Source organism: Cornus florida, unplaced genomic scaffold, assembly GCF_030987335.1.
Source record: "Cornus florida cultivar Cherokee Brave unplaced genomic scaffold, ASM3098733v1 CherokeeBrave_3.0.0_Hap2_Chr02, whole genome shotgun sequence".
Taxonomy (NCBI): domain Eukaryota; kingdom Viridiplantae; phylum Streptophyta; class Magnoliopsida; order Cornales; family Cornaceae; genus Cornus; species Cornus florida.
In genome coordinates, this window is record NW_026775572.1 from 22102878 (window position 1) to 22174683 (window position 71806).

Genomic DNA, 71806 nt, shown 5'->3' on the forward strand with positions numbered 1-71806 from the left:
AGCAAGAGTGCATCTGCTCTATCAGCATCTTATGTTTGTATTATTCTGCTAAACTTAAAAATTTGGGTAAAGTATTTTACTGTACTTTTATCAATTAGTATATGGTTGAAATTTCGGAAGTTGGTAATGGGTAACCTATTTCACCCAGAAGTACTGGAACCCAGTCTCCTCGTCACATAAAAGTTTTTGCATTATGACAATATAAACATGTCACAAAATGCTTAAATAGTTGCTTTGCAGGACTTTTCCACAACATGACATAATTAATAATTAAAATGTGCCAACCTAAATCACACAATGAGATGGATCAACTACGCGATAATGCTATTGTTTTCTTCATCGTGCGTGCATTGAATGAAGGTTTTCTGAGAAACTAGAACAGCTAGAGTGTGGTGATTGCCAGATAAACATTTGGAGCAAAAGTGATGAATTGCAGTAATGACAGTTTCTTTCTTTTCGTTTTCTGGATTTGCAATAATAAGGTTTGCTGCAACCTTTTTTTTTTTTTTTTTCAATCTATTCAAACAACAATAATGTTTTCTCCTCCTACAAAACATTTTGGTGATTGATTGATGTTGATATGCTTTGGAGCGAAACGAAAAGATTGGCATAAACAGAGGGCTCAAAGACTCCTAAATTTAGTGTACAGAAGTTGGATGGAACAAATATATTAAAACGGGTGAGAATTTGTAGCTGTCTTCTCCTCGGTGAGATTGTCAAGAGTAAGGATGATCTTGTCATGATGGTCCAGTAAGGATGAAAGCTTGCAGGAGGCTCTGAGCTGCCTGGGTTTCATCGGGGGTTCCTGATATGACGACAATCCTTTCACTTGTTCCAGGATGAGGCTCATGCACTGTGACCTTTGCTCCCGAAATCTGTTCCAGAGAGACCAAAACGTACAATTGAAGGTGAACTTAAAATCAGATTACTTGGAAACTCAAAGATGGCAGCAGTCAAAAGAAAACAGAAAAACGAAAAGGAAAATATATATACACACTTAGAGACAGCTCAACTATTGACTTTAAACATTGAAATGAGAGACCAGTGACTTATCCCAAGTGGTATATTCTCCTTCCAAATAGAAGATTGAAGGTTTAAGACTTTTGAGTCCCCAAGGGGCAAATGGGTGCAACTCATGAACAAATCTGTGTGCTTGTGCGTGTTTGATCCTGTTTGTGCATCTCTACTAATTACATTAGTTTTTTGTTTTTGGCTTTTTTTTAACATAACGTGGTCTACTATACCACTCGATGTGCAGCTTAAAGTTCAAGACTCTTGCACAGGTTCTTAAGGGTTATTAGTGGCCATGAACAACCATAATATAGCATGTACAACAAGATTTCATAGCTTTCTCCTCCTCGGTGAAACAGTATGTACTAGGCGTCGCAAATTGCAAACAAAAACATTTGGAAGTACCATGAAATTTTCAGTAGCCATGAACATCCATCATATAGCACATACATATTGTATGACTAGTTATGCTCAGTATAGCCCAATGAAACGAAGACATTTTTTCAAAAAAGAAGCATGAGCTACCTGTCTCAAACGAGCCAAATTGCTACCATTCTCCCCATAAACCGAGCCAATAACATTTTCGGGAACTACAATTTCCACAGTTGTATTTGTCACAATGGCGGATCTGCTTCCACTGCAAACACCAAAAGAAAGAGCAACTAGCTGATAATCATGAGTAAAAATACATAGATATATTTTTGCAATTAGACAATTTTATAGCAGGCAATTCTAATGTCCCGTCTGGCATCAGATCAAGTGGGTGATATGCAAGAAAAACGGCTAATATTTGATAATGTTGCATATGGAGTGATGACAAAAACAAATTTATGTTATATTGAAAAGGAGGATACAAGTCACGTGATATGCATGAGCATTTTAGAAATTGTCTGATGCATGGCATCAGACAATTTTTTTTTTTTTTTTTTTTTTTGATAAGTACAATTGTATAAAAAAGCGCTCGAAAGGGGAGCGAAACCCAAGAAAGTACAAAGGGCCACAAAGGACCTAAGCCTTCAAAGAGGCCAAAAAATCAACAATCTTCTCTAAAGAGCAATAATCTCTCTCTGAAACCCAACAAAAAAGAGTAGAGAGAATAGAGAATTTAAGCCTAGAAATCGACATCTCCTGCCCTTCAAATATCTCCTATTCCGCTCAAGCCACAAACACCACCACACACACAAAGGTGTAGCCCTCCAAGCATCCCAAATGTGGGCTCCCACAAAGCAACCACTCCATGCCTCAATCAGCCCTCTCACAGAACAAGGCATAACCCAAGGAAACCCAAACAAGCCACACATCAAATCCCAGCAGGCTCTAGCAACGGTGCAGTGTAAGAGAAGATGATCCACTGTTTCTTCATCGCGAAGGCACATATAGCAATGATTAACCACCACCTGATTTCTCCTCCTTAAATTATCCTGGGTTAAAATCTTTCCCAGAACAGAGGACCACGCAAAAAAGGCCACCTTAAGAGGAGCCTTTGAGCGCCAAACGGACTTCCAAGGAAAGAACTCCCTAGGGCCATCTGTTAGACACTTGAAAAAGGACCTAACCTCGAAACGCCCCTGAGAGTTATCAGCCCAAGTCCAACAATCAGAATCCTCAGTCACAATCCTCTGACGATACAACAACTCCAAAAAACGAATAGTCTCCATAATTTCCCAGTCCTGTAGCAATCGCCTGAATCGAACATCCCACACCAGTCTCCCATTATCAAGATGATAACAGATGACCACCATGGCCTGCCTATCCGTAGCAATCCTAAAAAGCTGAGGAAAAGCGAGAGTAAGAGGAACATCACCACACCAAACATCCTCCCAAAAACTAATTCTTCTGCCATCCCTGAGACGAAAGCGGATATGCTTAACAAAATCATCCCACCCCTTCCGAATGACCTTCCAAACCCCCACACCTCTAGGCCCACGCACCTCAAGGGAACACCACCCTCCTCTACTCTCCCCAAACCGACTCGCCACAACCGTCCTCCAAAGCCAGTGTCTCTTCACTCCAAACCTCCACAACCATTTCCTAAAAAGAGCCTTATTAAAAGGCACCAATCTTCTGAGGCCCAAACCTCCATTCCGAATGGGTCTGCAAACATTCTTCCATCGAACCAAATGGAACTTAAACTCTTCCCCTCTGCCCCCCACAGCAAATTACGCTGTAATTTCTCAATCCTCTCCGCCACCGAAGAGGGAATCTGAAAAAGGGAGATAAAGTAAGTGGGAAGACATGAAAGAGTGCTCTTAATCAAAGTGACCCGACCTCCCTTGGAAAGAAACTGCTTCTTCCAACCAGCCAACCTCCTCTCAAATCTATCCACCACTGGATCCCAAACTCCCACACACCTCGAAGGAGCTCCCAGAGGCAATCCTAAGTAAGAGATGGGAAAAGAACCAGTACGACAACCCAGAATATCAGCAAAAGTCTCAATCTCTGGAACCTCCCCCACCGGCACCAGAACGCTCTTGCCAACATTCACTTTGAGGCCGGACACAACTTGAAACCAAATCAGAACACACCGCAAATAGCGAAGTTGGGACACATTCGCATCACACAGAACTAACGTGTCATCTGCAAACATCAAATGGGAAATCTCCAACTGGGAAGCAACATCCCTTCCCACCCGAAAACCACTCAAAAAACCCAGCTCAATTGCCTGACACATCAATCTACCGAGGGCCTCCATGACGAAAAGGAACAAGAAAGGGGAGAGCGGATCCCCCTGTCTCAATCCCCTCGAACTTGATAAAACATTAGAAACTCCTAGTGACACTTGGTGGAGAGCTTGATAAAACATTTATTGAACACTAAAATCGACCGAGAAAAATGTAAACTTTTAAGGAACAATCAAAGAAGGTTTATTAATCATTACCATAAAAACTCCTTCAGATAGAAAGGTGAAATTCATGGGATATTCATCGCAATCAATATTCCTGCCATTTCTCAAGCATTATCAGAAAGTTCCCCAAATTCTTTAATAGTTTCTGAAATATATTCAAAATGTGTCCCCTAAGTTTCTCTTCTTTTTTTTTCCCCCCATTTTTTTTTGGAGAAAAAGTTACTCATTAATGAATAATGGTTGATCAAAGGTTTCCCTTAACTTTTTCCAAAACTTTTATCCTCCCTCGAAGTAACTTTCTTGGCCAATATGATTCCACCAATAGAAAGAAATGAATTTATACACTGCCAATAAATTTTTATCCTTAACTAAAGCTAAATATTATGGCTAAAATTTTTAAGAATGTGTTGTAGTTCAGCAGAACACCACAAAGTCCGAGGAGTTTCATAAGAAACAGACCTAGCAAGAAACGCTAAAACACTAAGAAATTCAAGAGAGTTATTTCCCAAACCAATGAAAATGATTGCTCTTTTAGAGACCGATGGGAAATTAAGTGAAAATAATTGTACAGTATTTCTGTTCTTATTTGATATGTGTGGGAAAAACTTGCATGAGTAGAATCCAAGTTTAAATCCAAAAGCAGGAAGTTCACGACAAAAGATGTAACAGAGATTAGTCATAGATTCACCACTAAATAAATAAAAACTCCACGTGGGGCATCGTCAGTACCAAATAGTCATCATAATGTTTGAAAGCTTCCTTTAATGCGACGTTTGGTGTGCAGGAATGGAATGGAATGCAAATGGGAAAAACTTGGTTGTAAATATGAAATGTATAGGAATGAAATAATAATAACCATTCTAGTGTTTGGTTGGACCAATTTAAAAATTAGAATAGAATAAATTTCTAATTGAATTCTCCAAAATATCCCTCTTAGTAACAAATAAATTAAATTAACAAAATGACATTCTCTAATAATTTTTTAAAAATAAATGGTGGTAGTTGCGGTGGTGGATGGTGAAAAGCGGTAATGGTGTAGGTGGTGGTGTTGGAAGGTGGGGATGGTAGCGGCAACGATGGTGGTGGACGGTGGCAATAGTGTTGGTAGAAGGCGATGGCAGTAATGTGGTAGTTGTGGTGGAAGGAGATAGTGGTGCGACTATGGTGGTGGTGGAAGGCAGTGGAGGTGGCGATTGTGGAAGACGGTGGCGGCCGTGATAATGGTGGCGATGGTGGTGCTGGAAGGCGATGGTGGAAGGCAGTGGCGCTGGTGAAAGGTGGTGGCGGCAGTGGCGCTGGTGGTGCTGGAAACCTGGAAGGTGCTGGCGGAGGTGGAAGGTTCCGGTGGTAGTGATGGAAGGTGGTGGCGGTGGAAGGCGGTGGTGATGGAAGGCGATGGCGGTGGCGGTGGCGGTGGCGGTGGCGGTGGCGGAAGGTGGCGGTGGCGGTGAAAGGTGGTGGCGGTGGCGGTGGCGGTGGCGGTGGCGGTGGAGAAAGGCGGTGGCGGTGGAGAAAGGCGATGGCGGGAATGGTGGTGGAAGGTGTTGAAAGGCAATGGCAGTGGTGGTAGCGGTGGAAGGTGGTGAAAGGCGGTGGTAGTGGTTGCGGTAAACGGTGGTGGTAGCGGTGGTGAAAGGTGGCGGCGGTGGAAAGTGGTGAGCGAAGGTGCAAGTCGGTGGTGGTGGTGGAAAGTGGTGGGCGATGGTGAAAGTCGGTGGCGGTGGTGGTGGTGGAAGGCGGTGGTAGTGATTATGGTGGTGAAAGGTGGATGTGGTTGTGGTGGAAAGTAATGGTGGTTTTTCAATTTGGAACATGAGGGTTTTCTGAGAAGTTGATTTTTTTTTAAAAAAAAATTACTTGGGAATGGAATAGCCATTCCATAGGTTTAGCTGTGGAATGGATTTTCATTCACAAGAATGAATTTTCATTTCAATTGAATGATCATTCCTACTTTAAATTGCATACCAAACAAAAAAATGGTTGGAATGGACATTCCATTCCATTTCATTCCTTCACACCAAACGTAGCATAAAAGTGTCCATCATTCAGTACAAAATGATGATTTATTGATCCATTACCTTCTGGTCATCCTTGGCAAAGCTGCTATAGCACAGTTTACTGCTCGCGCAATGGATGTAAAAGGAAGGAGTGGGATTAGGAGTTTGATTCTTGCCAGTGATAAAAATAAAAAATAAATATAAATAAAAAATTATCTTTTGGTCATCTTCTCTTTGCAAGGCAAAATCTTTCTTGGAATCCATTTACAGCAACATTCATGGTCAAATGTTCACAACATGTGTACTACTACATATAGGGTTTCTAGAAAGTTGTGTCGACACAAACCTGCCAAGTTCAACGCCACCTTTAAAAGAAGTCAATCCTCTGCCAACATCCATGATGCTCCTTGGATTTACTCCAGTTACAGTCTGCAATCAAGGCCACCCATCATCAAATGTGAAATTTTAATTAGGATTTAGATACCAAAAACAAAGAAATGAAAGAAAAAGAAAGCCTATTACCTCCGATGCCCATGACCTTGGCAATGGAGGATGATCAAAATTCTGGGAAAGTCCGAGATGATCCATACTCTGTGTTAAAGTAGGATGCCGATTGATATTATGAGAGACCCCGACAGAATGCAGTCCAAGAGAAGAAGGATCCCTTGATCTTCCATAGGGACTGACCTCAGTAATTGCAGAGGAACTGCTCCTAATTCCAGAACCATTTGATATTTTACTGGGGAAGAAGTTATCTCGCAGTCTACCAGTAACATTGTACAATGCATCTTGTACATTTACAAACTCGCCTGTAATCTGTCAAGCAAAAAACCATTTCTTTTTAGAATATAATTGACTACCTGGCATCCATATTTTTTTTTTTTTGATAAATAAGAACTACCTGCTGCATCCAAAAACATGCTATTCAAAATAAGTAAAAAAAATAAATTATATATATATATATTTGGATATGGGGAATAATGTAGAATAATAAGAAGAAGACAATAGTAGTAATGAGATATGAAAACATTCAACCATCTCCAAAATATATTAATGGATAGATGAAAATTCAATAAATAAAGTTGCTCATGTCATTTTCTTCCAGTCAAGGGCCTCAAGTTGATGTCCCGTCATAACTGGCACAAGCAACGCATATGTGGGATGAGTAACATATGAACAAATTTTGTAACTCCATGGTATACACATGGATTGGCCAGTTCCTGTTTGGAAGGCTGTAATTTCTTAACTGCCGCATTCCTGCTAATAGTTTAGCACATCGTTTTGTTGTTACTATGGGATCCTGAAACACAAGGAGATTTTATTCATAGGTGTCAATTTAGACTCTAATAGTAATAGGTTTCATGCTACGTCAACTCGAACTTGCTCGATCTGTTCAATTGCAACCTGAATGGGATAGGGAACGACAATTCACTGCATGCACGAAATAGAACAAGGAAAAGTTCTTCTCTGATGATGTGGGATCAAGATAGGGGCTTCACATGCATTGTCATCCCTAATATAGTTTCACATTATTGAGTCTTCCAAAATTAATTTCTATACATGGCTACTTCTAATAATTTATAGAAGTAGCCACCACCTTCAAACCTGATTCAGGTGACCTAATTTAAATTCTAGACTTGCAGTATAACTTATTAAATTACATTCATCTTCACAATCAATCGTCTCATTTCCAAATGACAATAGAATCCTCTATAAATATATCATTTAAATTATCTTTGATAATGCTGTCCCTTTAAAATCTACTAGTCAGTTCTATAACACCTAACTATTTTCACCTCTCCATCTTTTTTTTTTTTTACAAGCCACCTCTCCCTCTTCAATCTCTTAATGCATACACCTAGAAATTCCTATTCAATCAGGCTCTATCTTTGCTTTATCCACTTTCAAAATACTAACTATTCATCTATCTTAAAGTGTTTCCTGTTACAAAATCAAAAACTGTAACAAGATTTAAGATTTAATCTCTTTCCTTGTTACTTTGTCTATAACCTTAACCAAGTATGATCTTATAACTCCTAATATCTTTCTTTCCATGACACTTTAAGTTCCCTGTGATGAAGTTTCTCTGCCTCAAGTGTAAGCATCTTTCTAGGAAGTTTTATTGAATTGAACTGTAGTTTATTTTTTTATGAAATTTTGAACTTCTTCCCAAGTATATATGTCAACAATTCTCCCCATCCTTTTCCTATATTTGGCTTCTTAAAATTGTCACCTAACTCAATTTTAAGCCATTGACAGTCAATCTTCAAACGAGTTAAGCTCGTCTTAAGCTTCACAAATCTCTACTTAGCCAAATGAATCCCAAATCTAACATGTCTACAAAGCACAATTCTGCCTGTGCAAAGCTCTTTTAAGTCCTAGATAAAATGAACAGAGAGAATGTCACATCTAAGTATCCCAATTTTCAGAAATAGACACAACTTTATCATCATGAATTGGAGTCAGATATAACTTAAATTAATTGCATCCACATTCCGTAACAAAAGAAAAATATTAACAATTATTCACCCAATATTAGTACCAGTAAGGAAAATTTTGTAACAAAATAATAGGTCAGAACTTCTTTGAATTTAAGGTCTTAATAAAAGAGAGAGCTAATATTAGGCATGAGGATATTATAAAAATAATAATAAATAATAATAAATAAATAAAGGCAAGACTGGAAAGCACAAAATTAGGTTTGCGAGTCTAAAAGAAAAGCAAATGGCAGCCTTGGCGACTGATGGAAGCCTACCGTGCTGGTCTCAGAAAAATTCTGTGAAGACATCTTAAATCTAACAACTGACAGTAGATTGGACCTTAGGTAGGGCATATATGTAGATATTACATAAAAATATGTGCAATAATAAATAAAAATGTAATACAATCCAGAAGATGATGATAACAGTAATGATGAAAAGAACATTATTGTTGTTGTCATTGTTGTTATATGTATTGAGATGTTTTAGCAAAAGGGATAAGTCGATAATTTTACAAGATTTGCATCATTATTTCCAAAACACTGGAAAGTTCCAACCATGAAATGGAAAAAGAAGAGGCCATAATCTTTTAAAACTTACTATTATAGTAGCCAAACACTAAGCTACACACCTGCACTACTTCAACATTTTCTGGAGCACACTTTGGCACTTGGTTTCCCCCAATTATTCGTATGCCAGCACCAGTTATCTTCCTCATCTCTGAAATTATTGTGCCTCCTTTACCCAACAAGCTACCAACTTGGTTTGATGGGACTACAAGCCGTGCAGAAACAGGTGACCCATTATTTGAGCCTGAATCCAGCCCCTTTTCGATGCCAGCCTCTATAGATCTATTAAAAACAAGAATAACTGCATTTTGCGCTGGCGAGTACTGTGATTCAGAATTCTAAGCAAGAAAAAGAACAAGTAAAAAAAAATTACAAACTTGTATATTCTATAATTAAACACAATAAAAAACTGATGAAAATGAAAGCAGTGCAGCAAACCTCCATTGCAGAAACAGTAATTAATCGTTCATCAGAATCTGCTACAGTACCTCCAACACTTATAGAAGCACCTGTTTCATTCTGAAGAGCCTTGACGATTGTTCCTCCCTTGCCAATAACACCCCCTACCCTGTCATTGGAACAGAGAAGCTTAAAAATCACTTCTTGCTGTTGCATCCTTGTGTCCGGGTAGGGAATCCTGTCAGCCTCTATTGGCAATGGACGACCTCCAGAGGCATAATTCAGAGAGCTGGTTGGCATAGGTTGTAGCATTGAACTACGCGATGGCGGACGATCCACACGTGAGACAGGTAAGGTCTCATTTGGAATTGCCTCAGGTGGTCTGCTTCCAGTCATCTTTGTTTTGTCAGATGATGGACAATCTTGAAGTCGGCGGGAAACAGCAACAAGTGCTTTCTTAACGGCCAGAACATCACCCTCAATCTGCCACAATGTTGACCAAATCTTTTATAAATGAACGAGGGTGAAATTCTTTCAAATGGAATAGCATCAAACACAAACATAAAATTGAATGAAATAGTTCACTTCATTCAGATTTATGAGAGTACCAACTACCAACACAGAGCTTAATACTGTCATTTATCTCTCTCTCTCTCTTTTCTTCATTTTTTGGGTATGTAATTGTGCGCATGCATGTGGTTGGTGACAGATGGAGGAATTTTGTCTAATTATAATTAAAGAAAAAATTAATGCCTAATAATTCTACTACAGGGGTAGCTTAATCATAAGGCAATTAAGGCGATTGCTTAAGGCCCCCAATAGGAGAAGAGGCCCCATATCACATTATATAAGGTTTTTTTTTTTTTTTAAGTGCGTTGTCAGGGGCAGCTCATCCATAAGGCAATTACGGCGGTCATGTAAGGCCCCCAATAGGAGAACAGGCCCCATATCTCATTATATTTGTAATATATTTCTTTTAAAGATTTAATTATGGTTCGTGTATTATATTAATTACCAAATAAATACAACTGCTCTTCTATTGATCAATACAAGTTTCTTTTATATTAGTTATATATATATATATATATATATATATATATATTAATGAATTATTTATGCTTAGTGTATTGTATTAATTACCAAATAAATACAAATGCTCTTCTATTGTCAGTACAATTTTATTTAGTTTTATCTTATAATTACCTCATTTTTTTCCCTCAATAATTCTTCTGATTTTTTAACTCTCCTGCATATCAATACTTGTTCAAAATTTTGTACTTTGTAATTTATTGACTCTCTTTCACTTAGCTTTCCAACACAATTAAATCACTATCTATTAAGTTAAAAAACGTAAATAGTGTTTTTATATTTCCTTGGGCTTATTCCAACTTAAGTAAAGAAAATAATTTTTAAATAAAAATAACTAGAACTATATTAATATAATCAATGTGAGAAGGCATAATTTAGCGATTTCACTTTAGGTTTCAAATTGCATCAAGCCAGCCCTGTTCTACTAATTGAAAAAAGTTAGAGACACCATAGAGGGTTTTACTCAAGTGATTTATGTGATTGATAAGTTTGTGGTCCAAGAATACCAGCCTATAGAATACGGGCACAGCATTCGTTGGCAGATAAATCAGGACAGAAACAGAAGAGAACAATAGCATTAGCTAGGAAAGAAGAAGGGAAAAAATAAAAGATATTAAAGTAATAGTTGCCCTTCTTTTTTGGGGAAGATATAAGAGACATAATAAAAGAAAAAATATATATTAAATCTTATCAGATATGAGCTGAAGGGTAATGTATAAATAAAATAAATGGGCAGTCGCCTATTTTCTTGTTTTTTTACCCCATTAAAAGGAAAGAAAAAGGGAGGTTTAACTCATAAGAACACTCTGTTGGGTATACAACAATTGATCAATTTATTGAACAATATCTGTTTGGATCAGATCACAATGAATTGATGAACACAATTAGTATGACCTCTTGTTCAATGTAAGGCTCCTGCCACAGACAGATGTCCCATGCCACAATTTGTGAGCAACTATGCCCAAGAATGAATGAATTGTGATATGACACTAAATAAGCCATATCAACATTCCCGGTTAGAAATTCATAAAGCACTCTAAGGGAGAGAAAATAGGACGACCTATACCACACATCTTGCTGCCTCTAATGACTCCATGTTCATAATAGCAGCATGACCAAATAGAAACGGAAAATTTTTCAAATAGGTCAGGTGTTAGCGCTTATACTAATCTAATATTAATTAGAGGAAGTAAAATCTCTAACTAAAAGCTGCCAAATGGGGCACCAAAAAATGACTCTTCAATCAAGAAATTGTGCCCCTTGAAAATTCCGCCATCTCCATTTTCCCCCAGTGCATTTTGCATAATGCGGCCATCCCACTGTTTCCCTACCTTTTGACTCCTCATATCTAAACAGGGTATCAGTTGCCCTCCCACACTTTTTTTCCCCAACCTCCTAACCCCTCAATCCAAATAGACGGCAAGATTTTACAAAACAATGACTTGAACAGTTCAAATACAAATCACTTATTTTGCAAGATTTGATGTTCTATTGATAGTAAGGATCCATTAGATATACACTTAAAAAAATAAAGGTCACTACCCACTAAAATGTTCAACCCAAAAATGTGCCAAGGCTACTGTAATGCTCGCATTATATGATGCATTGCATAGAAAATTAGAGTAAAATTAAACTCAATGTTGTAAAGGATTCCATACCTCTACCATTTCCTCGCCCGGCAAAGCGCAAGCCGGCGACTTCTCTGAACTCAAAACCTTAATTTTACAGCCATTATCTTTCCTAATCTTCTCAATTACCTTCCCTCCTTTTCCAATCACTGACCCGGCCTGAGTCGCCTCCGCTAACAATCTACACGATACTACACCCCCAGGCGATACGGATACTCCGTCGGTCTCTGCTGCAACATCAAGAATCCTCTCAAAAACCCTAATTAGCGCTTCCTGCGCCGCGGAAACCTCAAATTCTTCATCACTGCCTCTTTCATCTTCCTCTGGATCCTTCAACGTAATTTTCTTGTTGAGTGAGTTCGAAGCAACGATGATAATGACTCTGTCGTCGGAACCGGATGATGGCTCTTCAACTCGGATCTTCGCCGCCGTGTCCTGCTGTAACTGCTTGATGATGGTGCCGGACTTGCCTATGACGCCGCCGATGCGGGAGGCGTGACAGAGGAGGCGGAACGCGACGTGGCCGGCTGGGACCGCGAGGGGTGGAGGCGGTTTGGAGCGTTTGGAGGACGCACCGTTGGAGGTGGTGTAGGAATTGTTGTTGGATTCGAGCATTCCTGTGGCGGTGTGGATTGAACGCTTCGCTGGTGGAGAGAGGAAGGAACTTTCCATATCTGTCTGGTTTCTCTCTCTAGTTGTCTCTCTCTCTACACTCAGACGAGTTGCAGAGAGGAGGAGGAGGAGGAGGAGGAGGAGGTGGAGGGGGAGGGTTTTGCGCTAAAAAGCGCTGGATGAGTTGGTGTCGAGTGAGCACTGCGCTTAGGGGAAATATATCATCGGACCTTTTTGATGTCTTGGTCACTTGCAAGTTGGGTCTAAGAAAAGAAACTTCCTCGTAGTACAAATGATGACCTATCGGATACGATTTACTTGCTACTATTAATGTAGTACTATTTATTACTATTGTCAAGATTTAATTTAGAAACATAGAACCTTGTATCCGAGATGTTTTTTTTTTTTTTTTAAGGGTAATGTTTGAAAATTGGACAATTTAAATTGATTTATATGAATAAAGACGAACGTAGTTATAAATTATATTGTTATTAATGTGACATAAGTTTTTTTTTAATTATCAATTTGACAAAATACTAATAATCAAATTTACCGTTTCCTTCTATTTTCTTTTTTTATTAGTAAAATCACAATGAAAAGAGGTCAGATGCATCTTGCATGTGGTCATTGGGAAATAATATAATATATTTACACACACACATATATATATATATATGAATCTTCAACTCAAGTTTTTAATGAAGATTATTTGTGTTTCAAATGAATATCGATTGGGTTAAGAGAAAGGAAAATAATAGGCTGAAGTACTTGGAATTAGACTGGTTTTGGATGTGCTTAAAAGAATTTATAATTTTTTTTTTTTTTTTACTAAAATGAAATAAAAAAAAACCCATGCAAAATTCACGATGAGTTGATTCGATTTGTCTTGCTCAATCCAAATTGCACTTTCAATTCTAATTTCCTGGATGGATGAATTCAATAAAATTCCTAGTCAAGTCACTTTGACATTGCTTTAGGCTTGTTTAACTATTTCATAATGCTATAAATTGATATTTTTTTTATGATTATCTTTATGTACACAAAGGAGAAAAAAAAAAAAAAAATTAAAATCAAAAAATTAGCTAATTAATGAAATAGAAAGAAAATGTCATGAGAAATCCATATGAATTTATCTTTTCATCACTTTTATGTTGTTTGGTCCCTTTAAAATTTTGTTTATGAGTAGCAATACTCTTTCATTTATTTTCCAAGTTCTAACTTTTTTTTTATTTTTTTATTTTACACATAACATGTCGGACATCCTAATTTGGAGTACTGGGTTAGAGTCTATGGACGCCAATTCCTGCGGTTGGGTACACGAAGGACTTTAACTTGGGTCCGAATTTTGTTCATGAATCTCACGTGTTGGTCAATCCAGACAATCCACTGTCTGGATAAACCCACCAACTGATATTACTAGCCCATGGGCCATGGCACACTAAACTCAATTTTGTCAAACTCAAAATTTTGCAAGTATATAATTTGAAAAAGCAAAATTAGTGGGTAAAATATTAAAAAAAAAAAAATTCAGCGGGAACAATTGCCCACCGAGCCCATCATAGATCCTAGCCTGAGTCCAGCAGTCTAGCTGAAATGTTAGCCCAAACATCTCAGCTGTGTGATGCAACAGGTAGAGATTCTCGTGGACGGCTAAAATATTTTAGGTTAAATTATTTGGCCCTATATCACAAGTTTTTTGAATAAGAGTTATGCTACAATTGATGGAGAAAAAAAAACAGGTGAGAATGTAATGGGCTCACAACTATCTCCATTGCCGAATTTTGACGGCTTTAGAATTTCCCATTGTATGGAATAGTACTAGTGTTAGATTTGCACCTATGTCACTTTTTAAACACTCTACATTGGCAAGCTCAGTTATGAAAGTGAATTCTCTTACCAAATAACGTAATTTTGATGCACATGCATAATCTCTATGTTGGAAGTCGGAACTTTTACAAATTGTTTTGAACTCTGCTCTGTGCACCAAAATTACGTAGTTTTAGTGCAAAAGTTAGCTACAAACATGAAGTTCATCATAAAATACTGTCACACGCAACCAGATTCAACATAATAACAAATGTAAAGTAAAACAATTAATGAAAGAACTCACGTGTCCTCCAGTCATTTGAACACTCACATTATAGCAATCACAAGAAGATGCTTATTTCACAAGTTCATATATAATTAGTGAGGGATAAGTGCAGAAAATACTCTTAAAGTATATTATGCGTAGTAATTTTATTCCCTAATTGAAAAAGTGTGCAAAAAATAACCCTAATCTTTTCACATTGTGCAAAACTACTCCTCTGACATAAATTAGTATTGTAATACCCGTTTTGCTCTTTTACTCTTCCGAAAATACCCAAGGGGATAGGTATATATGTTATTAATCTCATAGTATAGGGGTATTATGTCCACATTACCTTATATTTTAACTTTTTTCTCTATATATCTCTCTAAACATTTTTATTTTATTTTTTTAACTTTGAGAATTTGTAGAATAAGGATTTGAATTTTTTGAGATTTCAGTTTATTCTTTTCTACTTGATAAGGAAAAATAAACATAACCTATTACGACCTAACGATAGAGGCAATTAAGTGTTAACCAGCCGCCAGATCTCTTCCACTTTCGAAAGATAATATTTCGTTATCAAGGATAACGATTTCCATTGAATAAGTTCCATGGGATAATGATAAATTTTATCAAGGATAAGATTTCCATGGGATAAGAATTATGATATTCCCTTATCAAGAATAAGGGAAGTGACAATAAATAGGAAGACGACTCGGGAATAAGGTACGATAAAAAACTATTATTAAATTCCTGCCTTTCTTTTAGACCTCCGGTGACTGACTTGATCGTCGGAGAGCTCTTGCAGGCACCACACCGGTGCCATCAAGATTCATCGATCTTCTACTCTCTTCTTTGCAGGAAAACGGTGCTGAATCGGACCGCGTGGATTTCACCCTAAACAGTTGGCACCGTCTATGGGAAACGACGATTCCCTTAAATCAATTACTCGGTTGGGTATATGCACTTGCGGTCTAGTATGGTAACTGGAACAGAAATATCGTTGCAGGGATTCAGTCAAAGAGAAGATCGGGTGAGCACCCAGACGTCCCGAATGACCAGGAATGGTTTGCAGCGTTAGAACTACAGGTCCAAACTTTACGTCAGAGTATGGACCAGTTGATCCAACAAAATGCAGAGATCATGTGACATCTTATCCCAGCGGGACCACCACCTCAACAAGAATTGTCCAACCCATGTCCTCCCAATTTGACTGATTGGGGACAACACGAGAAGGACCGAGAAAACAATCATTCTCACAAGATCAAGGCAGAACAAAGCCAAGTCAAAAACCGACACAGAGAACCTCCTTCCCGATCTTCGCGAAATCCCCAGTCTCAAACAAGCACAACCTTCTGTGTTAAGGAAAAGACATAGAAAGTTACCTATTTCGACTTACAGATCGAGGATCTCAAGACGAAAATGAAAGATGTAATGCAGGCTATGAAAGGGAAAGGTCCTGCCACCATAGATGACCTAGTGCAGAGGACCAACCTGCCATTCAGCCCTGCCGTTATGAAATGCCCCCTACCTAGCAAGTTCAGGATGCCCTCGTTCGAAAGCTTTGATGGGACCAAAGATCCCCTCGATCACCTGGAGACCTTTCAAGCTCTTAGGCATTTGCACACCGTGCCAGATGCAATCATGTGCCGAGCTTTTCCCACTGCACTTAAGGGATCGACAAGAGTTTGGTTCAACAAGCTGAAGTCAGGAACCATCAACACCTTCGAAGAACTGAGTAAGCAGTTTGTGAGCCACTACATTGTAGGTCAGAGGCATAGGAGGTCGGCCACCTACCTGCTGACCGTGAAGCAACAGAAGAGCGAGTCGATTAGGGAATACATCACCCGATTCAATACAGATATGTTGCAGGCATAAGAGGTGGACGACAAGGTGGCTTTGACCGCTTTCATAGGAGGACTCCAAACCTCCAGATTCTTGTTCGTCTTTTCCAACGAACCTCTCACCAGCATGGCAGAGTTGTTGATCAGAGCGTAGAAACACATGAACGCTGAAGATGTCATGAGTGCACGAAAGGGAAAGGAAGGAGATGACAAGAAGAGGTCAGCCCCTCTCACCAGGGATGAAAAGGATACCAGCTATAAGAAATCATTCTTCAGCCAAAGCGATATGACATATAGTGAGGAGGACTCAGATAAGTATACCGACTAACAATTGTCTCACAGCTAGAATTAGCCTTATCAAGTCATTCAAATTAAAGACTGGGGGCATCTTAGTTCATCATTTCATGTGTTATTTTATTTTCTAATAAGGTCACCATCACCATTGAGATGGATGACCCTCAATTTTTACGCAATAAAATATTATATTTTTAGTTACCTACCTATGTGGTAATATTAAGCTCATAGTGATCTATTTTTCTCATTAAAGGAACCAAGGGCCAACAACACATGACAAGAAACCGATTACTTCTTCTACACAGAAGGGTGAGATAATTAAAGCTTTCTTCATTTACTAGAGAGACGAGACGACTACCTCTCGTATTAAATGGGTCACCATCCTTCAGATTACACCTCTTTCCCCCATAAAGGAACGAAGGGTCAACTCTATCTTCTTCCCTCGGTAAAGAGACGGAGGGTTTACTACTCCTTTATTAAAGGGTGAGCTCACAACACTCGAGCAAGTCTACTTCCCTTATTAAAAGGGGTAAGAAAGTAATCATCAAGCATGCTTAGCCCAGTAGGACTTGGCATTCCTGACGCTTGACAAAAATCTAATTCCATTACTAAAGGGACGAGCTGAGTGAAGCTCGTAAAACCTAATTCCCTTACTAAAGGGACGAGCTGAGGGAAGCTCGTAAAATTTAATTCTCTTACTAAAAGGACGAGCTGAGTGAAGCTCGTTCCCTTATTATAGGAGTGACGAGCTAAGTAAAGCTCGTAAAATTTATTCCCTTGCCAAAGGGATGGGCTGACTGAAACCCATGAAGTTTACAACTAGTATATCGAATTTTCAAAAGAAAAATCCAGTTTTACATCACTAAGAGTCATTGACCATGGACTTGAATCCACGCCCTTCCAAAACAGAACCTTGATTTGGTATCTGTATTAATTTCACCCAAGGGCAGAATACCTACTGGAACATTATCCAAGGGAAGATTACCCAAGGGAATATTACCGAATGGCAGAGTACCAACATTACCTAAGGGTAGAGTTTCCACGGGAACATTACCCAATGGAAGATTATCCAAGGGAACATCACCCAAGGGGAGAGTATCCAAGGGTAAAAAAAATAAATAAAAAATAAAAAATTCTACTATTCAATGAACAGTGCCCGCGGGCACTGTACCTGAGGGAACAGTGTCGGGGGCCAAAAAAAAAAATTTATTGTTCAATGAACAGTACCTGCGGGCACTGTTCCCGAGGGAATAGTGCGAGGGGTAAAAAAAAATTCTACTGTTCAATGAACAGTGCTAGGGAAAAAAAAAAAAAAAAAACCTACTGTTCAATGAACAGTACCCCCGCAGGCATTGTTCCCGCGGGCAAAAAAAAAAAAAATTTACAATCCCGAAGCTAGACGAGCAAGTTTGGGAATGGGGAGCAACTGATAGGGAAAAATAAATCTAACCTATCTTGACCTAACAATAGAGGTAACTAAGTGTTGACTAGCCGCCAGATCTCTTCTACTTTCGAAAGATAATATTTCGTTATCAAGGATGACGATTTCCATGGAATAATAACAAATCTTATCAAGGATAAAATTTTCATGGGATAAAAATTATGATACTTCCTTATCAAGAATAAGGGAATTAACGATAAATAGGAAGACGACTTGGGAATAAGTGTGATACCCCTCGGATCCGAGACACGGGTTGATCAGGTCCAGGCCCAAACCCGAGGGAATATCAAACAATTAATATTTTATAACGAACACGGAATACAAAATGAATTAAGAAATGAAAGTTTAAAGCTGAAAAGAAACTAAAAGATAATCCTTAAATAATTAAATACTTAAATTTGATAAACCAAATATCCATAATTTGAACAACTCGGGAATCCATCTCTAGTGGACCCCTAATAAAAATCTCACACTAAATGAAAGTAAAATGAAAGATAAAAACCCAAATCCAAGATCTGGAAAGAAATCCTACATCGTCGGTAGAATGGAAGATCGTCTCTGCTCAGCACGAACAAGCTCAAGCCTGGAACTGACGTACACCTGAAAAATAGGAGTGGGTCAGGCCTACGAACAAGTTCTATCCTACTACAATCCAAGCAGAGACTCGATACGCATGTACATACTAAATAGTTCAACAATAACTAATAATCCGTACATAAATATATCCACACTACTGGACTCTCGCTAGGCCATGAAGGAGGTCTCAACCTGGATAGAAGGCATCACACAATACGCACCTGAGTGGGTATGAGTACCTAAACCTAAACAGGGTATACCTCAACCTTCACAGTCAGCTACACATCCAACTGCATATACGCACCCTAACCGTCGACACTGAGACTCAAGCTCATGACACGGTAACATAAAAGTATATCTAAACTCCGTTTCTATCCATCCACAAGAAATCCAGTAAGTCACTCGGCGTATTCAACCGTACCGACTTATATATATAAGGAGGATTGTATTTTATAACCCGTGCCCTTACTCCAAAATAGGTAGGACTTAGTAATTTGAGCTAATCCAAACCTAGTATGTCACCGTCCCATACCGGTACATACAATCCAATCCGTCCAATAGTTGATAAAGCATCGATAATAATAACAACAATATCAACAATTCCATACTAAACATAATAGAATGCATTAGCAACCATTCTTAAAAATACCAATAATTGATTCACATTGAAAATATAAATATCAATGTCAACTACTCCTTACTATGCATATTGAAATAGATAATCAACATGCTTACTTACATTCACAGTTGATAAAATAATGACCATATAAATGTCAATACCAACAGTTCCAAACTAAACATGTTAGAACAGATTAACAAACATGCTTAAGTAAGCCAATTCAGAATCCATAATTTGATCATACAGGGCTTTATTTGTAATTATGACCTATTCCCAGTTTCCATAGAATTAACAGAGCCTAAATAGATATTTTCTCACTCAAATCTATAGCATGCAAAATAAATATAAGTAATCTATTATACTTATAGTTTCCTGTCCAACAACTTGCCGCACTAACCGTTAAATTTAATCATCAACTAATTTTCAGTGAAATATAAATTTTTAGCATAATTTCTATTTCCATGAACATATAATTCGAGTGGACAAGCTCTCACAGAAAATTTCTAATATAATTAAGAAATTAGAAACTCCAAATCCACACAGTCTACAAGACATTCGTAATTAACTACATGTAATCCTAATGATTACTGCTTTGTGTCCAATTCTATGTTAATCTGGTCTTTGCATTTTTATGTTTACCCTAGACCACTCATAAACCATCCATTACAGTATTCATTCTCCACTAAAACATATTAAAACAATCACTAGGAAGCCTAATCACTGAAAAATTGGAAAAACAACCAATAGAATCAAAAACCCACGAATAAAAAACCTGGAGCCGGCTCCAGAATATTGGAGCCGCCTCCAATGGCCCTGGAGCCGGCTCCTAGACCATTGGAGCCGCCTCCAGTCCAAGGAGAGCCGGCTCCAATCCAATAGGAGCCGGCTCTCTCCCTCATCTTCTTCGTGTTCTCCTCTCCGGTCGCCGTTTACGTCTCCGATACTTCACAGTATAGGTTTTCAGAGAGTTTAACTTAATCCCAGAAGATTCCAACTCTTAATTCAGTCCTTATTATGCTACTAATATGGATTAAACCAAGAATTAAACAAGAAAGTTCAAAGTTTAAACAGTTTACAATTTTAAAACAATTTCAGTTTCAGTTACACTCTAAACATGAAACAGATAGCGTTTTTATTTTTAAACATGTAATTCATCCTGGAACCATTGAGTATGCAAAGAACACGAGTATAAGGGAGAGAGTAAGGTTAGAACTTGCCTTTGAGATCTTTGTCCAAAAATCTTTACGCCGTCTCTAAAGTTCCGATGAAAACCAACGTGAACCCTCTCTGTTCTTCCTTTGTCTCCACAGTCGTATAGGTTTTGTTATGTTTCTCAAACCCTAACCAAACATCTAACATGTATTTATAGGATTTTACTAAACCCTAAGCCCCAACTGAAAACCTAACCGGCCCATCCAACATACTGAGAAACCTACGACGGCTTACACACTGATTGTAAAACCCTACTTATTAAATCAAGACACTTACCAATTTAAATTTACAATAAAGAATTAAATATAACACCATTTCAATTAAACACATAATTAATGTAAATAAATCAAATAAATTAATTAAACCCAAAGAAACAAATAAACCAACCAATTACTTCAAAAAACATAAATAAGGCAAGGAAATCAAATAAATAAAAACCAATTAAAACATATGAAAACATAATTCAAAACAATTAATGAACCAAAAACAATTAATGAACAGAAAACAATTAACCAAAGTACCGAGACTATCCTTTTGAAAATTAGGGGTATTACAATAAGGTACGACAAAAAACTATTATTAAATTCCTGCATTTCTTTTAGACCTTCGGTGACTGACTTGATCGTTGGAGAGTTCTTGGCAGGCACCACACCGGTGCCGTCAAGATTCATCGATCTTCTACTCTCTTCTTTGTAGGGAAACAGTACCGTATCGGATCGCGTAAATTTCACCCTCAACACTACTATTTTATTTTTTTCGTACCAATACTGTTTAAAAATAAAAAATAAAAAAATTCAATATCAGTGTGCATTGGTTTTGGAAAATTTTTATTTTCTTTAGTTTCCACTTTATTTTTGTTTTTTATTTTTTATTTTTATCTTTACTTTTCTTTTATACTTTTATTTTTATTTTATATTTTTATCTTTACTTGTCCATTGCCAGGGCCATCCGATAATATTATTTATGGTCATTTTATAAAATTATTTATTTTTGTATATTTTATTAAATATTTCAATAAGGGTAATTTAGTTAACTTAGAGTTTAAATTTATCAGATGGACTTATTTGTTCAAGATTGAAACTTTAGGGGTATTTTTTGCACGAGAAATATATCTTCCAACTGTCTTTTTCAGTCATTTTACAAAATTAATTATTTTTATATATTTTATAAAATGGTTTAATAAGGAAAATTTAGCTAATTTAGGGTTTAAATTTGTCAGAGGGACTTATATGCATCAGATTGAAACTTTAAGGGGTATTTTTTACACGAGAAATGCATCTTCCAAAAGTGTCTTTTTCGGTCATTTTACAAAATTATTTATTTTTATATATTTTATAAAATAATTTAATAAGAATAATTTAATTAATTTACTTATTTGTACAAAATTAAAACTTTTAAGACTATGTTTTTATACGTTAAGTGTGTGATATGCATGTTTTCTTACCCTAATTATATATCATCAATGATTCATCTGACCCACAAATGATTTTATTTTGGAAAGGTTCTTAAAAAAAGAATCAAATAAAGTAAAAACTCTATAGAATAATAATTAAAAAAAGTAAAATAATTTTTAATTCAAACGTTATCGTCGAACAAGCTAGTTTTTTTGTATGTACTGCGTGGGATAGTACATGGAAAAATGGTCTAACAAATTTTAACCCGTTGTCAACACAAATACAACTATTGGCTGCACGACTTTTCAGAATGAGACATGTGATCCACATCAACTCTTACTCATCAATCTATTTTATGTATTTATTATTATTTTTTAACATGAAAATAACAACAAATGTCACAAAGGATTGACGGTCACGCTCAATTAATTAAAATAGTAATATCACAAATAATATTGTGCAACGATAACGTCATTTCTTAAATCAGCCTTCAATAATTTGAAGTTGCAGCAATTATTTTGGAATCATATGAAATTTAGGTCATAGTGACTTGTCTACTAAAAGGACAAACAGGTGTATACAAAAAAAGGTTCCTTATATAAAAGGAAACCTATGGTTGATAGTATTTGATAATAATCTTTTCAATGAGCATATTATAAGTGAAAAGGTATATATATATATATTTGATAATAATCTTTTCAATGAGCATATTATAAGTGAATATTATAAGTGAAAAGGTATATATATATATATATATATATATATATATATATATATATATATATATTAATTTCTGAATTTTGAGATATTATAGTTTAGTAACTCAACATTTTATTTTTATTTTTATGAAATATACCATAACCCTTAGTAAATTTAGGAACCAGCGCTCGTCTTAACTTAGATCTCTATATATTTCTATTGAAAAATCAATTTTTCGCATAGTATTTATTTTGATTAACTTATATCCTCAAATAAACTTTAGGACATTTTTAGATTGTAAGTGGATTAAGTGTGCATTCTATGCAGTACAACACACTCATGTATCTTGCGATGGATAACCCTTAGTAAATTTAGGAACCAGCGCTCGTCTTAACTTAGATCTCTATATATTTCTATTGAAAAATCAATTTTCCGCATAGTATTTATTTTGAATAACTTATATCCTCAAATAAACTTTAGGACATTTTTAGATTGTAAGTGGATTAAGTGTGCATTTTATGCAATACAACACACTCATGTATCTTGCGACGATCCTAGTTGAAGCGGTACTTGTGATATTTTGGCTTGGGATTAGAACCACAATCATTAGCCCTAGGACAGGGCATAGCTTGCTTGCTTTTTATTCTTTAATTGCGAATAAGATTGAGAGGGGCCAATTTCTCGTACTTGCTCAGTGTGCCGCCCTTTCGTCATTCTATGCAGTACAACACACTCATGTATTCATTTATGTCTTTATGAGAATTTGAACGCAAAACTTTTTCTTTTGTGAGTCAAGCAATTCATTTTTCGTAATTAGTGTAATAATTATTTTTCTTTATAAAAGGATATAGACAATATAGATACCAAAATAGGGAAATTTCATGAATGGATTAGTGAGTTTTGTGTGAGTTTTGTGTGTTACTTGTGAAATGAAAACTTAAGTTTTATAACCTTGTAATGACTTTATATATTTTTTTGACATTAATCTTATATGCATTTGTTAAGAACAATGCTTTCCTTTTCACCAAAAAAAAAAAAATTTCTCCTGCCAATGACGCGTTACAATATAGTGTTTATTTAAATTTAAAATATGTAAATATATATGATTTTTTTCTCTATTATATTGCTATATTAAATTAATAACAGATACTTATCATTTTTTATATTGTGTCGCATGGATAACCGGCTTCATCACACGCTTCCTTCTATAAATACCTCAAAATTGTTGCGGAATCCAACTCCCTATTGAATTACTGATTTCTGTGTGAAGTGTGGTATTGAATTATTGTAGAAGATGCTACTGCAGACAATTGATCTTATCAAGAATGAGATCCCCCTTCAAGAGGAATCATTCTCCTTATCTGAAGATGTCAAGACTGGTTTAGTTCTTGTTGACATCATCAATGGCTTCTGTACTGTTGGTGCTGGAAATCTGGTCAATTTTCTTCACCACCAATTCCCTTTCTTTTTAGTTACAATCAATTATTCGGCTTTTGATATGATTGAGATTGTTTTCAGGCTCCAACCGAACCCAACAGGCAGATCTCTGAAATGATCAATGAATCAGCAAGGTTGGCAAGAGTGTTCTGTGACAAGAAATGGCCTGTTCTTGCTTTTCTTGATTCTCATCACCCTGACAAACTTGAGCACCCTTATCCTCCTCACTGTATCACTGGCACAGATGAATCCAATTTAGTTCCTGGTAATTATTTTTTCTGTCTTTCCTTTCTTGTCTTCCCGGGGAGGTAAGACTGTATACATCTGATCCTTCTCAAATCCTGCATGCAAAGATGGGAGTATCGTTCACTGACCAGTTTTTTTTTTTTTTTTCTTTTCTTTTTCTTTCTTGACTTCATCCTATGCTTAAAACATGCATACATGCTTGTCGGAATCTAGCATCTTCATATGTATGTGTGTGTGATGATGATGTTTCCTTTTATGAATGTCTAGCTCTCCAATGGTTGGAGAAGGAACCAAATGTGACAATCAGGCGCAAGGATTGCTATGATGGATATTTGGGATCAATTGAGGAGGATGGTTCTAATGTGTTTGTAGATTGGGTCAAAACCAACAACATACAACTTGTAAGTATAAAATTTCTCCTTTTAGCAAGTAGATGTGGATACTACACCCTTCACATTCTATAAGAATAGCAACCCTCTTACACTCTGGTTGTCTTAGCATCATTTTCTAGTTTTTTTGGCTTCTTGGCCTTTGTTGAATTTTTGTACGCAAAAAAAAAAAAAAAAGATTATATAAGAATACCATCCACTATATATACAATAGAATGATAACTGACAATGATATTAACTATTGATGTTCTTGTGAAGCTATTGGTGGTAGGAATATGCACAGACATCTGTGTGCTGGACTTTGTTTGCTCGACTTTATCAGCTAGGAATCGCGGTTTTCTAAGCCCTCTGGAGGATGTAGTGGTGTATTCTCGCGCCTGTGCTACATTTGATTTTCCAGTATCTGTCGCAAGAACCACTAAAGATGCCATAGCTCATCCCCAGGTACTTGTAATAGACTGGTCTCAAGGTATCCATTTCATGACACAAGAAGTTTTTCACCACAAGTCCAATCTTATTAATTGTCCTCCCAGCAACCAAAACTTAAGGATTTTGATTGTGCAGTTCTTTAGTAAAAGGAGAGAGCCATTGCTTGGTCCAGTCCGGCCCTCCGGCATTAACATGGACCACACTGAGCAATGACCCTAAGCTTATTCAACCCTAGAATAAGCTTAGGGCTAATTTACCAAACCAAATCTAGGGCTCTCCCACCCTTGACTCAGTGGCTTAAACATATAAATGTAAATAACCAAGTCATCTTGAGAAATATGCAGAGTACAGAGGCTTTGTGCCCTCTGTTCTCTTTGGCTAGGCAACAAGGAGACTTAAAAGACCCTGACAGACATCGAGGTTGACAATCCAACTGGATACCATCTGACTCAGTTAGCTTGTGACCATACATGCTTAATTCTTCATGTATACTAGGACCCCCCTCTCAAACACAAGAAGTGACACCCATGTTTTCGTTCACGAAACCCTAATCCTCTCGTTTGACAACCCTTGTTTTCTATTTTAACCGCTGCAGGAGCTGATGCATCATGTAGGGCTTTACATGGCCAAAGGAAGGGGAGCTAAGGTAGCAAGTGAAGTGTCATTTTGTGCAACAAAGAAGCCATGATATACCACTACTTCAAGCTGTAATGTATCATACGAGAGTATGCCTATGGTAAAATGATAGAATGGTGGTGTGTAATTGAACTATATGAGTGTTATAAACATCTGTTTGCTTTGCAATCTGGACATCACCAGAGGGATCCAGTAAGATAGCACGGTAATGATATGTAATGCGTATGCTGCCATTAGAGTATGTACAAAGAATAATTTCTGGGTTTTGAATAAAGATCGTTCTGGTGCTTCAGTCATCTTCTATCCAAAATTATATTAACAATCATCATGATCGCTGTTATCAGTTCCCATTTCAGATGTCCATCTAATTGTTTTCCAGTGGCTTACACAACAGTCTAACTGTTCTCATCATGCAAACCAATGAACAATGGTTAACTGGTACAGTTACAAAGGGATGCTGATTGACATAGTTTGAACAACAAATTCTTATTCAATTATAAACAACAAACAAGTTTATTTTCCATCAGAAATTGTTTTATAACAATCCCATTTCCATTCCTCGCGTCAGATAAAAAGTAATCTGATCTTGAATTCATGAAGGGTTCTTATGTAACAAAGGATCAGCAATGACTTGGGGCTCAAAGTCTGGCTTCACATAACGGCCAAGCATTTCTGCATATAACTCGTATCGAGATGTCATTCGGAACCCCCACTTGTCTTTCAGCTGCCTACAGAGGTTGAGATCCATGTCTGCTATTATCAGCCCATCCCTGTAATGGGATAGAGATGGTGTACATGAAGCATCTGGTGCTGAAAAATGACTGGAACCATAGAAATGCCCGAAATCTGCATGTTGAGGCTTTCCGTCGCCTGAAGTGAATGGATTGGGGAAAGTTTCAGTTCCAACACGATTGATTGACCCAACAAAGTAACTATTTGCAATTGCAGCATTACGAGCCTGCAAAACCATCCATAACAATCGTCAATCTAAGACTGAAGAAAATTTTCAAATTATAGAATCGGCCGTACTTTTTAGGCTTGTAAAATTTTAATATATGGTATGTTCCGTATGTAAATTGTAATGGCTTCTACTATTAATAGGCAACCCTCCACTAGACCAAATTCAAGATTTTTTTACTTTTTTCTTTTCTTTTCAAAACTTGTGAGTCATATTAAATATATCACATACTACCCATTGCTTGATATATCATTAATGAAAGCATTTCATGATAAATTTTTCATCATAGGAGCTTAGCATGAACTACATCTCAGTGGAGACACTTTCCAACAAGCAAGAACAACAAGGGAATCTATTAATTGGATCAAGTAAAATGTAGAGAGTGAAACAAAGGATAACCTCAATAGGCCACATTGGTTCACTGAGGGCACCAACAGTAGCGGACGGGTTGAAAACAATCTCTGCACCATTTAAGCCAAAAGCTAACCAATTTAGAGGATGGTGTCTCCCATAACATATATTAATTGCAATCTTTCCATAAGCTGTTTCAAACACAGGATGCCCAGTGTTCCCTTCCATATAATATGTGCTCTCGTTGAAGTCGCCGACTCTGGGTATATGGTTCTGCAAATGCCATGGTAAGAATGTCCTCAAAAAATACACTAAAGCAGCAGCAGCAACAAAACAACCAAAATAAACAACTGAAATAGTTTACTATAACATTACCTTCCGATGCTTGCCAATTATGTTACCATGGTTTCCAATAATTACAACAGTGTTCCAGATGGTCTCTCCATGCTTCAGATCCCTCTCAAGAATTGGATTTATTATGACCATGTTATACTTCTGTGCAAGATCTTGAAGGAATTGTGTTGATTCTCCCTCAACGGGCTCTGCAAATTCGCACCATCTTTTCTCACGAGTACAAAATGCAAACGGCATCATCCATGCTTCCTGCATACAATCATAAAGGATGCTAATTCTCAAACTTCAATGGAAAAATCAATCTTGAAAACTGTTAACTCTCAGGTGATGATTCAGATGACTCACTTGCAAACACAATATATTGACTCCTGAAGCACCCGCAGAATCGATGATAGGCTTCACTTTCTGAAAGATTGCTTTCTTTTGGTCCAAAAAGGGCGCAGTTGTAGGAAGATCAATAGAGTTCTGAATAAGACCAACCCTGACTATTCGAGGTTCTCTCATCAACTCCTTGTCAGCATTAAAGCAGAATGCCTGTAAATGGAACAAAATTCAGAACACTTTAAAGCAGAGAAAAGGGATAAAAGCATAAGTGTTTCACTAGAATACAAGCCTGGGCCATCAAATATATGAAATCCAATCACGTAACTTTGGTAGCAGCTAGCCAACAGAATGGAAGTGCCATGATTACGCAATTTCTAGTATAAAATTCAGCTCTCTCTCTCTCTCTCTCTCTGGTGTGAAAATATACTGATAAACTATAACATAGTTCAGCCATTGTAGCAAGTTTTTGCTCAGTCAAGCACTCTGCCTAATAAGAAAATCGACTAGTTCCATTAAAATGTGACCCTGGGAATACCTCCGCACACCCCTTCTTCAAATGGGCTTCATATGATATCATTTATCATGGAAATCTCATCTAAAAACCACGAAACTGCCAAAATATGAATTCATAATCCCCTCATTGGACTGATTGGCTTTAGCCCTCCCTTGGGAGGTTCCGATAATCCCACCCTAAATGGGTTTATTCAAGTAAGTTTAATAACATAAGCAATAGTTTACAGCGCTGAAGTTTTATTTGAACACGTGAATTAATATGTTCATTGAAATCTAAGGTATTCACTGTGAAGAAAACAAGTACAGCATCCCACTGAGAATCTCTAAGCAAAGTCTATCTGAAACCACATTAAGTGAGACACATTAACAGAGTTTAAGTTCAAGCACAGAGTCCAACTGAAAATCTCTAATGCTGTGTTTGGTGGCATGGAATTAGAGAAAATTTTGGTTCAATTTTTTGAGTTGCTTTTCTCCAATTCCAATTCCAAAGCTCCAATTACATGCCCGCCAAACATAGCCCAATTGAAGTCCAGCCAAAACCACAGTAAGTGAGACACATTAAAGGGTTAAGCTCAATACCCCTATCCATCCCCCCTCTTTCCGAAAACCAACAGCCAAATGATCCAATCTACCAAATCCTCTAAAGGGATTAACACCACATGGAAATAGATCATCCTATCATGTTTATATAGCATTTAGGATGAGACCAATGGACCTTTCATAGCATTAATGAGTCTTATCATATTTGATCACCATGTATGTAAATAACAATCTATCATTCAATTTTATCAGTCATTAGTACACCATGGTTATGATTCCATATTTTGATATGGTTTAAATGCTTCAATGCTGTATTAAATAGTATGAAATTTGGGAATGTCCAAGCTACCCTAGTAGTTATTGAGTCAAAGCCAGGCCATAGGCAACATGCTATGTATATACCATGAAGCTGATCATGGGTTCTATTCTATTATGAGACTCATGCTCCAAAAAGATTCTAAACCAAAATTGTTATAACAACAAATGATATTAAAAGTCTACCTGGAGATCAAAATCATGCTTCAAAGAGAGCGCTTTAGCAGGTTCTGGAAGTGTAATAGATTCAACTGTTTTTCCACAATTTAGGCCCAGAAGTATGCGATTGACTTCCTGTAAAACAAAATTTTCAATCAAACTAAAAAAACCAGAAACACTACTAGTCGATTTGTTTCCTAAATTTAGACAAAAGGGCATTCCACAAATACAGCTAAGACTTTTATCGAACATCTTTTTTTTTCTCTAAGACTTTTATCGAACATCTGAAGAACATAACAAGAAAATTAATTCCACATATATATGAAATAAATCAAATAGACAATAAGCTAGATGGAATATTTTTCGACATCAGAGCTGAGATCAGTACAAAATTAATATATGGATTAATTGATTGACAAGCAAATGGAAAGATAATCACCTGGAAGGCTTGGGGACTGAGGGAAGATTGTAGGAGGGTATGCAGAGATTCAAACCCACAGATCGAACCGTTTGGTTGTTTACCATCTTCTGTTTCTATCTCCATTTCTTTACTCCCCATGTTCTTGGTCTCTATTTTGACGTGCAAGACTGGATGGATGAGAATAGTTCTATGTATATAGAGAGATGCAAACGTGGAGCAACAATGTGCCTCTATTCTGTTTTATATTTATGCAATTACATATAAATATTGCATATGTGGAGCAACAATAAGGGATTCCCAATCATATTCCTTGTTTGATTGCAAGATCCTTCGTCATCCATTGAAAAGGGAGGAGGAAAATGATTTTTAAAACACCACTACTGATGTGATGGTCGAAGGTTTTAATTTCTTTGATGTGTTGGATGGACCACATCAAATATAGGGCTAGCTGTCATGGATTCTTTCGGATCAGTGAAAAAGGTCAGCTTGGGTATTATAAATATTTGATGGCTTTTAAAATTCCAAAAAATATTTGATGGCTTTTTGGTTCCTTAGGACAAGTGACAAGTGTGTTTAGAAAAAATCTAATTGTTGATCCGGTGCTAATGGCAACGAGGATATTTGTTGAGTTTGAATAAGAGAGGATGTTATGGATTTTTAACCCATATAAGGAATGGCTTTGGACATATAAGGCTGACTATTACAACGATTTCTAATATAAGGTAATAAATGGCTATTGCGGATGAATCTAAATTGAACATAAAACGAGTTGAACTGCTTAAAGAATGAATCCAAACTAAACGTAAAACGAATTTAATTCAAGGTTACTTAACGAATGAACACAAGCTAAACTTAAAACGAGTTGAACTCAATTTGTTCATCAAGAACTGTGTTTATTTGCTCGATTTCGAAACTACTTATTTAGCAAACGAGCCGATCCGAAATATATTAAGCTCGTCTCCTGAATAGAGACCCGTGAATAACTGATAAACATGTTATCGAAGATGGGGGAAGAGTAACAACAACAAATAAAAAATAAAAAAAAAAAAGTTTGACCATAGGTTAAACAAGGAAATAAACAGAAACTAGAGGGAAGGAAGAAGTAAAGATAATAGTAAAAACATTTTAGGTGAATAATACTTATACATGTTATAGAATTTGATAATGTACTTAGAGCATATTATATACTTTATATTATGTAATTATATTTAAATCAGATTAATTATACTTATTATCCGTAACAATTTATTGCATTCAACTAACCACCGAGATATTATTGGATTAGACGTTGTCGGATGTAATTTCATCAAAATCCGATTTTGATGAATAAATGCCTATTCGATATGCTCCAACAAATATCCCAACTGACACGTGTAGATTATTCCACCACAAAACTGCCACGTTTCAATCACCAAACTAATTTCTTGACCAGCAGGTGAAGAATCTCTAACAAAACCCCTTCTATCAAAATCCACAGATGGGGACTTTCTGCGAAGAGAGAGACAGTGTCTGAGAAAAAGAATTCGAAACCCAGGGTTCTTGTTGCCGTTGTTTGGAGCTGCAGAAAATTTTTCCTTGGGCTCGAGAAAGTACAAGAAAATGGCAAGAAGCGCCGAGGGAGGGAACTCTCCGAGAGTTAGCCCTTCTTCTTCAAACACCAACGTCAGACTGAGAGCCAGACCCGACGCTTTACTGATCGTTTGCCGTTTCTTCAGCGTCATAACTGCTCTGGCTGCTATTCTTTGCATTGTCGTCAATGTCCTCTCTGCCATCCGATCTTTCACGAACGTATCAGATGTATTCTCTCTCTCAATTCATACACGCTAATACACACACATTTATATATGCTATACGAGTAATTTCTGTGTGAAATATGATACTAATTTAAATAAGAACTCTATTATTGATGTATATTTACTTCTATTTTTAGCTTTCTAGATGCTTGTATGATAACTATGTCATCGTTTATTGTAGATATTTGACGGAATATTTCGATGTTACGCGGTTGTGATTGCAATCCTTGTGGTTGTTGCTGAAACGGAATGGGGATTCATCATGAAGTTCTGGAAGGTTATTTTCTTTAAGCTCTATTTTGTTCCAAGAAGTATGAATTTTCATTTATTACAGTAAATTGGATAATATTTCATTGCAATATAATGGTTGAAGAATTCCAAGTGTTGTTTCAATTAATACCAATACTTAGCTTGAAATTTAATACTTTATTTTCACATGCTGAATTTTCTTGATAGAAATGATAAGTTGCTAGTGTGCTGTTTTAACTACTATGTAATAGGTGCAGACTGAAATTTTCAGAATACATATTCCTAACAATTGTGTATCTAGTATATTCTTGGCAAATCATAAAGCATTCAAATATATGAATAAGATCTAGAAATAATAATAGTAAAAGAGAAAAAAAAAAAAAAAACCTGATATAATGTGTATCCACTAATGATTGATCCACAATAATTCTTATTCTAAACATAATAAAATAAGGAAATTGTAAGTTCTTGGCCATATAAGGCGCTGTCATAGGTTTGGCTTTAGTACTATATATCAAAATGATTCTGAATTACTTTGGTCAAAAATTACGTCTGAAAATCTTTAAATCACTATGAACAGTCTGCTTTGCTACATGTGCGTTCACGAGTTTCCTTACTTTTAGATTTCGATCTCCTATTTTTAATGGCCAAAAGAGGCTTGTTGTTGGTTATTGAAGAGTCATATGGTGAGATATGAGTCATATGACAAGGATAGACTCCTGATTAGGGTGTATATGAGTTGTATGGCGTGTATATGTTTACAGGAGAATGCATGATTTGTATATGAGGGTACAAGACGGTATTTATAGGTGAGGCTTTTTTTAGAGACCAGGGTAATGTTTGATCCCTATCTAGGATTCTAGATCCATCGACCACTGATATCATAAATAAAGCACCAAGCAGTACAAGTTGGTCATGCTTCGGACCTAAACCTAAAAGGAAAAAAGGACTAAAACTGGGGTTAGTGACTTTTGGTTCCAGTACTGGCCATCCAGCCCCTATAGCGCCCAGATGGCTACTTTAGAAGTCAAAACTTCTGTTGGATCTGCAATACTGACCATCCAGCATTGTTATTCATGTGTTGACTTGCTTTTGTTTTAATCTTTTTCTACTCTCATTGCAATTTGTTTATTATTAAAAAAAAAATTCAATTTTCTGCAAGCCACTTATCATTGCAAGGCTCATGAAATTTAATTTATTAGTGGTTTGAACACAAAATTCCACTGTTCTAGAGATATGAGCAGAATACCTTAAAAAGGACAAACATGCTACAGTTGATGAATCTTTAATTCACACCTTAATACTTATTACTTAAAACTTGTAATAGATCACTGGGAAGATTTATTCATTTACTTCCAGAAAGTTTTTGAGGTGTTAAAAATTTCGTCGGAATAGTTTCTGAAAATTGAGATCAAAATTTGACCTTCTAGGTATTTTCATCATCTCATCACCTCTTGAGGTCTGGCCTAGGTTGCAAATGGAATATTTTAAGTGTTAATTGTGTCTAGGAGACTATTCTAAAATTTCAAATTTCTCTGAACCAGATGTGATGGATGTGTGCTTTTGTTACTGTCGTCAAGAAATCCAAAAAGTAAGCCTAAGTTTCACAGCCTGGCACAAAATGGGGTGCCAGCTACTGCTTCAATTTCCTTATAGAGCTAGGTATAAGAAAATTAAAGGAGTCCTGAGATTCATTTGCATTTAGTAATTTCAAAAAGATCACCTATCTTTTCCTTCCATTTCCTTTTGGAACGTTATAAGAGTGGATTTGTATGAGAAAGAACTGGAAAATTGACGACTTCTTTACTCAAAAGCTTCAATACTTGCTACTGATGTCAACTTTTATACATTTTACAGCATTCAGATTTGGTCTACTAGACGGAATATAATGACATTAAATGCTTCATTCTTTATTTGTTTATGTTTTTCTTTTCGTGTGTGTGTGTGTAATTTTAATTTGGAAATCTGTATAACTCATACTGTAATTGTTGTCTTCAAATGCCGGTATTTGACAAAGTATAAATCATTGCTTGGCCCCTTTTATGACAAAGTCATTCTTTTTGTGCACAATCTTCTGATAGCTTGCATTATCTAATTTTAAGTTTTAATCAACATGTTTCAGGTATTGGAGTATTGGGTCGGTAGGGGTATGCTGCAGATCTTGTACGTCTTATTTTTAAGTAAACACTTGTTTTGCGTCCTTATGTTATCTCCTTCCCTCCGTGTTGTTCGTGTTTGCATTAAGTACATTGTATAATCAATCCTGATCCTACTGAAATATTTGAAAATATTTCTCAGTAATTGGAATCGCGAGTGGGCTTTTGGTTGACCTAGTTACAGAAAGTTAGGGTTTCAGTTGCGTATTTTGACTCAATCATAATTCTACAGGAAGCTAGCTCACTTAGATGCTCTTCTTGACTAACTGCGACTTACAACCCACAATTTTTAGTAGCCTATCCATAAAATATTTAACTAATAGCTTTAGACTTGAATTATTATGAATCTGGAGTACATACCTTTTTTCATAAAGTGACACTTAAATAATCATTCATGTTGCCACACACAGCCCCAGAATTTTAGTTCATTTGAATTTATAGCTTCTTGTTGCCTTCAGTGTTGCCGTGATGACAAAGGCTTATCCTGAAAACTATGAGGATCAGAACGCGCTCATTCTTCTCCAGAGCATAGCAAGCTACATACTTCTCGGTTGTGGTGTGGTTTATGTTTTCGCGGTAAGCTCATGAAACCATTAATTATCCCTAGATTAGTATGGAAATTTTTTATATTCGCCTGCTGGCCTCAATATTGTAAAAAAAATTGCCTCTTTATATGGTTTACTTGAATTTGATGTTTGCAATGTTTAATTGTGAGTTACCTGTTGAGTAGAATTGGGTTTTTATTGACTTGTTACCAAGTTATAATTGGGTTTTGTTCCTTAGTTAACTATCTGAATTTTTTTTTTATGATTTTTCACTTTGCTTTTGTTTCAGGGGCACAAATTGCCTACATTCTTCTTATTCTTTTCTGTAGGATTTTTTTTTTAAAAGGAAAGATTTGGGTGTCGGTAATATTATGTATGATATTCATGACCTGGTGAAGAATGTGGTCCTTTGGGGTTCACTGAGGAACCAGCTTCTGATTTCAGTTATGGTTTGGTTTTTTGTAAAGTTGATTTGTTAATTATATGCCAATTTTTAGGGAATTCTGTGCATTGGCCTTATCAAACGTTCTCGCCAGAAGAAAGAAATCACGGCGGAGCAAGCAGTTAGGGATTTGCAGGTAAAATATTATGTTATGTTTTAATTGTTTGCAGTCTGCAACCCACGTGCAACAGCATCTCATTTATTGTTTTGTCCCTTGCATATAGAAGATGGGACAACCAGCTAGTATTGGCCCACCTGACATATATAGTTCATGAATAAGTAGTACAATCAGAGATCATTACAAACCATCTAATTTGACCCTTTTTTTTGGGTTCACCGGAGGGTTACGATGATATTTTCAGCATGTGATTCCTTTAATGACGCCACATTTTAAGCAATCTCGATCTACTGTGTACGTGCCATGTGTCCCTTTGAGTGTTTTGGAGGTCGGTCATGACTCATGAGTCATGACTGATATCTGAAGCTATTAAGCAACTAGTTATCAACGCTCGGTTCCGCTAAATTTGAGTCAGTGCTTCTGCTTCTTGATATCTTATTGAAATATAGAGTGGTATGGAAAACTATTGTCTCCTAGTATTCATAATACAGGAAATGGTGCCATAGGTATCATCGGAAAAATAAAAAATGCTGTGATTGGCGGGTGAGCAATAAGGGTAGCCATTAAAATGTTCATATATATGGGAAACGAATATACACAATATAAACAGGGATATCACATATCAGTCATGGTAGAATATATATCATCCTGTTGTGGAAGGCGAGGCACAGAGATCTAAACTTCTGATTTGAATTAGTACCTTACTAGTCAATGTAATAATCACAACGCGTTTGTTTTTTATTTGTTTAATTAAATTTCGGTCACGTGCAATTAAAGTGCTGACATATTTTTGTTAACAATTGTAGGAACTGGAACGGCGCCGAGAGGAACTCGAAGCACTGCTGATTGAAGAAAGGGCTTAAGAGTTGATATCAAGTCCTGCACATGGCATGAATTTCATGTCTGTACACCTATTTTGTTGTTGCATTCTGATAGTGTGTTGTTTTCTGAAGATTATTAGATATTACTTGGGAAGTGCATATTCTTTGTAGAATTGTACAGACTTGTACTAGTTTCTTTTACAAAGCGCATTTCATATACAAGGGAAATCATATACATGGGTACATATTCCCCTTAAGTTCAAATGAATCGAATTGACACTTGGTTTTTAGTTCGTATTTGTTCATGAAGCAAGTTCTGAGCCTCAATTATGTGCTTTTTTATTAAATAAGTTGAGAAGTATTTACTTCGTAATTATGTTTTTCAATAAATAAGTTGGGAGAGTTCTGCACCATTTGGTGATGAGAATAATAGTGCACCAATAAATTTTTTTATTTAAGGATATTTTTTATGAACTCACAAATTTGGTTAAGTTTGAGTTGAGAATTTTGAACTCTTCATCAGAAATTGGTTCGACAGTGAATAATTCGAGTCTGAACATTGGTAGGGCCACTTCATTTGATAAATTTAGAATTCTGAATTCTGAATTCTGAAATCGATCTTGAACTCAGCTTTGTTAGTTTAAGTTACAATCCTAAAAACATGAGAAAGAATGAGTAATTAAATGGACAGCTATTGAATACAAATACAACTTAAAAAGAAATGTTGAAAAAAAGTGTGTCACAGTAAAAACTGAGAAAATTGATCAAATAAGACCCAAATCAAAGCATAACACTCGACTCGAAGCCTACAAAATGTTTAAAACTCCATGCTTAGACTAATCATCTGCAACCAATAACATGAATAAACTTTTCTAGTTTTCCATCAGTTCACAGTGCAATCGAGTCGGATAGACTGCTATTCCTTCAAATACGCACATGCAACACCATTATTTCAACTCGAACAATACTTTTCATTTAAGAATGTTACACTTTTACTTTGAAGTTTAATAAAGTGTCGTGTTCTCAAAGTAATGATATTGCATTTTCAAAGTAAAAATATTTCGTATAATGCAGATATTTGTAATGAAACTGATGGGTGCCACATAGATACATACAAATATGTAGATTTTTGAAACAAATCAATAGTGTGTGTTTAAATATAATTATTTTTTATTTTATATAAATAAATTGTACACATGCAGAGAGAAAACAAATTTTCACTTTAAAAAGAATTTTTAGGATGATTTTTTCTTCGATGAAAAGTTTAGAAAACGCAAAAAAAACAAAGAAAAAAAGAAAGAAAAAAAAAATAGTAGTACTACTTACCAAGCTAAAGCACCACCGGGAAAATTTCAAACCTCCAAAATGCAGATTCGCTTTCCCGCTTAACAGCTCATCTCTCTCTCTCAAATACTCTCTTTCTCTCTCTAACATATCTGATTTCTAACAGCAGAAACAAGGAAACCGAGCTAACGAAGCTGCTTCTCAAAATTGTGGCCGATCTCTACTCTGCTCGCAACTTACAGGTAAATGTCTCTCAAGTTTAATCTCTCTGTATTTCGTTCTCTCTCTCTCGGGATCTATACTTTTCTAGGGTTTCTTCTGGTTCGTCTGCGATCTGTTTGGCTGATAGGAAATCATAGGAAAATAAGAGAAAATTGGACGTTAAGACACCAAACTCATTTTAGGACTCGGATTTTTCAAGTTCTATTACGATAATTTAGTTGCAATCGAACAGTTAATTTTCTGGATATCATGTACAGCTAATTTGTTGTGAGTTTCTGGATATCATGAACAGCTTATTTGTTGATCTAGTGTTTCTTATTAATTTGTTGACATTGTGATGAGTTTCTTTATTATTGCATAAGAATTTGTTTGACAACTTATTGTCATCAAAGCATCAACCACTTTGTGCTATGAACAACTTAAATAATATGTGTAAATATAATAAAAAATTAAAGAAAAACGAAGGAAAATGAAAAATGTGCTTATGGCATATGTTAATATTTTTGGTTATTTTGGCTTTTGCTTTACAGTATTGAAGAATTCAACATTTAGCCTAATAATTGTATAAGCCTCAGTAGCTCTGCTTGAAACTGCACACAAAATAACGGTATATCTTAGTCAAGCTGGTTTTTTTTTTTTTTTTTTTTGGGAAAAGACTGTTGTATGTAATTAAAAAATTATTCATATTGTTCCTCTGCTTTCTCAGCAACGATATGATTAGATCACAGCATTACAAACAATCTCGCCTCATGAGTCTGCCCAAGCCACCATCACTTGCATTTTGCATAAGAGATGTATTCATTCTCCTTCATTAAGGCTCTGTTTGTTTGTTTGGACGTAAAATATTTTAAAATTTTTTAGTTTTTGGTTGTCGTAAAATATTTACAAAGAAAAGAATTATTAAAATTTAACAAAAATAACTTACCCATTAATTTTCGACAAGTAATTTTACATGCCTTACCCGATGGATTCGACCTCAACCTTGATATAAACCTTTGCCAAACACCGACAAAGTAAAAATAAATGAATATTTTATTTAAAAAAAATAAATATTTTTTACAAAGATTATTTTATTCCGAAACAAACGGATTAAAGTTCTTTCCATTCCATGGCCATTTGTCCTTCATGAAAATATAATCAAAAGGTGATTTTTGGTTTTTAATTCATCTTTCAGATTCTCAAATATATATTTCTCTTTCTTCTTTAATTATACCAGTAGTTGATATACACGGCAAGGAAAACCTCATGTATATGTATGTATATGTCTTCAGGCTTTAAATTCAACAAACATGAAATTGTTGTGGACTTACTCCCTCCCAAATGTGAGTCCACTTTCACTTTTGGATGTGTAACTTTTAAAAATTTCCACAGTTGACCTTCGCATTGAATTTGGAGAACAAATTAAATAACCACAATGTAGGATTCACCATTTTACTTTAACTATTATGATAATACATGAATTTGAATTTGACAAAGTTTGAAGTGTCATGTCAGAATTTTGTATAGGAGTAAATCACTCCACTGTAAGGGTAATTTTAAAATTTCACTTTATTTTTTCAATATAAAATATTAAACATTCATTTTCTTAAAAAGTTAAAATCCCGAGTTATAATTTGGGATAGAGAGAGTATTAGTTAAGAAACAAGTTGAAAATCAAAACCCCTTTTATAATTCAGACACCATACAATAGTCATAAATGGTTTAAAGGTTATTGTAAATGTTATGGTCTTGTATGGATTTTTGAACGGTTTTAAGTTTTAATTTTGACAGTTGCCTTTTCAGTTACTATTTGTTGTTGTTTCATCTAGTAAAGAATTTTTTCTATTTGCATATTATATGTGAATACAACTCTTCATTTCGGTCAATTTCATTATTTTTACCTTTCTAAATCATCAGGCAGTCTTGATAATCCATATTCTGAAGCAAAGAAATGGATGGAGTTTGTAAAGAGTTAGATGAAGTTAAGGAAGAGTTGAAAAGGTTTAAGGAAGAATGCCGGACTAAAAGCGAGCTGTGTGAGAGCTTGAGGAAGGTTCACAATGAACAACTAATTAAATTTCAAGAAGCAAAGTTGCAGATTGAGAAACGGGCCGGAGAAATAAACGCCAAGTCCCAGGAGATATCTAATACGAGGCAAAAGAATGAGGATCTCCAATCCAGTTTGCGTGAAAAAGAATCATTTCTTAGGCACCTAAGTTCTGCAAATGAAAAACTTCGAGTTGATTATGGTGAGAAAATTCAAATATTGGAGGGAGAAAACAGAGAGCTGGTGTTGGCTTTAGATGATGCAACTGCAAGAACCCAAGATCTGGATAGTAAGATTTCTTCTGCCAATGAGGAGATTGAAGGTCTCAAAAGACTCTTATCAGTTTCACAGAAAAAGTGTGTTGAAGCACAGCAGAAAGCCCAGGCATCCAAAGAGCTAGAACAGAGAGATGATATGTTACTGAAACTGGAAGAGGAAAATAGTAGTTTTCAAGATCGTTTGAAGTGGAGAAATGAACAGTTTAAACATCTTGAAGATGCTCATGAAAGGCTTCAAGACCAGTTCCAGTCAAGCAAGGTGGAATGGGAGAGTAAGAAATCAATGCTGCTTGAAGAGATATGTTCACTGCATTCAAGCCTGGATTCTCAAACAAGAATCTCAGAGAGCCTTACTATGCGGTTAAAGATGTGCAACCAAGCCCTAGCTCATGAAGAAAGCAGAAGAAAATTTCTTGAAGTTGAAGTGTCTGAATATAGATCACGCTTGGAGGATGTTTTCCTAGAGTTTGAAGAAGCAAAATTGAAGATTGAAAGCATGACTCTTGAGAAAGACAATGACATTGCAAAATTAAGAAACTCACTGGGAACCAAAGACATGCTTTTCAAGGAAATGGAATACAGAAATTCAAACCTGCAGCAAGAAAATCAGGAATTGCGGGAGTGTCTTAAAGAATTTCGAGAGGCTCAAATCACCAATGCTGGAGCTACATCTTCGTCAAAGAAGCTGCAAAAGAAGCTTCAAGGATTGGAGCAGTTGTTCAAAGAAAAAGAAGCTGAATGGAATTCTCAGTTGAAAAAGTTGACAAGAGATTTGAATATGTTTATATCTGAATTGAAGGGTAAAGATAAAAACATACAGGAACTCCAGATGGAGTTGGAAGGTTGCCATTGTTCACTGGAGGTTCAGAATGAAGAGATTTCTCTGATAATTATGGTATTGAAATCTGAATTTTCTGCTGCTTGTTCAAAGCTGTCCAATGTGATTGCTGAACTTCAGCTCTGCAACAAAGCAAATGAAGAGATCTTACTAGTAACAGAGCAATTGCAGATAAAGGACAGTGCTTCAAAAAAAATTTATGTCGATCTTGAGCAGGAAGGTGAGCAAGTATCATCTCTAATTGAGGAGGACGAGTCCTTCAATCTAAAGAAAGAGCAGAAAATTTTTGTGGAGGAAGAACTTGCATGGCATAAGAAGATGCTTGATGAATCATCTGAATCTCAACTTTGCTTAAAAGAAAAAGTTCTGCAGATGGAAAATTCCCTGAAAGAGGAGAACAGAAACTTTTCTGATGCTTTGGGAGAAGTAAATTCTGAATTGGCCAAGAAAATTCAACAAGTCAATCAAACGGAACTTGAACTGCAAAAATGGAAATCCATTGCAGAAAACCTTGAAGAAAGCCAGAAAGTCCTTAAGCAAGAAAAAGAGAACCTTCTTGGCATTGTAAAGGAGATGGATAAAACAATATTTGAGTTCCAGCAGAAGATTGTTTCACTTGAATTGTTGGTTGCTTCGAAATTTGATGAAGTCGAAGCCTTCAGGCAAGAGAAAGAAAACTACCTCCTTATTGCACATGACAAGGATAGTAGTATAGAAAATCTTCAGAAAGAGAAGGAAGAAGCAAAGAATCTGAAGAAGATAGAGATAGAAGAGAAGAATAGGACAATTGCTGAATTGGAAAAGACAGCTAATGAATCACTTCAGAAACTGATATACCTTGAGGAACAGTTGTCTCATTCGGAACAACAGGCAGAGCAACTTGAAGCTTTACTGGAAGCTGACAGGTTTGAAAAAGAGAAATTGAAGGATTATTCTGGAACTGAGCAGAGGCGCTTGGAAGGCCAAGTTAAAGAGCTTAAGAAGAAGCTGTCATTGGAAAGGGAAGATTTACTGCTTCAACTTGATGGAATTTGTGACCAGTTCAGTCAATTTTCCCGCGAAGGTGTTGAACTGAAGGGAAGTTTAGCGAAAATACTGCAAAACTGTGAGAAGAACGAATCAGCAAGGAATTTGATTGGGAGTGGCAAGCTCCACAATTCAGCCAGTGAAATTGTTGTATACACAACGCTCTCCCCCTCATCAAAGGGGATTGAAGACAGTATCGAGTCTATTGACAAAAGATCACCATTGAAAGAGTTCAACCGTTTGGAGCTCTAATTGAGAGTGGAATATGTGTTCTTTTTAGAAAATGTCACCAGGTAGGTAAATCCATTAATTCAGGACTTGTTTGAGAATTGAGAATTTTGCAAGTGTAGATGTAGCAGAATAGTGTCTTGATTTGTCTGTATCTATTCTTGGGTACTGACAGATTTTGAACTTGTACCAGCTTAGCTTAGCTATAATTGGTAACAGCAGATGCATCATTCCACAGATTGAAGTTTATGCTTCTGGATGGCATGGAAAATTTTTCTATACTTAAATTTTTTTCTCTTGGAAATGCATCTTCTTTACAAGTTTCTCAATCTATTTTTGGTGAGTGCATATTGTTTCATATTTATGCTTCTTGTAACAACGGTGGTGGTTCTGTATTGCATACCTTTAAGAGGATGCTTTCTAACACCATATTCACCAAGTAACATCACTAGCATCAATGTTGCTAATAGTACTCAATTGTATAGGAGTATAACATTTGCTTACTTCTCTCATCAGGCACTTTTTTGTGTTCATTTAATTTTTACATATGTGGGTTAGTGGGTATATGACTATTTAGATTAAAGCAATTCCCATGAACTAAAGTCAAAGATGAGAAAGCAGAGTATTAATCTCTTTTCTCATGGCTATTAAGAACAAACCAGATCAGAAGGTTTTTGATGGTGGGGAACCGGGTGTGATTCGCACACATGAGTTGCATGTGTTCCAGCATTACTTTTGGAGAGAGGGAAAGAGAAATAAAATTGGGGATTGTAGTGCAAATTGAATTTAATATGAATGATCAAATATAATCCCTACTAGTAGGGACAATTTAAACATCTTAGATTGTAGTGCAAATTGAATACGGAAAACCCCAAAGCCCAACAATCCAAACCAATCCATTTGTTATATTATTTTCTCTTTAGAAAGTACAACTAGCCCAACAACCCAGCCTAACCCAATTTGATATCATGCATCTCTATTAAAAAATAAAACTAGCTCCTGCCATCCCTTGTAAACCCTAATAATCTAGTACTCCTATTTTCTCTTCTATAAATTCTGCCTCAAACCAAATCCCAACGCCTCAAGCTACCGAGGATTACAGCAGCCATATCTCTGCAAATAGACCAGGTTAGGTCTTTTTCAGTCTATGAAAATAATTACTTCTCTTTCCGTCTATGCAAATTGTGGAGGGAAAATAATTCAACTTTTAACTTGAGTCTCAACATGAAGAATGGGCCGGGTTAATTAGGCACGATGGACTAGACTCATTAAGAAGGCCCGAATAGTGCAATTTCAAGCCCAAACTAGGAATATATACCATGGCGAACCCAAATTTGGTAACACTTTTATTAGGGGAAGGATAAAATGCATTCTAATTGAGACGAGTAATGCTAGTCCTAAAAGAACTCAACCATTCAAGATTTCTTATAAAATAGAGGCCAAAACCTCAAATAAAAGATATACAAGCTTTGCATTATCAATCTTAACTTTAAGTTATTAGTTACTTCTCTTCTCTTTGTTAATTTATGTTCTTGAGTGTTGTGTTACAGAACACAAATTTTCTCCTCTCTCCATTCTCCCCTCCGGTTTTCACTCCTTGAAGAACCAAAAATGGCAGGATCTTCTACCACTAGTGAAGCTGAACTTATTATTATTGCCCAAAGGGTAGGCGACGCAGAGGTGTCCTACACAGTATACAAAATTTCTTTCAACGGTACTCTTTGCCCTATCCATTCGGCTCTTGAATTCCCCTGCAACATGGGGTTTTTCGGTGTGAATGACGTGATTTACATGGTTGGGGGTGAGGAATACGAAAACAGAATGCGCACGGCATGCAAAAAAGTATGGGAGTTAGATCTGTCTAGTGGTGAAATAAAAAACGTGACTTCCATGGGTTCCGAAAAGAGCTACCCCACATGTATAAGACCGTTGGAAGATGGTCTTGTATACGTGTTTAGCAATAATTTAAGCTCCCATGCATGCGAGAGTTTCAATCCTGAAACCTGCAAGTGGAATCCTCTCCCTCCTCCCCTGTGCCGCTTGATGAGCATCTCAGAAGCAACCAAAAGTAACTTGGTAAAATTGGCGTACTCAATTTGAGAGCCTGACTATCATTATATACAAGCAAAAAATTACAAATATGGAAAAGAGAATAAAATCAAATCAAAATAAAGAGAATAAAATCAAATCAAATCAAATCAGAATAAAAATAAAATCCCTAAAAATTAGCTTATATTGAAGACCCAATAAATCTGCCATAATCGTTGAGTCAACTTATAGATAAGATTTCCAACACTCTCCCTCAAGCTGGAGCAAATATGTTGACTAAGCCCAGCTTGAAGATGGAAGACTGGAGAAGAGAAGGCCCAACAGACTTTGTGAACACATCTACAATCTGTTCTAAAGAAGGAACAAAAATAGGATTAATGATACCCGATCGAACCTTCTCTCGAATAAAGTGAATGTCTACCTCAATATGTTTCGACCTTTCATGTAAAACAGAATCAGAAGCAAGCATAATGGCTGATTTATTGTCACAAAACAGCCTTGAAGAACCTTTCTGTACAAGACCCAACTCTCCCAAAATTGATTGAAGCCAAAGGAGCTCATAAGTACCTTGAGCCATAGCTCGGTATTCAGCTTTAGCAGAAGATCTAGAAACAACAGCCTGCTTCTTACTTTTCCATTATATGAGATGATTACCATAGAAAGTACAGAAGCCAGAGGTAGAACGTCTATCTGTCTTACATCCAGCATAGTTTGCATCAGTAAAGCATGAGAGTCCAGACTGATTTCCTGAGGCATAGAACAGACCAAGACCAGGGCACGACTTAAGGTACCTCAAAATATGGTAGATTGCATCCATATAAGCTGAGCGAGGGGCATGTATGAATTGACTAATCACACTGACAGCAAATGTCAAATCGGGCCTTGTGTTAGTCAAGTAGATAAGACGACCTACTAAACGTTGATACACGGATGGATCTGAAAGTAATTCCCCTGACTCAACAGAGAGTTTAAGATTGGGGTCCATAGGAGTGGAAGCGGGTCGACACCCAAGCATGCCAGTATCTTGAAGAAGATCCAAAACATATTTTCTTTGAGATAAAGAAATTCCACAACGGGATCTAGCAACCTCAATTCCAAGAAAATATCGAAGAGGACCTAAGTCTTTCACATCAAAGGACTTTTGAAGATGAAGTTTCGCCTGAGCAATCCCTGAAGCATCATCACCTGTGATAATGATATCATCCACATATACCAATAACATAATACAACGACCATCAGAGCGACGTCGAATAAAACAAGTATGGTTTGAGTGGCAGCGCACAAAGCCCATGGATAAAACAACATTGCTGAAACGACTAAACCAAGCTCTAGGAGATTGCTTCAGACCATAAAGAGACTTCCGTAGCCTACAGATTTTCCCAGCATACTCCCCCTCAGCCCGAAATCCAGGGGGTGGATCCATATATATAGTCTCAAGTAAGTCTCCATTAAGAAATGCATTCTTGACATCTAACTGATACAGAGGCCAAGAATGGGCAGCAGACAAGGAGATAAGTAGTCGCACAGACGTCAACTTAGCCACAGGAGCAAAGGTAGCACTAAAGTCTTTGCCCGGAATCTGAGTAAAGCCTTTTGCCACCAACTGAGCCTTATACCGATCAATAGAACCATCGGCTAAGTACTTCACATTAAAGACCCACTTGCAGCCAACCGTTTTCTCCCCAGAAGGTAAAGTAACAAGTTCCCATGTATTATTATGGTGTAAAGCATCCATTTCTGTTGTCATGGCAGACACCCAATTGGGATCCTGGAGGGCTTCTGACACAGATCGAGGAATAGAAACGGTCCCAATCTTGTCTAGGAAGGATTTATATGCACCTGAAAGACCATCATAGGAGACATACTGGGAAATAGGGTGGTTAGTGCTACTAGAAAAACCATACCAATTAGGAGGATGACGATCACGGGTAGGATAACGGGAGGTATGCTCAGGAATTGTAGGAGCAATAGGAGAAGGAGAGTTACCTGGACCTGGTTCTGAAGATGATTCTGGCAGGGGAGGTTGAGTATAATAGCGACGAGAGTAGACCTGCAAAGGTGGAGGGGAACCCTGCATGGATGGAGAAGGAGATTCCAGGACAGTGTGATTTTCAAAGAGAGGAACAGGACGGGCAATAGCAGAAATCTCCTTCTCAAGATCACAAGAGAGAGAATCATGTACCACAGAATTAGTACTATAAAAAGGAACAGTTTCATGAAATGTCACATCAAGAGAATGATACATATGTTTGGTCACAGGATCATAACAACGATAGCCCTTTGACATAGTAGAATACCCAAGAAAATACACCTAATAGATTTATCATCAAGTTTATGACGAGAAGGACTACGGTTATGAACAAAACAAGTACAGCCAAAAACACGAGGCAGAAGGTGAAACAATGTATAATCAGGCTGGAGAATCTGAAGTGGTGCCTTACCACCCAAAACTCGACTGGGAGTACTATTAATCAGAAAAGCAGTTGTAAGAACAGCCATGTGCCAATAGAATTTAGCCACATGCATACTACTCAGAAGACATCGGACCACAAACATAAGATGACGGTTTTTGGGTTCAACCACACCATTTTGCTCAGGAGTATAGGGGCAAGTGAGTTGATGTAAAATCCCCTTTTTATTAAGTTCAGACCTGAACTCATTCGAAACATATTCTCATCCATTATCAGAATGAATATTACGGACAAAAGTGTTATACTGGGTTTTGATCATTTGAAGAAACTGGCTAAATAAAAGAAACACATCAGATTTCTTTTTCAATAAATAAACCTAAGTACAACGAGAATAATCATCAATAAATGTCACATAATATCGATGTCCAGAGAAAGCAGTAACTGGGGAAGGGCCCCAGACATCAGAATGAATAAGATCAAACATACTAGGAGCACGACTCATATGAGAAATATAGCTAGTTCTAGTATGTTTAGAAAGCTCACAAACTTCACATTGAAACTTATGGTTCTTACATGCTTTATTTAACGAAGGAAACAATAGACATAGATATTGAAAATTTACATGCCCCAAACGTGCATGCCACAGACTAAAAGTGCGAAAAGAAACATCATAAACACTAGAAGTAGGTAGGACAGAAGCTTGAAGACTCGTTCCTGGTGGTTCCCCAAAGTAGTAAAGCCCATCACGCTCATAACCCCTGCCAAAAATCCTCTTCGAACAAAGGTCCTGCAACAAATAGTGATCTGGTAAGAATATAACTGCACATTGGAGATTTTTTGAAAGCCGGCTAACAGATAAAAGGTTAAAGGCAAATTTAGGTACATGAAGGACAAATGAAAGAGTAATATCAGGAGACAGACAAACATCACCCTTACTATGAATGTAAGATGTAGAGCCATCCGCAAGATACACAGATTGGGTAACAGGTATGACATTAGAAGAAAAAACTAATAACTCACCAGTCATGTGATCATTGGCCCCAGAATCCAGAACCCAAGTGGGCTGCTTGGCCTTAACATGAAATGCAGTAGGAGTACCTGTAGCAATAGTTGCAGTAGGAGCAGTTAAAGGAGCACTAACTCTAGAAGCAAGGAAGCCAAGCTGGTTTTGGATATGCCCAATCTGAGACTGAAACTGGCTCAGTCCAAGAAATACAGTAGATCCACTAGTAGTAACAGAAGTTTCTGTAACAGCCGCAGTACGAGAAGAACCAGTTCCAGATAAACGGTTTCTAGAAAATTTTTGCTTCAGTTCAGGATGAAGTTTGAAGCAACGAGCCTTAACCTCTCCACAATGGTGACAAATAATCTGACTTCCACAAGCTCGTGATCCAAAGTTGGCTGCAAAAGCCTTACTATCCTCAGCAGGCTCAGACACTGGTACAAGAACAATTGAGGGCTGAATTAAACGGTGCCTACGTGCTTCACCATCAACAGTAGCAAAGGCTTCCAACAGGGATGGCATTGGTGATGCATTTAAGATCTGAGACTTTAGTGGTTCAAATTCTGGGAGTAATCCCATCAAAAACTGATAGGTATGCTGACGATCAAGACGTTTGACAAGAAGAGAGGTTGCCTCAGAAAGAAATTCACTGAGAGGCTCATATTGAGCTAGTTCCTCCTAACGAGATCTCAAATACCCAAAATAATCAGTTACAGACAAATTCAAGCCTTCCTGCGAGGCCTTAGCAATATCTTGATATAATTCAAAAATACGAGCATCATTCCTAGAATGAACATACATTTGATTCAAAGTAGTCCACAAGTCATTAACAGAGTCATAAAACATGAATATATTATAAATGCGTTCCTCCATAGAATTAAACATCCATCCTAAAATGGTACAATTGTCCATATCCCACTGAGCATATTTAGGATCTTTAATATCTGGCCTATTTTCAGTACCCAAAATCCACCCTGATTTGCTTTTTCCACCAACATAGAGGCGGAGGGAACGAGCCCAGGATGCAAAATTACGGCCATTTAACAGCACACTAGTAACTCGTTGAGCCGGTGTGTGTTGCGCCGAAAGGAAAGTTTCTTTATTATTACTTGATTCAACCATAATATTAAATTGATCAATTCAACAGATTACCAATAATTTCAAATAAAGGAGGAATAAACCTGATTTTGATCAAACCAAGAAGCCGGAGACACGGCGGTCTGATCCGAAAATGCTGCCGAATATCCCGGCAGCCCCAAAAAATTACAAACACGTCTTCTGACCTTAGTGCATGAAAAAGACTAAGGGAAGACCCCTACAGGGGTCGAACCTAGAGGAGATTGACTCCCCCTAGGACTGTCGCAACAGCGACCTGAAAAAGAGAGAAGGTCTGTGAAAAAAAAAAATATATAGGGAAGGGGCTATAACGAGATAGAGAGATATTAAAAGAGGCGGTGAATGAGAGAGAGATAGGGGAGGCGTAGGTTTGAGGCTCTGATACCAAAAAGTAACTTGGTAAAATTGACGTACTCAATTTGAGAGCCTGACTATCATTATCTACAAGCGAAAAATTACAAATATGGAAAAGAGAATAAAATCAAATCAAAATAAAGAGAATAAAATCAAATCAGAATAAAAATAAAATCCCTAAAAATTAGCCTATATTGAAGACTCAATAAATCTGCCATAATCGTTGAGTCAACTTATAGATAAGATTTCCAACACAACCATTCAGAAATTGTTGACCACAGGCTCTCTTCGTCAAGAAAAATAATTGTCATAACCACCAGATCCGGGGCTAAGTTCAGCTATCATTACGGCTTACATGTTTGAGATTCTTGTAATGAAGAAGAAGAACCTCCGATTCAATTTTCCCGCGTTCACCCCTCAAATTCCGGAGCTAATGGAGAATTTGTCATTTCAAGGGCTCGACCATGAACTAACCTTGTTCTATGGTACTGAACCTGTGGTTGGATACCCTCCATCTGGTGCACGAATGATGTATGATCATACCGCATCACTGTTGTCATTGGGCAATAGGAGATTTTGCACATTCCGTTCAGGGTATGAGGTCAGTCCTTTTCGATGCCCTTTTGACAATAATTTTCAGATTTGCGTGAATGTGTTCTCCCTGAAGGAGGAAAAAGGGAAGGTCAAGGTTGATGAAATGGAAGTTTCCATGTCCACGGAAATAGTAGAGGAAACTCCTCACGTGACTCTTCACATCCGTGGCTGTTTTATAAGGTATGTAACTTAAGTTAGTAGATTTAATTCTAGTCTATTTTATGTGTCTTTTTTAATTATCTTTCCGATAGTAAAATCAAATATACATTGTTCACATAAATTCATGTTTGATGGTTCCTTGTAATCTAGTTCTTGACAGATATATTTTTTTATGTGCGCACATTTAGGGTTTTTTTTTTTTTTTTTTTTTTCGGGGATCAATGGTATTACCGTATTAGGGACCTAAAAAAAATTGAGAGAGCACCACTCCACGTTCAAATGAAAAGATCTCAAACACAATAGCAAGCGACAGAGATTTAGTTTAACCCCAAAGCCTAACAATCCAAACCAACCACATTTGTTATATTATTCTCTTTTGAAAGTAAAACTAGCCCAACAATCCAGCCTAACCCAGTTTGATATCAGTAGATTTTTTAATGAAGATTATTTTTATTTTTATGTTAGTATGTTCTTGCTTAAACACCTTATCTTAAAGAGAAAAACATAGGAAAATATTCAATGTTTGTATTTTTTATTTTATAAAAAGGTCTTCTAATTAGAGATCCCCATCAATGACATACGTTAGATTTAAATTACAAATTTAAACTGAGGGAATTTGAACCAAATGTGCATCCTGCCATCCAACTGCCCTACACCCGTGCAACAGACGAAAGAATCTGTAGGGAAGCAAGGCATGTAAGGATGCAGAAGAAGTAAAAAAGAGAATGACTTTATATTTTTTATAAACATAGGATTTTTTGGATGCCCATTTCATTTGCTTTAAAAAATGACTATGAAGTCTTGAATGAATATTTTTTTAGTTTGTTTTATTTTATTTATTTTTGTTCAATCTCTAAAGCTAATTTACAAAATTCCTTTTCCAATTTTAAATCCAAATCCAAACAGAGCAAGGACTCCTATTTTCTCTTCTATAAATTCTATCTCAAACCAAATCCAAACACCTCAAGCGACCGAGGATTACAGCAGCCACATCTCTGCAGGTTAGTTCTCTCTCTTTGGGTTTCTGGGTATATATATATACACACACACACACACATACAGGATCTGCTAAGCTCATTTTATAGATCTCTTTTTTTGTAATTGAAAAGAAATTTGTTGGTTTAGTTACAATATATTATTCCCTCCCTAGTTTGGCTTGCCGAGCTCAATCAGGGAGTTCGGGCATCCCCGAGTTTTGCTTTAGTTTCTCTTTTCTTTATAACCTAGTAGGTTTTTTTTTTTTTTTTTTTTTTTTTTTTTTTGGCAGGGAGTAATAAATTATTTTTTCGAAAATAAAATTAGGGAGTAATAAATTATTTTTTTGTATTTGTTTTGCAGGGAGGAATAAATTATTATTTTTTATGTAATTTTTCTCCTCTCTCCATTCTCCCCTTCGGTAACAACTAACAACTCTCCTCTCTCTCACTCCTTGAAGAAGCAAAAATGGTAGGATCTTCTACCAGTACTCGTGAAGCTCAACTTATTATTATTGCCGAAAGGATAGGCGACGACGTGGAGTCGTACACATTATACAAAATTTCTTTCGGCGGTTCTCTTTCCCCTTTCCTTTCATTATCTGCTCGTGAATTCTCCTGCAATAAGGGGTTTTTCTATGTGAATGACGGTGATTTACATGGTTGCGGGTATGGTATGCAAAAACGGCATGCTCGAGGCATGCAAAGAAGTATGGGAGTTACATGTGCCTAGTTGTAAAATCAAAAGGGCGACTTCCATGGGTTCCGGAAAGATCAACCCCACATGTATAGGACCGTTGGAAGATGGTCTTGTATATGTGTTTAGCAATTATTTAAGCTCCCTTGCATGTGAGAGTTTCAATCCTAAAACCTGCAAGTGGAATCCTCTCCCTCCTTCTCCCGTGCCTGTGTATCTCGAAAGCCATCATACACGAATTGTTGACCACCAGCTCTTTTCGTCAAGAAAAACAATTGTCCTAACGACGTCATTCGGAGATAAGTTCAACTTTCATTACGACTTACATGTTTGGGATCGTTTTGATAAAGAAGAACTTCCAGTTGATTCTTGTAATGAAGAACCTCCAGTTCAATTTCCCCCTCAAATGGAGAATGTGTTATTTCAGTCGATCGAAACTGAGCAAGAAATGTACTATAGTATTGATGGCAACGGAATCAACCCGGTGGTTGGATACCCTCCATCTGGTGCATTATTGCTGAATGATGCTACCGCATACCTGTTGTCCTTAGGCAATGATAGATTTTGCACCTTCAGTTCAGGGTATAAGGTCCGTGTTTTTCAATACCCCTCCCGCAATTTAAACGTTGGCATCAACGTGCTCTCACTGAAGGATGGAATGATGGAGGTTAAGGTTGAAGAGGAAGTTTCGGTGTCCTTGGAATTAGAGATATCTGCTCCAGTGAAGCTTTACATCCGTGGCTGTTTCACATGGTATGGGACTTAAGTTAGTAGATTTAATTCTCATGTCAGCTATGTATATAGGGCTTGCCTTATGTGTCGTTTTTAATTATCATTTGCAGCAGCTATAAGATCGGGAATGCCTATAGAGCAAAATCAAATAAAGAGTATTCATGTTTTATGTTTTCTTGTAATCTAATTCTTAATATATATATATATATATATTTATGCGGACACATTTAGGAATCATGTTTACTCCATGGTTAAATTTTAACCCTGTCAAATTCTATGCACTTTTCTAGGTCTTAACAAATTTGACCATCAAATTACTGAATGTCACAATTTTTTTTTTTTTTTTTTATTTTAATACAAGTTTTTGGCACATGAGACTTGCACTTATTTTAATACATTATATATTTTGCACCCACTTGGACTCAAATATTCAATCTTCAAGTTTATTAGATGTCTCAACATTCTTGGTTGATGCGTATGCTATTATTCAATTGACGTATATATATGTGTGTATTTTTTGCTTGTTTAGTATTGAAAGAGCTAGGTTTTGGCTATATACGTTATTTGGTAATTTTTTACCTGTTAGAAGTGTTAGAAACGGGGTATACAAACAGAAACTTTGGATGAAATTTGAAATAAATTCCGCTAAGAATTTTATGCGAATCTATAGACAGAAGTGTTCTGTATATTTATTTTCTCAAATTCGTTTCCGGGTGAATAAGAAATTAGTTCCAAAGTGTGGTATTTTGATAAAGCCTAAATGGGTATGCAAAATGTGGGAAGTGCTTGTTCCACATAGAAAAAATTGTTGAAACTAATTGAAATTTAAATAAGCTAAGTTTAGGATTTGGACTTGGGTTGGGCCTAATTGTAAAGTCCGGATTATTCTTTTTTGAAATTTTGGATTGGGCCTAATTTTGGGCTGGGCTTATTTAAATTGGTTTCACAAATGGGTGGGTTTTTTAGGTGGTTGGTTTTTTGAATTTAAATTAAAAAAATCACTTTTAGTTTTTTTTTTTTTTCAAAAGGTTACATCTTTTAAATTAAAAAACCACTTTTTAGTTTTTCCAAAAGGTTACACCTTTTAAATTAAATAACCATTTTTTAGTTTTTTTTAAAGGGTTACACCTTTTCCGAACCATCATAACCCATGGTTGCACCCACCCGAAAAGGCACCTTATTACTTATAAATACCCCCCTTTGAATTATTCTCTTCTTCTGAATTTTTCTTCTTCCTCTTTCTCTCTTTAGTCTGTGGGTTTGAACCTTAGTTTTTGGGTTCGAGCCTTAGTCAGTCATTCTGAGTCCGAGTTCGAGTCAGAGAATACTACACCAAGCCAGTTCGCCTATTCCTTTGGTTTACAATGCTACTACCGAAGGAAGACAAGTCGTTGTATCCTGGGAGATAGACGCCACGAGTCCGTTAGCACCATAGTGGGGCGAATCTATCTTAAGAACATAGAATCAAATTCTAGTCTCGACTTTTAATCAGGTTCCTTTATTTATAGTTTTTATTTTATTTTATTAAACTATAAATTATAAGTAATTATATATATAGATTATTATTTTATAATAATTATATATATATATATATATATATATATATAAACATTATATTTTTACATAATATTTAAATAAATAGTACTATAGTATATGGTATAGTTAAACCATATTTTGGACAACAATCTTAAGACAAATTCCGCTTATACTATAGTTTAATTATTTAAATATTGTTGTAATTTTGACTGTAGTCTGTATATTTAATATATATCAGACAAATGGCAAGAACGAGTACTACAATGCCTAATGTTCCTATCAGTCATGGGGAGAAGCCCAAAAAATTCAATGGGGCGGAATTCAAAAGGTGGTAACAGAAAATGATGTTCTACCTTACAACTCTGAATATAAGCAAGTATTTAACTGAGACTGCCCCCGTGCTAAATGAGGGTGAGACTGACATTACCAAGCTAGGAGTTGTTGATACATGGAAACATGGAGACTTCCTATATAAGAATTACATCCTCAATGAATTAGACAACACTTTATATAATGTGTACAGTCCAATAAATACTGCTAAAGAGCTCTGGGAGTCACTAGACAAAAAGTATAAAACAGAGGATGCTGGCTTGAAGAAATTCGTGGTCGGATGTGATACCCCTCGGATCCGAGACATGGATTGATCAGGCCCAAGCCCAAACCCGAGGGAGATCAAACAATTAAAGTATTTTAAAACGAACACAGATGAAAAAAATGAAATAAGAATAACTCTTAAAAGCTGAATAGAATACTAATATAAAATCCTCAATAGCCTGATAAAACTTAATAAAATCCAACTTCCAAAACTTCCATGAATTACAACTCGGGAATCCATCTAGTAGACCCCTAAATAAAAAAAATCTCAACTGAAACGTAAACAACTGACATAAAACCAAATACTAAAATATGGAAGAACATCCTACGTCGTCGGTGGAATGAATGATAATCCCTGCACAGCATGATCAAGCCTAAGACTGGAACCGTCCGATACCTGAAAAATAAGAGTGGGTCAGGCCCACGAACAAGTTCTAATCTAACTGCAATCCATACAGTGACCCGATACGCAGATACACCTAAATACCTCACAATATCTATCTAGTCCATAAATAAATATATCCACACTAGAGGACCTTCACTGGACTATAATGGGGTCTCAACCTGAGTAGAAGGCAACATGCAAAAACACACCCAAAGGTGGGCATGAATACCTAGACCTAACAGGGTACACCTCAACCATCATATCCTGCTATGCATCCCAATGCATATACGCTCCCTAACCAACGACTCTGAGACTCATACCCATATCGTGGTGCCATAACATATATATAAAGTCCGTCTAACCCAAGGTATGCCATTTTATTGTTTATTGAATTGACATAAGAATTTTAATCCAGTTTAGTCATTCAACTTAATCAGTCGATCTGACTTAAACACAACCAACATTTAATCCAGGTAGTCATTCAACTTAATCAGTCGATCCGACTACACACAAACACAATTAATCCAGATAGTCTTTCAACTTAATCAGTCGATCTGACTAAACAAGGTTTATGATTCAATATTTTACAATCCTTCCCTTAAATCCAATAGGTTAGGTTTATGCGTTTTGAGCTAAACCATTCCTAGTATGACACCATCCCATACCGGTTCATACCATCCTCCACAACCATGTAATTGACAGAATCTATTAATTCAGCAATTAAAATTCCACATATATATAATCCAAAACCAATATCCAAGTAATTGCAGGAAAACATTTAAAGTTCAACAATTAAATTCAAGCATTAAACCATATAGTTGCAGATTGTGATTTCATAACTCAACAATTAACATCCAGATATGCATAGATCAAATCTAATATAGCATTGACTCTATCACGCGTTTAAAATCCATTCTATAATCATATTATAGTCCAATAAATTGTTAAAATTATTTTAAGCAATTTAGTTCCTTTCATCCGGTAACAGCGTACTAAGTTGTATACTTGTACCCTGTTTTATTCCTTTTAACACAGGGCTATACACTAATCCATAAGTCTAATTTGTTAACTAAAATACTTCTCCGTACATCTAAAACTTAATTTAGAATCATGCTTTAGCACCCTAAATTGTCAAATTAAAACTAGACAATTTATTACCTTCCGGCCGTCAACCGCATAGAAAGTTCACTAATCTTCTACTGTTTGTCCCATAGACTTAGAGGTCAATTTTAATCAATTTATGGTCTTAATGAAACCCAAAATAAACTATCTAATCCCTCTGTAAATTCCCAGAGGTTTCAAAACAATTCCAATGCTCCAACAGTAGCAGGTAATTCGTAATAAAAAAAAAATCAAAAAATGAAATTTCAAGAGAGCCTGCTCAATTTTTGGAAAGAGCAGGCTCTTTTAGAGCCTTGAGCCGGCTCCATTACTTCATGGAGCCGCCTCTTTACCTACAAAAGATGAGGGAGCCGGCTCCCTCATTCCATGGAGCCGGCTCTCTCCCCTTCTAAGAGCCGTCTCCAACCTTTGCAATTCCTGCGACTCTCTGCTTTGCTTCCGGTCACTTTCCACCTCTACCAGCCTTTCTGTTTGGCTTTAACACTGATTCTAAGAGTCTTCTTAACCCCCATTAACATCTCCATGGTTGGTTTAAAGTAAATAAAAGCAAGCACAGCAAACCAAGTTACAACAGAACTGATCATGCTTTAAGGAACAAAACTGGAAAAGATAAGAACGAATTTATTTCAGATCAATTTCTCAGTCAACAGATAGTGCAAGTTTAGCATATAATAATCATGCAAGATCAATTTAAGACTCAATTAATTCCCTAGAGTCTAAAATTATAACCGGACTATCAAGCTTTTCCAAGAAAACTGAAAACAGAGATGTACAAATTCTGTAATAGATTTGATTACAACCTAAACAGATTATCAGTATCATACCATTAACATGTAAGTTTTTAATTTATAATTTATTTAACCCTAGAGATTACCTAGGTGCACAGAACACAAGTCAGAGAGAGAGAAGAAGAAAAGAACTTGCCCGTTCAGCCCTTGCTTGTTCCGGCAACACAACCCTCTATCCAACCTTCTTCTGGTTCTAGGTAGTCCACCACCACTACACCTCCTTGGTCCTCCCTATTCTTCCCTTGACAAACCTTACAATGCTCTGTCCTTACAAAATCCCTCTCTGTTTTCACTCTGTAACTTTGAGACGTGACAGAGCTTTTGGTAATTTTAAAACCCTAGGCTAAGACACAACAGAGTATTTATAGGCTTACCATTAAAACTCTAATCCGTGTATAATTATAGACAGAGCCCTAATGTAGTTGGCCCATAACAACACCTACGTTTTAAAACAGTGTCGGCTACATACGTGAATTCCATTATACAATTAAAACTATACCCTAATTTAATAACTAAAATCTTTAACTTAACTTCCTTAAATAAATAAAAGCCAAATAAAAATACAACTAAATAATTAAAGACAGAAAATACATATCATAAAAAAAAAAAATTTACCAAATAAAACTAAAATAACAAAATCCAATTAGGTCAAATAAATCAAACAAAATAAGTAATTAAACAATTAATTTAATAAAAATGCACACAAATAATTTAAATTAATAACAGTCAATCAATTAATCAAATAAAAACACATTTAAACAATTAATTAAATTAAAATACTATTTAAACAATACATTAAATACCAGGAATATCCTTTTAAATCTAGGGGTATTACATCGGACGATTTCTGGACTTCAAAATGATAGACTCCAAGACAGTCATAAGCCAAGTGCAGAAGCTTCAGCTGATCTTACACGAGATACATGCTGAGAAGATGACATTGAGTGAATCATTTCAAGTAGCTTCAATCATTGAAAAACTGCCACCTATTTGGAAAGATTTCAAAAATTACTTGAAGCATAAGCGCAAGGAAATGGGGCTCGAAGACCTGATTGTCATGCTAAAAATTGAAGAAGATAACCGCACATCTGAAAAAAAAAAGCCGGGAATTCTTCAATGGTGCCAAAGGCAAATGTAGTGGAAGCTGGACAGAAGAATAAAAAGAGGAAGTACTCTGGCGAAGGTCCCAAGCTAAGGAAACTACAAGAGGTTTACTGGGAAGTGCTTCATATGCGGCAAGCTAGGACACCGAGCTAAAGACTGTCGAAGCCTCAAAGCACAACACAACCCCAAGAAAAAGACCACTGAGGTGCATATTGCTGAGGAAGATAAGTTAATAAAAAATGTGTCAGAGCTAAATCTTTCAGCTATGGTTTCTGAAATCAACCTGGTGAGCAACAATAGAGAATGGTGGGTGGACACAGGAGTTACTCGTCATGTTTGCTTTGAAAAGAGGATGTTCACTACCTATGAAGCTATAGATAATGAAGAACAACTCTACATGGGAAACTCTTCTACTGCAAATGTTGAAGGATAAGGAAAGATCAAGCTACTAATGACCTCAGGGAAAGAGCTCACTCTTAATAATGTGCTGCATATACTAGACATCAGGAAGAACTTGGTCTCTGGGTCACTTCTAAGCAAGAATGGGTTCAAGCTGGTCTTTGTATTTGACAAGTTTGTGCTAACTAAGAATGTGGTATATGTGGGCAAAGGGTATCTAAGTAATGGACTATTTAAGTTCAATGTAATGACTGTTGTACCGAAGCTATTCATAATAATAATAAAGCTAATGATTCTTCTGCTTATATAATTGAATCATCTGATCTGTGGCATGGTAGGTTAGGACATGTTAATTAGATACGATTCGTAGATTAATTAACATGGAGTCTATACCTAAATTTAGTATTGATTTAAATAAAAAATGTCAAACATGTGTAGAAGCAAAATTGACTAGAACCTCATTTCACTCTATAGAGCGAAGTACTGAACCTCTAGCATTAATTCTCAATGATATCTGTGACTTTAAATCTGTGCCAACTAGAGGTGGGAAAAAGTATTTCATTACTTTTATTGATGATTGCACAAGATACTATTATGTATACTTGTTAAGAAATAAAGATGAAGCCTTGGAAATGTTTAAACATTACAAGAATGAGGTTGAGAATCAACTTGGTAAAAAGATAAAGGTGTTAGAAGTGATAGAGGTGGTGAAAACGAAGTACCATTCGCTGACATTTGCTCAGAATATGGTATTATTCACCAAACTACCGCTCCTTATTCACCGCAACAAAACGGTGTTACTGAACGCAAAAACCGTACCTTAAAAGAAATGATAAATGCTATGTTGATAAGTTCAAGTTTAACCCAGAATTTGTGGGGGGAAAGCTTTGCCCTCTGCTAATTATGTTCTCAACAAAATACCTCAAAAGAAAACAAATGTGACACCTTATGAATTATGGAAATGTCAAAAACCTTCCTATAAATTCTTAAAAGCGTGGGGGTGTTTAGCTAAGGTTGCGATTCCTACTCCTAAGAAAGTTAAGATAGGACCAAAAACATTTGATGGTATTTTCATAGGATATGCACATAATTATAGTGCATATCGTTTCCTTGTGCATAAATCAGACATTCCTGATATCCATGTCAATATAATTATTGAGTCAATGAATGCTTATTTTTTTGAGGATATATTTCCATGTAAAAATCCTCTTAAAAGAAATCATGATATTGCTAATAGCAAGATACAAGAGAATATAGACCAATAATCTATAGATGATGAAAATAAAGAAGAACCTAGACGTAGTAAAATAGCTAGAACGTCTAAGTCACTTGGTCCTGATTTTCTGACATATATATTGGAGAATGAGCCACAAAGGTATAAAGAAGCTTTGTCTTCTCCTGAAGCTCCTTTATGGAAATAAGCCATAAATAGTGAAATTGAATCCATTATGCAAAAATCATACTTGGGAGCTGGTGAATCTTCCTCCTAGTACTAAACCTTTAGGGTTTAAGTGGATTTTTAAGAGTAAAATGAAGCCTAATGGTTCAATAGATAAATATAAAGCTAGGCTTGTTGCTAAGGGATACAGGCAAAAGGAAGGCTTGGATTATTTTAATACTGATGAGAGCTGAAAAGTACATATTTAAACCCCTTAAGCTTGAGTATTCTAGGACCTTTATCTATCTTATTTATCCGTTTTAGTACTTATTTGTGTTTTTATCTATTTCAGGTCAATAATGTTAAAATGGGCTAAAAATGAGTTCTTAAGGCCTTTTTGAAGTCAAACTAAGTCTTAGCGATGATCCGGAGCAAAAAGAGGCTGATTTGGAGCAAAAAGAAGCTGATACTGAAAAGCTGAAAAGTTGGATGGATCGCAGAAAAAGTTGGATCGATCGAACTTTTAGTTGGATCGATCAGAAAAATTGGATCGATCGAAAAATAAGTTCGATCGATCAAAAAAAGTTGGATCGATCGAAAATAAGTTGGATCGATCGAACTGGACATGCTGGCAGCAAGCTGTCACTTTTTCCGTGCGCGCCCAAAAGTTCACCTACCAAAAAGTTGCGGGATTAGATATTTTTTGGCATATATTCTAGACTTAGTGACTAAGAAAAGGATCTTCTATATAAAGGGAAGTGACCCATTTGTAAAAGAGGAATTCTTTAGGCTTTTTATCATTTTATTTTCTACATTGTAATTTTTATTTTTCTCTCTAGAAAAGTTAGAGATTAGGGTTAGAAGAAAAGAGAGAAGTGGAGGCACATCTCAAGAACACATCTCTAAATCCACTATCTCTCCATCTCTAGAGCTTCGAAGAAGAAGAAGAAGAAGAAGAGGAAGAAGAAGATGGAGCCATGTTTGGAGCTTGATTCCATGACTACATCCACCTCCTCCATGATTGACTAGATCTACACTTAGGGCTTGGATGAGCCCTAAGTCTTGTGTAATCTAAACCCTTGTATTTCTATTTTTGGGGATTTATATATATATTGTTGTGATTAGTGTTCTAGCCTTGTGAATTTCATGAATCTTGGTATATTTCTATGATTTCCATGGTCTAATTCTTCCTAATAATTCTCTAGTTTATTTACATGTCTATGTGTGATTAAATTAGGAATTATGTCTCACATGATTCATATGGGTTAATTCTTTCATTGATTCTCTATTTTAATTACATGTTGTCTTCTGTGTGATTATTTGGGGAATTGATCTCTACACTAGTTTTTCTATATTAATTGCATGTCTATGTGTGGTTAATTGAGAATCTAGTGATGGCTAGACATTAGTGCTTAATGGAATGCTCTTGTTATGTCTCTTAATGGTTCATACTTATTCCTTGATGGATTGTGCCTCTCCTTTAGTTTATTTTCATGCTAGTAGTGTAATTGTAGTGTAGTGTTAGATGGGGAGACAATTCATGCTTGTTCTTTGATGTTCCATGTTTTTTAATGCAAGAAGCATATGCTCTAATATTGTGGTGTAATAGAATTTTGAGCTTAATGAAGGATTAATGACTTGTTATGATATATTGTATCTTTCACATGTGTTTAGACAATATATTCCTCTCCCAATAGATATATTGTGGCCTCTCACATGATGTTTAGACAATACATGTTTAACTAAGTCATCCTTGTGAATTATTTGGACTATGAGCTTAATGAAAGGTTTAATGACTTGATTTGATATTTTGTTCTCTTCACATGTTGTCTAGATAATATATTCCTCTTCCAATAGATATATTGTAGCCTTTCACATGTTGTTTAGACATTATACACTTGTTGAGTCACCTTTGCTAGTCGAACCAATTTTGTTCACAACAATGTATTCCCCATTAATGGAAAGCAAGTGGTTAATTACATGAGCTTAGTGGTGATTCCAACACCCTAAGTCCTCTCTTCTCATCTCTTAAATCCCTATCTCTACTTAGTTTTATTTTAATTGCATTTTAATTAATTCTTTTCTAGAAGTAATCAACCAACCCAACTCTCTTTTGTAATCATTTGGTACGGTAGAGTCGAAATTGAAATTCCAACACGTATAATCCCTTGGGACGATCCCTACTCACTCTTGCTACGTTAGTAGTGGTGTTGGTAGTGGTTTTTATAAATTTAAATTTGACATAAAAGGCTTTTCTTGAACCACACATTCACTACATTTAGTTTGGCGTTTACAAGCGACCTCGTCAGATATATATTCACCAGTTACAAGAATAACATCTATTAGATTATTACTAGCTATTGCAACATTGCAAAATTTAGAAATACATCAAATGGATGTTAAGACTGCCTTCTTGAATGGTGAATTAGAGGAGGAAATCTATATGGAACAATCTGAAGGTTTTATAGTTCCACGAAAAGAAAAGAAGGTGTGCAAACTTGTAAAATCCTTATATGGATTGAAACAAGCACCTAAACAAAAATTTGATAAAGTGATGTTGTCAAATGGTTATAGAATTAATGAGTGTGATAAATGTGTTTATGTAAAAAACACTCAAAATGGATATGTCATTGTGTGCCTATATATGGATGATATGCTAATAATAGGTAGTAATGGTGTTATAATCAAAACTACTAAAAAGATGTTAACCAAAAATTTCGATTTGAAAGATTTAGGCATAGCGGATGTCATACTAGGAATCAAGATTTCTAGAATATCAGATGGTCTAGTATTATCTCAATCTCACTATATTGAGAAAATATTAGAAAATTTTAATAAAGAAGATAGTAGTCTTGTAAAGACTCCTGTTGATGTAAATCTTTATTTATCGAAAAATACTGGTCCTAGCATATCACAACTTGAATATTCTCGCATTATAGGAAGCTTAATGTATTTGATGAATTGCACACGACCAGACATAGCATACTCAGTTAATAAATTGAGTAGATATACAAGTAAACCAGGAAAGAATCATTGGACTGCAATAATCAGGGTTCTAAGGTATTTAAGATATACCATAAGTTATGGATTACATTATTCTAGATATCTAGCAGTACTTGAAGGATATAGTGATACTAATTGGATATCAGATACAAAGGATTCTAAATCCACAAGTGGTTATGACTTTACTATTGGAGGAGTTGCCATATCTTGAAAATCTTCAAAACAAACTTGTATTGCCAGATCCACTATGGAATTTGAATTTATTGCTTTGGATAAAGCTGGTGAAGAAGCTGAGTGGCTTCGTAATTTCTTAAAAGATATTCCAATTTGGCCTAAACCGGTGCCCGCTATATGTATACATTGCGATAGTCAATCAGCAATTGGAAAGGTACAAAGTAATATGTATAACGGTAAGTCTCGACATATACGTCGACGACATAATACAGTTAGACAATTGCTCTCAAGTGGGATAATCTCAATAGATTATGTCAGGTCAAAAGATAATTTAGCGGATCCGTTTACAAAAGGTTTGACAAGAGAGCAAGTGTATAGTTCATCGAGGGGAATGGGATTAAAGCCGAAAGCTAACGAGTCATCTTAATGGAAACCCAACCTAGTTGACTAGAGATCCCAATATCTAGGTTCAAAGGGACAACATAAATTCTGAATGGCTCACCAGAAGCACTGGGAAGATTTAATCTTCTACCCATTTTTTTGATGAGACAGTGCTACCTACAGCGATGAGTAGGATAAGCTATGCTTTTAATGACTCTTATACCTTGAACATTCAAGTGGGGTATAGTATGATACTCTTAATAAGAAGTCACCTATATGAGTGTGAAGTGGGGCTGCTTCTATGAGAACTTCTAAGGCTATGTTTTCTAGAGTACTCATGAAATACCAGGAGTTGTTCAGGGCCATATGAACACAACCGTGAGAACCGACTTTGTGCGGGAAGGAACTGTGTGTTTGCTATTATCTTGGTTTACATCAACGGCTGAACAGTTCAAGACATCATGTTCACTAGTTAGCAAGTAAATCCGATAGTAATACACTAGGGAAGGTTCAAGGCCAAAAGCTACATATCATAATGCAGTTACTTTCTAATAGTACTCTCTGTAGTGTCTATATCTTCTTCATTTTGTAATTGACGCCAATTTCCATTCATGTGGGGGATTGTTGGAAACGGGGTATACAAATAGAAACTTTGGATGAAATTTGGAATAAATTCTGCTAATAATTTTATGCGAATCTATAGACAGAAGCGTTCTGTATATTTATTTTCTCAAATCCGTTTCCGGGTGAATGAGAAATTAGCTCCAAAGTGTGGTGTTTTGATAAGCCTAAATGGGTATGCAAAATGTGGGAAGTGCTTGTTCCACATAGAAAAATTTGTTGAAACCAATTGAAATTTAAATAAGCTAAGTTTAGGATTTGGACTTGGGCTTGGGCCTAATTGTAAAGTCCGGATTATTCTTTTTTGGAATTTTGGATTGGGCCTAATTTTGGGCTGGACTTATTTAAATTGGTTTCACAAATGGGTGGGTTTTTTGGGTGGTTGGTTTTTTGAATTTAAATTAAAAAAACCACTTTTAGTTTTTTTTTTTTTTTTTTTCAAAAGGTTACATTTTTTAAATTAAAAAAACCACTTTTTAGTTTTTCCAAAGGGTTATACCTTTTAAATTAAATAACCACTTTTTAGTTTTTTCAAAGGGTTACACCTTTTTCCGAACCATCATAACCTATGGTTGCATCCACCCGAAAAGGCACCTTACTACCTATAAATACCCCCTTTTGGATCATTTGTAAATCACACCAAAAATTCAGAGAATTCTTCTCTTCTTCTGAATTTTTCTTCTTCCTCTTTCTCTCTTTAGTCTGTGGGTTCGAACCTTAGTATTTGGGTTCGAGCCTTAGTCGGTCACTCCGAGTCCGAGTTCGAGTCAGTGAGTACTACACTGAACCGGTTCACCTATTCCTTTGGTTTGCAGTGCTACTACCGAAGGAAGACAAGTCGTTGTATTCTGGGAGATAGACGCCACGAGTTCGTTAGCACCATAGCGGGGCGAATCTGTCTTAAGGACATAGAATCAAATTCTAGCCTCGACTTTTAATCAGGTTCCTTTATTTATAGTTTTTATTTTATTTTATTAAACTATATATTATAAGTAATTATATATATATATATAAACATTATATTTTTACAAAATATTTAAATAAATAGTACTATAGTATATGGTATAACTAAACCATATTTTGGACAACAAGAAGTACATCATGTCAGTCAATAAAACAGGAGACCAGTGTGTGTAGTAGACAAGAAAGAAATGGTCAGGGAGGAGTGGGCCTTGGGACCTTTTCAGGGTATGTAATTTTTTTTAGTAGTAGTCAACAAAGCTTTTAAGGAGAGTAAATGAAGACAACTGTGAATACAGTAAATGTAGAAAAAATAAATTTTTAGCCGTTGATAAAATAAATTGTTTTCAAGGGTTATGGTGGAATTTCACAGGATCACGACTATGTGCTTTAAGTAGAGCCATGTTTTTTGTTTTTTGTTTTTTTGCTTTTGATAGTGTATTGTAGCGAAGTAAAAGTACGAAACATGTTTGGTAATATTTATTGTGCTTTTGAATATTATCGAAGTGCTTCCAAAATTGAGGCCAAAATTGGAAGCGTAAAAATGATACTTTTGTTTGCTTCCGCACAGTAACAAAGCACTGTTCAAAAAATAATAATAATAAAAAATAATATTTTTAACTAACCATTCAAATTTGTAACATTTTTTTACCAAATATGCTTTCATTTTTTTGTTTCTAAAAATCTTGTAACAAATTTACATTACCAAACAAGTTTCTAAATAATGTTAAACACACTTTAAAAACAGAAACATTGCTTCTATTTCGGGTCAAAACAAAATCACAAAGAAACTTTGGTTGCCAAATTGGGCCCTAAATGAATGTCCTGGGTATGTTATCAGAAAAATTAGATTATCTAAACACCAATTTTACATCATCATTTCCAGTCCCATCTTTTGTTTTTTTTTTACTCTCTTTAAAATGGGTATAGGGTTTCTGTGTGAGAGAGAGGAGTTGCAGTGGAAAATCTTTCAAATCAATATATCCAGGGGTGCACACGGTTCGGTTCTTTAAGGTTCCAGTCGGAACAGGAACCGTTCACAACGGTTCCTAAAGAACCGAACCGTATAGATTAGAACGGAACCGGAGAACCGTTAACCATGAGTTGAGAGACAATGGCTGAAACTTGCAAACACGAACTAGAACAACGGGCGATGGAAACTGAAAGATATGGGTCTTGATTTTTTGAACAATCTGAAATGATATGCCGATATGGGTTTTGAACTTTTGATTCTTGCAAACAGATCTGAAATATATGGGTTTTGAACTTTTGATTCTTGTAGATTTTGTAGTTTACAGTTGCAGAGACAGAGAGGGCAAGTTTAGTAGTTGCAAAGAGAGAGAGAGGGGCAAGCTTAAGAGCTGAGAGACAGTGGTAAAAGCTTGTGAACCCGAACTAGAACAGCATGGCGATGGAAACTAAAAGATATAGGTTTTGATTTTTTGAACAATCTGAAATGATATGCCGATATGGGTTTTGAACTTTTGATTCTTGCATACAGATGTAGATTTTGTAGTTTATAGTTGCAGAGAGAAAGAGGGCAAGTTCAGAGTCGAGAGAATAGAGATGGAGGTGCCGCTGTAATGATTTGCCTAAAAAATAAAATAAAATATATATATATAGATTACAGTTCCTAAACCGAATCGAAACTCGACGATTCCTCATTTTAGGAACTGGAACCGAAATTGTGAGAACCGGAATTTCGGTTCCATAGTTCTTTTGTGCTCCCCTAAATATATCCATCACAACTACACTGTTTAAACATTAAGGCTCGTTTGTTTCGATATAAAATATTCTTTTTTTAAAATATATATATATATATATATATATATATATATTTCCGGTAAAATATTTTTTTATTTTTACTTTGTGTTGTTTGGTAAAGGTTTACGTTGAGATTGAGGTTGAGTCCATCGGACGGGGCATGTAAAGTAACTTGACGAAAATTTATTGACAATTATTTTTGTTAAATTTTAATATTTTTTTTCTTCGTAAATATTTTATTACAACCAAATACTAGAAAATAAAAAAATAATTTCTGAAAAATATTTTTCATCCAAACAAACGGAGCCTAAGAACTCTTTAAAATTATTTTGCAGCACCTTATGAAAGGACACAACAGTTGTTATTATTATTATTAATAAACGACAACTTATCATTTATTATTGAAAATTGACAATAAATGAAAAATACTGATATATATATATATATATATATATATATATATATATATATATATATTTTACCACTCCATTTTCAAATGGAAAGATCTCAAACACAATAGCAAGCGGGGTTGGGCCTTAGTTGCTGGGTTTGAATTTGGTGGATGGCGGCCCACATGTTCAGAACGGTGCAACATCATTGTTAAACAAGGAGAGGCCCACTTTCTTTAAGGACCTTATGGCTAATATCAAATCTCATGTCCTTCACAGAGATTTAGTTTAAACCCCAAAGCCCAACAATCCACATTTGTTATATTATTCTCTTTTGAAAGTAAAACTAGCCCAACAATCCAGCCTAACCCAGTTTGATTTCATGTATCTAATTAGTGCACAAAAATTGTCTGATCGATGTACAAAATTTGTTATTTTATACTCAATAATAAATAAATAGATAATATTTTTTATTAAATAAATATTCTTATTCTTGATTTTTTTGTTTTATAGGGGCTAATTTCGGAATGACTAGAAAAGAAGCAAAAATGGCAACACCAAAGTCTTGTAGTCAAATTCAAGTAAAGGACATCAAGTCAAAAATATCAAGCCAAATTAAAAAGTAGCAAGATTTTAGAAATATTTTATATATTTTTATTTTATTTTATTTAAATTTTTTCCTTCTGTAATTATAATTTTTCCCTAGATAGGGACATATGTGTAGTCTGTGTAGAGGAGGTGGGAGGTGCAAAGTTAGTGAGAGAAAATAATAAAGATTTACACATTTTTTTTTGTCTTGTAATTCTTTTTTTTTTTTTAATGAAGATAATTTTTATTTTTATGTTGGTATGTTCTTATTCGTCTTAAACACCAAGGAAAATATTCAATGCTACATTTTTTATTTTATGAAAAGGTCTTCTAATTAGAGGATTCCCACCAATGGCGTAGGTTGGATTTAAGGCACAAACTTGAGCGGAAGGGATTTGAACAAAGTAAAATTAAACAAAATAAGTGATAGTAATTTTCTAAAATTGTTTTAACGTGTTATTTAGCCAAACATAGAAGGGTGTCTAAAATTAACCCAACATAAAAGGTAATTTTATTTAGTTAGAATTTCAGTTTATTTCAAACAGATAAATAAAATTCCATTTTAATTCCAAATTAATTCCTTCTCCAATTTTAAATCCAAATCCCAAACGATTTGGTTCGAAACAGAGCAAGTACTCCTATTTTCTCTTCTATAAATTCTGCCACAAACCAAATCCCAACGCCTCAAGCGACCGAGGATTACAGCAAATAAATTCTGCATCCAAGGATTTGTTGCAACCTCTCTGTTCCTCTCTCTAGCTTCATCTTCCTCTACCAAGTACCCAGTACAAGTATAGAACACAATTTTTCTCCTCCCTCCATTCTCCCCTCCGCTAACAACTCTCTCTTTTCCTCTCTCTTTCACTCCTTGAAGAACCTAAAATGGCAGGATCTTCTACCCCACATGTATAGGACCGTTGGAAGATGGTCTTGTATATGTGTTTAGCAATAATTTAAGCTCCCATGCATGCGAGAGTTTCAATCCTGAAACCCACAAGTGGAATCCTCTCCCTCCTCCCCCGTGCCGCTTGATGAGAATCTCATAAGCAACCATTCAGAAATTGTTGACCACAAGCTCTCCTCGTCAACAAAAACAATTGTCATAACCACCAGATCCGGGGCTAAGTTCAACTATCATTACGACTTACATGTTTGGGATTCTTGTAATGAAGAAGAAGGACCTCCCATTCAATGTCCCGCGTTCACCCCTCAAATTCCGGAGCTAATAATGGAGAATTTGTCATTTCAATGGCTCGAGGATGACCTAACCTTGTTCTATGGTACTGAACCTGTGGTTGGATACCCTCCATCTGGTGCACGAATGTTTTATGATCCTACCTGTCATTGGACAATAGGAGATTTTGCACCTTCCGTTCAGGGTACGAGTCCAGTCCTTTTCTTTTCGACAATAATTTTCAGATTTGCGTGAATGTGTTCTCACTGAAGGAGGAAAATGGGAAGGTTAAGGTTGATGAAATGGAAGTTTCGATGTCCAGGGAAATAGTAGAGGAAACTCCTCAAGTGCGTCTTCTCATCCGGGGCTGTTTTATAAGGTATGTGACTTAAAGTTAGTAGATTTAATTCTAGTCTATATAGAGCTTGCTTTATGTGTCTTTTTGCAGCTATGAGAATTCTAGTTCTTAATATATATATATATATATATATATATATATATATATATATATATATATATATTTTATGTGCACACATTTAGGAATCTGTTTACTCAATAGTTAAATTTTGACACACTTGATATCAGGTATCTAATAAGTGCACCAAATTAATGTAATAACTTGTTATTTTATACTCAATAATAAATAAATAAATAATATTTTTTATTAGATAAATGTTCTTATTTCTACTTTTCATGTTTTATAGGAGTTAATTTCGGAATGAGAAGAAAAGAGGCAAAAATGGCAACACCAATTCAATTGACGCACATCAAGTCAAAAATACCAAGCCAAATTGGAAAGCAACAAGATTTTAGGAATATTTTATATATTTTTATTTTATTTTATTTTCAATTCTGTAATTAGAATTTTCCCTTCCAGTCATTCCATTCTAAATAAATAGGGACATATGTAAAGGAAGTGGGAGTTACAGAGTTAGTGAGAGAAAATGATACAGAGTTAGAGATTTTTTTTGTCTTGTAATTCTTATTATTATTATTTTTTTATGTTGGTATGTTCTTGTTGTATGCTTAGCTTAAACACCTTATCTCCAAAGGAAAATATTCAATGCTGCATTTTTTATTTTATAAAAAAGTCTTCTAATTAGAGGATCCCTACTCATGACATAGGTTAGATTTAAGGCACAAACTTAACCGGAAGGGATTTGAACCCAATGTGCATCCTCCCATCAAACTACGCGCAACCCTACAAAGGAAAGGGTCAATGCTGCATGTTACTATTTAATTTCACCAAGTTGCCAAATCTGTAGGAAAGCAAGGCATGTAAGGATGCAGAAGAAGTAAAAAAGAGAAGACTTGATAAGACAACCAAATTACATGAATATATACTAATATGCATATAGAGTTTCTCAGTGTCAACATGGTACTTACTGTTTGCTCGAGCAACATGAAGGTAAGACAGTACCACATGAAGAAATTTTTTGAGCTTGCACTTTCCTGAGTTTTTACGCTTTCACTAGACAAACAGAATATTCGATTATCTCCAGAGATAGTATGCAGAAATTTGTTCCAACTCAGATGTCAAGAAAGCGACAACATCAACAAGAAAATCTCAGAATTTAATTGTTGTCCATGTTAAAAACATCTCAAGTTAATACTTCTCAGAAAAAGAACAAAAATAAATAAATAAATAAATATTTGGTTAATAATCTAGACCAAATGTGCTCTAAGCCTATAAGATTCAAAATTCACTAGATTGGTTAGCAATTTGATACGATACAGAACTGCATGCCATACCACTATTTCAACCTCCATAATGAGACATCAAAATTGGTTTATCCCTGAACAACACATATGCAATGGTTAAACTACCAACAAAATTCATTAAAAACCATTCAAGAAATTGCCACATGCAACCGCTACAATAACAAGGTAATATTTGTAACATGTAAACCCAGAATTTGACATATGAATTATCAGATAGAATACCTTTCGGGAAAAAATATAACCAGAATAATCCCCACAAGGAGGGGCTTTAACATCTTAGATTGTAATGCAAATTGAATATAGAAAAAATACAATCATTTCTTTCTGTTTCTCCCTGATAATCCCGAATTCTGAGAAAATTCTGTAAGCCCTTGCCTGAAAGCTCCAAGATTTACCCCATTACCAACCAATATGCTTGTTACACCCATTTTTGAAACCTGAAAAAAATGAAATATTAAAACTTGAAAATGTATAGGTGCCAATACCCACAAAAGAGATTTTCCGGGGAGAAAAAAAGCCTAAAGTAGAGATTTTATTCAATTTCCAGTGCATCTCAACAATAAAAGAATATGGGATTCAACTTCTCAAACATACAAGGATATAACTGATAGGAAAACAATAAGGTTAATCTTACCGATTCAATGTTCCGGTCCTCGTCATCAAAAAAGAGCATTGAATTGAAGGGCATCCCAGTCCTCCGATTAATTCTTTGGAAATGTTCTGTCTTGTGTGTCCAACTTGAAAAAATCTCCTGAAATTTCATCACAATTATTCAAAGGGGTGGCCTTAGCCAATCACACGGATTCTCTCACTAGGGGACGAATAATCACAAATATTCTGGCTAGAGGGTTTAATCAATAACATTATAGCAATTTCAGGCAATTATAAGCCATATTACTGAAGGTACACCAGGAAAAGTTTTGTCTACAGTAACACAAACCAATTTTTTCTCTTTATCACCCCCCTCCCTCTTAATAGAACACACACATTAATCTCTCTACAGGAGTTTTGAAAGTGCAAAAATGAGCAACCAAATTGCCTTTAAGAGTTCTCAAGTGTTAAATTCACTTACTATACGTTTCTATGACCTGTCCATCTATGCCATCAGCTAGATACTAAGAGGATAAGATTGCTTCTAGTAAGAAGTATATAACATGGATGGAAGCAAGGAAAAAAATGAAAAATAGTCCATAAACAAAATGCCATCCACTTAGCTAACAATGAATGCTCCGACTGTTCTTCACCTTAGCACCCTTAATAGAGACCATAGTTTGGCAGCTCAGTCTCGATCAGAGGCCAGAGCTAGCAAGATAGAAGAATTGATCATTTGATCGAATATCTCTCCCATGACTTTTAAGGCTATGAAATTTTACCATATAGAGTCGAAAGAAGCATAATCAAACAAATGGATTTTCACCAGCTCACCTGGGCCACAAACATTGATTTTATTTCCAGTTTGTCAAGAAAAGTCTTTGCTATATCTGCAGTTGGTGATCTAGAGGCAATAGCAATATCAACTCCCTTGTCCTTGAGTGCATACAATATTCCTTTCGCATGGGGGTACAATGATGGCATTTCACGCTTGGAGCGACATTCACTGACAAATACGAAGACATAAATTAACATTAAATATAATATTTTTTTACAGCATTGGTCCAGAAAAAATAATAATTGGTCTAATAGAGGAAACTGGAATATTTTCACCTTAACCCATTCTTTCTATGGTGTTTTGTAAAATAATAAATGAAATAGAACTC

General features: G+C 35.9%; 7 protein-coding genes across 7 annotated transcripts in view; 4 read left to right on the forward strand and 3 right to left on the reverse strand.

Moving 5' to 3' along the window:
• LOC132294225 (costars family protein) overlaps window positions 1-119 on the forward strand; it is a 2881-nt gene extending 2762 nt beyond the window's left edge. The window contains exon 2 of the mRNA XM_059792003.1: window positions 1-119. This exon is cut by the window's left edge and continues 337 nt beyond it. The gene's annotated coding sequence lies outside the window, so the exon portion shown is untranslated.
• A 400-nt stretch (window positions 120-519) lies between these two features.
• LOC132294224 (KH domain-containing protein HEN4) lies at window positions 520-12876 on the reverse strand. The gene is made up of 7 exons (XM_059792002.1): window positions 12049-12876; window positions 9341-9784; window positions 8965-9240; window positions 6376-6669; window positions 6200-6282; window positions 1537-1648; window positions 520-875 (listed from the first exon to the last, which is right to left on the reverse strand). The coding sequence occupies exons 1-7, from the start codon at window positions 12688-12690 to the stop codon at window positions 738-740; spliced, it is 1989 nt and encodes a 662-aa protein (XP_059647985.1). The 5' UTR covers window positions 12691-12876; the 3' UTR covers window positions 520-737.
• An 11065-nt stretch (window positions 12877-23941) lies between these two features.
• LOC132294227 (nicotinamidase 1-like) lies at window positions 23942-26213 on the forward strand. Its single transcript, XM_059792005.1, has 5 exons — window positions 23942-24215; window positions 24299-24482; window positions 24731-24864; window positions 25111-25296; window positions 25877-26213. Exons 1-5 carry the CDS (start codon window positions 24075-24077, stop codon window positions 25967-25969), a joined length of 738 nt encoding a protein of 245 aa, XP_059647988.1. The 5' UTR covers window positions 23942-24074; the 3' UTR covers window positions 25970-26213.
• A 171-nt stretch (window positions 26214-26384) lies between these two features.
• Window positions 26385-30091, reverse strand: LOC132294226 (beta-ureidopropionase). The gene is made up of 6 exons (XM_059792004.1): window positions 29871-30091; window positions 29459-29566; window positions 27926-28114; window positions 27602-27829; window positions 27275-27499; window positions 26385-26875 (listed from the first exon to the last, which is right to left on the reverse strand). Exons 1-6 carry the CDS (start codon window positions 29988-29990, stop codon window positions 26510-26512), a joined length of 1236 nt encoding a protein of 411 aa, XP_059647987.1. The 5' UTR covers window positions 29991-30091; the 3' UTR covers window positions 26385-26509.
• Window positions 30092-31300: 1209 nt separating this feature from the next.
• On the forward strand, window positions 31301-36266 carry LOC132294228 (uncharacterized). The gene is made up of 6 exons (XM_059792007.1): window positions 31301-31649; window positions 31827-31922; window positions 34017-34057; window positions 34509-34626; window positions 35093-35173; window positions 35962-36266. The coding sequence occupies exons 1-6, from the start codon at window positions 31452-31454 to the stop codon at window positions 36016-36018; spliced, it is 591 nt and encodes a 196-aa protein (XP_059647990.1). The 5' UTR covers window positions 31301-31451; the 3' UTR covers window positions 36019-36266.
• A 3118-nt stretch (window positions 36267-39384) lies between these two features.
• LOC132294229 (uncharacterized protein At4g38062-like) lies at window positions 39385-42135 on the forward strand. The gene has a single exon (XM_059792008.1). It carries the CDS (start codon window positions 39413-39415, stop codon window positions 41900-41902), a length of 2490 nt encoding a protein of 829 aa, XP_059647991.1. The 5' UTR covers window positions 39385-39412; the 3' UTR covers window positions 41903-42135.
• A 28027-nt stretch (window positions 42136-70162) lies between these two features.
• The window catches only part of LOC132294230 (uncharacterized), a 3288-nt gene continuing 1644 nt past the window's right edge, over window positions 70163-71806 (reverse strand). The window contains exons 2-4 of the mRNA XM_059792009.1: window positions 71475-71646; window positions 70684-70800; window positions 70163-70486 (exon numbers count right to left, since the gene is read on the reverse strand). Coding sequence (XP_059647992.1) covers window positions 70364-70486; window positions 70684-70800; window positions 71475-71646 — 412 coding nt within the window. The 3' untranslated portion in view covers window positions 70163-70363. The remainder of the gene's footprint in view (window positions 70487-70683; window positions 70801-71474; window positions 71647-71806) is intronic.

What these genes read in the sequence shown, in the direction of transcription:
- LOC132294224 (XM_059792002.1), bottom strand. Translation starts at nt 12,690, where the DNA reads ATGGAAAGTTCCTTCCTCTCTCCACCAGCGAAGCGTTCAATCCACACC. An exon ending in CAAGGTCATGGGCATCGGAG is followed by an intron (nt 6,283 to 6,375) that starts GTAATAGGCTTT and finishes CCTTGATTGCAG; the next exon opens with ACTGTAACTGGAGTAAATCC. An exon ending in ATTTGGCTCGTTTGAGACAG is followed by an intron (nt 876 to 1,536) that starts GTAGCTCATGCT and finishes TCTCTGGAACAG; the next exon opens with ATTTCGGGAGCAAAGGTCAC.
- LOC132294227 (XM_059792005.1), top strand. Translation starts at nt 24,075, where the DNA reads ATGCTACTGCAGACAATTGATCTTATCAAGAATGAGATCCCCCTTCAA. An exon ending in TGAATCCAATTTAGTTCCTG is followed by an intron (nt 24,483 to 24,730) that starts GTAATTATTTTT and finishes ATGAATGTCTAG; the next exon opens with CTCTCCAATGGTTGGAGAAG. An exon ending in AAACCAACAACATACAACTT is followed by an intron (nt 24,865 to 25,110) that starts GTAAGTATAAAA and finishes GTTCTTGTGAAG; the next exon opens with CTATTGGTGGTAGGAATATG.
- LOC132294226 (XM_059792004.1), bottom strand. Translation starts at nt 29,990, where the DNA reads ATGGGGAGTAAAGAAATGGAGATAGAAACAGAAGATGGTAAACAACCA. An exon ending in TCAGTCCCCAAGCCTTCCAG is followed by an intron (nt 29,567 to 29,870) that starts GTGATTATCTTT and finishes TTTGTTTTACAG; the next exon opens with GAAGTCAATCGCATACTTCT. An exon ending in TCAATATATTGTGTTTGCAA is followed by an intron (nt 27,830 to 27,925) that starts GTGAGTCATCTG and finishes GATTGTATGCAG; the next exon opens with GAAGCATGGATGATGCCGTT.
- LOC132294228 (XM_059792007.1), top strand. Translation starts at nt 31,452, where the DNA reads ATGGCAAGAAGCGCCGAGGGAGGGAACTCTCCGAGAGTTAGCCCTTCT. An exon ending in CTTTCACGAACGTATCAGAT is followed by an intron (nt 31,650 to 31,826) that starts GTATTCTCTCTC and finishes CGTTTATTGTAG; the next exon opens with ATATTTGACGGAATATTTCG. An exon ending in AGGGGTATGCTGCAGATCTT is followed by an intron (nt 34,058 to 34,508) that starts GTACGTCTTATT and finishes TGTTGCCTTCAG; the next exon opens with TGTTGCCGTGATGACAAAGG.
- LOC132294229 (XM_059792008.1), top strand. Translation starts at nt 39,413, where the DNA reads ATGGATGGAGTTTGTAAAGAGTTAGATGAAGTTAAGGAAGAGTTGAAA.